Source organism: Eurytemora carolleeae, unplaced genomic scaffold (genome assembly GCF_000591075.1).
Source record: "Eurytemora carolleeae unplaced genomic scaffold, Eaff_2.0 scaffold1537, whole genome shotgun sequence".
In the NCBI taxonomy this organism is placed as follows: domain Eukaryota; kingdom Metazoa; phylum Arthropoda; class Copepoda; order Calanoida; family Temoridae; genus Eurytemora; species Eurytemora carolleeae.
This window is the reverse complement of record NW_019397427.1, coordinates 8,342-69,884: the sequence shown is the minus strand read 5'-3', so window position 1 is coordinate 69,884 and position 61,543 is coordinate 8,342. Positions and strand designations below refer to the sequence as shown.

At 31.0% G+C, this 61,543-nt stretch overlaps 3 protein-coding genes across 3 annotated transcripts in view; all 3 read right to left on the bottom strand.

Annotated features, from left to right (window-relative positions):
• Positions 1 to 939: 939 nt before the first annotated feature.
• On the bottom strand, positions 940 to 12,291 carry LOC111714233 (uncharacterized). Its single transcript, XM_023489295.1, has 9 exons — positions 12,144 to 12,291; positions 11,030 to 11,126; positions 9,499 to 9,604; positions 4,004 to 4,096; positions 3,596 to 3,678; positions 2,610 to 2,658; positions 2,216 to 2,256; positions 1,430 to 1,497; positions 940 to 1,067 (listed from the first exon to the last, which is right to left on the bottom strand). The coding sequence occupies exons 1-9, from the start codon at positions 12,253 to 12,255 to the stop codon at positions 955 to 957; spliced, it is 762 nt and encodes a 253-aa protein (XP_023345063.1). The 5' UTR covers positions 12,256 to 12,291; the 3' UTR covers positions 940 to 954.
• A 10,500-nt stretch (positions 12,292 to 22,791) lies between these two features.
• LOC111714232 (inversin) lies at positions 22,792 to 35,576 on the bottom strand. Its single transcript, XM_023489294.1, has 18 exons — positions 35,558 to 35,576; positions 34,069 to 34,108; positions 33,058 to 33,113; positions 31,727 to 31,864; positions 31,214 to 31,276; positions 30,566 to 30,668; positions 29,816 to 29,847; positions 29,353 to 29,419; positions 28,957 to 29,038; positions 27,329 to 27,392; positions 26,700 to 26,778; positions 26,301 to 26,374; positions 25,756 to 25,803; positions 25,006 to 25,046; positions 24,523 to 24,579; positions 24,174 to 24,209; positions 23,817 to 23,858; positions 22,792 to 23,379 (listed from the first exon to the last, which is right to left on the bottom strand). The coding sequence occupies exons 2-18, from the start codon at positions 34,070 to 34,072 to the stop codon at positions 23,316 to 23,318; spliced, it is 1,050 nt and encodes a 349-aa protein (XP_023345062.1). The 5' UTR covers positions 34,073 to 34,108; positions 35,558 to 35,576; the 3' UTR covers positions 22,792 to 23,315.
• A 20,021-nt stretch (positions 35,577 to 55,597) lies between these two features.
• The window catches only part of LOC111714231 (neuronal calcium sensor 2), an 8,517-nt gene continuing 2,571 nt past the window's right edge, over positions 55,598 to 61,543 (bottom strand). The window contains exons 4-9 of the mRNA XM_023489293.1: positions 61,295 to 61,363; positions 60,161 to 60,249; positions 59,503 to 59,630; positions 58,367 to 58,425; positions 57,084 to 57,169; positions 55,598 to 56,744 (exon numbers count right to left, since the gene is read on the bottom strand). Coding sequence (XP_023345061.1) covers positions 57,098 to 57,169; positions 58,367 to 58,425; positions 59,503 to 59,630; positions 60,161 to 60,249; positions 61,295 to 61,363 — 417 coding nt within the window. The 3' untranslated portion in view covers positions 55,598 to 56,744; positions 57,084 to 57,097. The remainder of the gene's footprint in view (positions 56,745 to 57,083; positions 57,170 to 58,366; positions 58,426 to 59,502; positions 59,631 to 60,160; positions 60,250 to 61,294; positions 61,364 to 61,543) is intronic.

Here is a 61,543-nt window from a genome sequence, read left to right as displayed (position 1 = left end):
AATATAAACTTACAAATAATTCAGAAATGGAAAAAATACGTAAAAAATGTATCTTTTAAAATCTATTCCGACTTTATTGATTTATTTATCTATATTTGTATGCACATGATAATTCGTTAATAAATTTTTGTGATAAATTCATATTTTCAACAATCCTGTAAACTATAAATGATACGTAAATAAATATCTAGATTTCAATAAATAAATGGGTGAGAAATTAAGTGAGGGCCCTTTCTGTCAAGAAAACGAACCAATCTGGCATTCTTGGAATCCAATTTGTTGATCTAAGTATTTAATCTCAAGAAAATATAATCTTGAGATTATGTTAGTCTCGAGATTAGCAAAAATATAGGATTAAGCATTAATCCTGATATCCACCATTCTAAAGTTCACAGCTCAGGAGTGATAACCATTTCAAAAATGATGTACAAGAATTTCGGGAAATAAGAAATACTTTTTTGAAAAAAGGAAGCTTATATAAACCTGATTTGAAATTTTTCATCTGAAATCCCTAAAAAATGAGTATAGCAAATGACACCCCTAGGTTTTGCACAAAAAATGCGGGAAATATAATGAATGTGTGTACACTGTACACTGTATTTTCCCGCCAAATTGCGGCATTTGCGCCCCCACATGTTTGCACTGCTCTTAGTGATGTTTGAAGAATGATAAGACAAACTATGGATATTGGCGTATGTAAATATTTATTCTCTTCCTTCGCACAATTTATACGGATCTTTTTAAATTTAATTTTCAGATCAAAAATTTTAAAAACAGTGAGAACAAGGAACTAAACATTTTAATGCCGTCTTTGTTAACCATTTACAAATGTTGGAATACAATTGATATCGTTATTCTAAATATTCGGGGAACTTCTTCAGAAATAGTTCTAGTTGCTAAATTCAAAATTTCAAATCCTTACCGAAATTTCATAATCAAAAGTAAAAATAAAAACTATGAAATTCCTCTGCTTTTTTGTAACCATTTCTTTTCTAACTTGCCGAATATAAACAACAAACTTACCTGCAGTTGGACTGAAATGCTGAATTCTACTGTGTGACTTATTCCTGAATAAATAGTTTAAAAAGTGATGTTTCCTTTAGATTATTTAAAATTTGAATAAAATGAGATAGGACATTTATGTGACATATATTTGAATATATTTACATCTTCAAATTGTTCCATTTATACCTAGATATAAGTTTACTAGAGTACATATTTTATAAATATGTAAATAGATAAAATATTTACATTTCAAACAAATATAAGCATTCCAGTTATTGTAGTGTAGTGTAGTGTAGTGTAGTGTAGTGTAGTGCAGTTTAGTGTAGTGTAGTGTAGTGTAGTGTAGTGTAGTGTAGTGTAGTGTAGTGTAGTGTAGTGTAGTGTAGTGTAGTGTAGTGTAGTATATATATATATAGATATTTACCAAGTTGACTAATTTTAAGAAAATGTCTGTTAGAAGCATCCACTCTGCTAATGGAGCTAATTAACAACCTAAACAAACCGTGCACTGTAAAATGTCATTAATAATTTCGATTAAAAGCCTTTCATGATTTTGATTGTGCGAATTAACATTAGTTAATATTCTGTGTATAAGTAATACTTTCGAATTTTGTTCTGGATGTTTGATATTGCGAACGAAATGTTCAGGTTTCATTTAACTAAAATATCTAAGCAATTTTTATATTTTATGATTTATTTAGCATGGTCTAGAATTATATTTTCCCTGCTTTTATCATGAGTTGGAGTTAATTAAATATTAAACTTGTTTTCTAAAATAAACAAACTTGTACTCATCATCTTTGTTCTTTACACACTTTTTTCATAAAACATTCATGCAAGGTTCAGAGATAAAGTTTTACATTTAAGCTTTAAGGGGTTTTTGTGGAACACCTTAGATAATATATATATTGAGGAATTAAGAACCAAGATTGAGGGAACACATTGAGGACACATATTGAGGAAACATGGTCCCTGTATCTTTTCGACCTCAAAGTGAAAAAATTTTATGATTTGAACTTAGACTTTTTGATATAAAAAAATCATAGTTTGAGATGTCAATGGTTTCCAACCTAAGATTGCAAAGATATATGGATTATAATATCAACTTGTTTCTCTTCGAAAACTTTTATGAATGAAGTAAAAAAATTGGAAAAACGTGAAAGCATGATTTTTTTTTAAATGGGACGTTAGAACCTATAATATAGCTTACTTGTAGATATAGTTGGTTGGAGGATTTCCTGATATTATCGGCTGTTAAACAAATCATTAAATATTTTTAAACAAATTCCGGAAAATGTTCAGAAAAAAAAATCAAATTGATTCACATAGAAATGATCTTAAACTTTTTTCAGTCATATTTTTATCTCTCATTCCAATTCCATCAAAATGATTGTGAAAAACTTCTTTTACTTTAATGTTTAAAATGTTTAAAATTTTGGCCCAACTTAAAAGTATGAAATAGCAAATTTGAAAAATTTCCAATTAATGGTTGATAATGTGCTCTAAAAAAAAGGTTTGCTGATTTTAACCAGCATTTCAGATTCATTGTGAAGTATAAACGTTCATTTTTAAAGTGTCCGCTAATGGATAAATTTAAAGATTTCCTTTAAAGCTTCAATTGATCCATACATGTCGTTCTGTCCAGGTTCAAGACTAGAAATAGAAATTCATAATTCATTTTTTAAATACGTTAGTCTATAAAACTGTAATTAAAACATGTTATTTAATTATTGCAAAAATATATAAATGATAAAAGCATTTGGTTCATGGTAAATTCCTGTCATTAAATTGTCAAATTATCTAAGAATATGCTATTTCGTGTTAAACAAAAGTGCAACAAGCACATTAAGAATAAAAAAATCAAAAACATGTAAAACTATCATGATATTTCACTTATGATAAAAATTGATTTAAAACATATAATTATTAATAAAATCAAATAATGTTCATTTGAAAAACATGTCACACTCCGTAAAACCATGCATGTTACAATCATGCTTTTAACTTTTTATTTTTTTAAAGGGACTGTTCTTGTAATTTAAAATAACCCTTCATTTTTAACAAGGGTACCCTAGAGACCTTGTTCTAATCAATTATATCGAAGAAGCGTAAAAAGTGTTTCATTTTGATAATTTCTTCAGTGTTTCCAAAGCAAGAAATCCACAAGTCAATTTTGTGGAGAAACCGGAAAAGAAAAAAAAGAAAAACACGGATATGTAATAATTCATAATCAAGATCATATAATGGTTTTATGGGAACATTTTTCAATCGGACAAGATTTAAAAAATAAAGTTTAAATTAAAAAAAAAATCATGGTTTTTGATTATTATTAGTGCAAATTTAAAGCATTGCAAATTGAAAATAATGTATATGTTTGCTTTTATTGAAACTATTTAATTATAAACATCAAAGAAAGTCTCATTTTTACACTCAACAACAATTATTCTAAATAAACAAAAAAGTTTAAAGTATAATTTGTTTTTGCAGAAAGGGTTGGGGGGGGGGGGGGTTCAAAAATCGGCGCGAATTAAAAAGATCTTTCTTACAATCCTTAAAAGAGTATGGTAGAGAAGTAATATAGTTTAATTACCTTGTAATAGTTTCTCCAGACGGTTTTTTTATTTCCCAGTGAACATCTCCATCTTTGGGTGGTGGGTAGATCATTATTCCAACCTAAATTTGATTTGTTAGTCCATCTTCAGTATGTTTCGCATATTAAGAAATCCTTCTCAGAATGTAGTGAGAGGTTTCGTGAATTTCGTAAAAATTGTACTAAAATTCGGGTAATATCTCTAATATCCTGTGAAATTTCACGGATAATTATTGTGAAGAAAAGAATACGAAAAATTGATTAGGAGTAGAGAAAAAGATGGAAACACGAGGCGAGAGGCTAGGTTGCTATCCTCCAGGCACATTAAAAATACCTGACATCTAAACTTTTTGACTTCTATATCTCTCTATCTGAGAATATGGTGCAACATTCATACTTAATTAATACCTGCAATGTGGCACTGTCTCCTTCATGCAATAGAGTAGGGAAAATGACTTTGTCAGGGATATCATAATCATATACAGAGAGTTTCAGGGCATCCTTAAATATCATAATAATCATATACAGAGAGTTTCAGGGTGTCCTTAAATATCATAATCATATACAGAGAGTTTTAGGGCATCCTTAAATATCATAATCATATACAGAGAGTTTCAGGGCATCCTTAAATATCATAATCATATACAGAGAGTTTCAGGGCATCCTTAAATATCATAATCATATACAGAGAGTTTCAGGGCATCCTTAAATATCATAATCATATACAGAGAGTTTCAGGGCATCCTTAAATATAATAATCATGTACAAAGAGTTTTAGGGCAGCCTTGAATATCATAATCATATACAGAGAGTTTCAGGGCATCCTTAAATATCATAATTATATACAGAGAGTTTCAGTGCATCCTTAAATATAATAATCATGTACAGAGAGTTTCAGGGCATCCTTGAATATCATAATAATATACAGAGAGTTTCAGGGCATCCTTAAATATCATAATCATTTTAGGGCGTTTCAGAGTATCCTTAAATATCATAATCATATATACAAGAGAGTTTCAAGGCATCCTTAAATATCATAATCATGTACAGAGAGTTTCAGGGCACCCTTAAATATCATAATTATATACAGAGAGATTCAGGGTGTCCTTAAATATCATAATCATATACAGAGAGTTTCAGGGTGTCCTTAAATATCATAATTATATACAGAGAGGTTCAAGGCCTTAAATATCATAAATATATACAGAGAGTTAGGGCATCCTTAAATATCATAATTATATACAGAGAGGTTCATGGCATCCTTATATATGACAAATATATACAAAAGTTTTAGGGCATCCTTTATTATCATGAGTTTGTACAATGGTACTTGTACTTTCCCATATGCTTTATCCCAAGCTGCAACTTTCTATGTATGTCTAGCTGCAACACTCGGTCCCCAAGCCCATTTTAGCTGCAGTGCTCGACCCCCCAATTGGACACTTGGGAAATTCGCAACTTGGGAAGTCGCCCTTGGGAAAATAATCTTGGAAAAACACATACTGAGAGTTTCAGACCATATTAAATATTATAATCATATACGGAGGGTTTTAGATCTTATTTTTTAATACAATGATCCTATCATATTCAGAGAAAAAACGACGATATCATCCACATAATTAAAGGGAGTGTTCGCAAAAATGAAAGGGGGTATAGGCTTAAGGCGAAAAATTATCGATGGTGATCTATAAGGAGAAAATTGTTAAAAGAACGTAGCGTCCATACAAATTTAGAAAGATTCAACACACGACTCGGATCTTAAAAAATCAATTTAATTCCAAACAAATTATTCATATATTTATACATCCTATAATCATCTAAAATTTTTTTGACGCATTTGGATATAGTTGATATTTCATAATATGTTTTATGAAACTATTGTGTACTTTATCATTCTTCCTCACTTCATCGAAAATTTCATAATGAACGTGCTTTAAAGTAATCATAGTGCCTTAAAGTTAAATTAGCAGTACATTATAGCACGTGTGCTAAAAAGTTTTGATTGGTCGGTGCATAGGAAATCGATCTATAATCCTTTTGATCTAAAGGCAATTTGACCTAAAAGAATCTGATCTAAGTGGACTTAGATCTAAAAAAAATTTTGACCAAATTCCAATTCTTTCGGGAAAATTGTGGAATTTGATCTAAATTTTGGTTTTTATAAATTTTGATTCAAAAATGTCATTTTAAAATGTTTATTTTTTTAAAACAAATATTTTAGATTCAATTCTAAATATTACAGATAAAATTCCCAAATTTTGTGCAGAAATTATATTGGAAGTACAGATTTCTGTATTTAAAATTTGTAGAATTAGGTCTAAAAAATGTATAATCTGATCTAAAATATGAAGAATTCGATCTAAAAAATGTATAATTTGATCTAAAATATGAAGATCCTGACCCCATGACCCCAACTCTTTCACCATTAAGGTGTCAACCTTACACATTTCTTAACTTTTAAATCTAATATTTTTAATCAAATTATAAAATTTTAGATTAAAGTCTACATTTTTTAGATCAAAGTAAACACTTTTTAGATCAAATTCCATATTTTAAGCAAATAAAGTTAAGGATTTGAAGCATAACGGTTATCTGAAATATATATTTTTTGAAAAAAAAATTTAGATCACATTCAACATATTTTAGATCCAATTACACATATCTATAGATCAAAATCACAACTATGGCAGAAAAATTTTTATGACAATCTTCACTTGGCAAATATATAAAACTGAACAGGGAGCTCAAATTTGAAAAAAAAATATTTTAGATCAGATTCCACATTTTTTAGATCAAATTCCAAAAATTTTCAGAAAAATGCGGACTTAGATATAAAAAAGTATTTTAGATCAATTTCCACGTTTTTTAGATTAAATTCTCATTAGATCAGATTACTCTTAGATGAAATTCCTTTTAGATCAAAAGGTTCATAGATTAGTTTCCCGCACAGGGATTGGGCCCCGGATTTTTTTCCAAAAAATTTAGGATATTTTCAAAATATTTTTTTTCATTTAAAATGCAAATAAAATTGAAATCAACTTTATATTTTGACTTCTGCTTTGTTTCAACGCTTTTTTGATCTAGAAATAGCCATTGAAAAAAGACAAGTGCACAAACGTTTCATAAAATTACTTATAACACTGTTATTTTGGCACGACGTGCTATAAAGTTTTTGGACTTAAATTGTCTGTACATCTCAAGGGTTCTCGCCTTTTTAGATTAAAGCTCGGGACAAAATAAAATCTAAAAAGGATTGAACCTTCGAGATATAAAGAAAATTTAAGTCCAAAAATTGTAAAATACTGCGAACCAAAATAACAGTAATATTAATAGTTATTATTTGTTTTATATACAAAGCACTTAAAACGCAAATTAGTTGGCCGCCAGGTGTCTCTGCTCTTAATGCTTTAAATGATTCCATGTGGCAGAGACACCTAGCGGGAATAAATCGTCGTTTTAAGTGCATTGTATATAAAACAAATAACAAATATTATGAAACATCAACTATAAGCGAATGAGTCGACACATTATTGATGATTATAGGTTTAAAATATCTAATTTATTTGTTAAGAATTAAAATGATTTTTTTTTCGATCCGAGTAAACTTTCTGAATTTGTATGGAGTATGGACGCTACGTTCTTCGGTATGAGTCGTTTTTAACAATTTTTTCTCCTTATAGACGCAAAAGACCGAGGTAAAATTAGATGTGATCACCATCAAAAATTTTTCGCCGTAAGCCTATACCCCCTTTCATTTTTCGCGATCACTCCCTTTAATCAAATAATGGTTTAAATGTTACTGCCGTGAATCGGGCATGCCTGATAAAATGGGAGATTGCTTAAATTCTAAAATAAAGAAAGGAAAAGGTTAAAGGGGTAGAAATGGATTTTATTTTTAACAAAATTCGTTCAAAGAATATATATAGTTTTAAAGCACACTAAAATTAACTTTTTACAATGAAAAGATTTAAAACAAAAATGGTTGTGTCTCATGGTCATTGGATTGTTTAAAGTAATAATTTGATTCTAAAAGTCGTCTTCCTTTTTTTAGAGTTTTCTGGTAAATATTTATTTATTTTCAGTGCTTGTAATCAAATCAAATGTAAAAAAATGAGAAATTAAAAAACTACAATTGATCCTTGTTCACAGATTAATTATTTTATTGTTTCAAATTAAAATTGTTTGTTGTGAATATGAAGTGGATTAGTTGTTGTGGATTAGTGCTATCTCATAGAATAGTTCCGACCTCAGGTTGCTTATCTTTAAACAATTAAAAATTCCATAGTTCTAATCAAATTAATTTAATGGCTAATTTATGAATAAATAAAAATCAATTTAAATTTTGTTGGAATATTTGAAACTGGAAAAATTCGCGAGAAAAAGTTTGATCGTTTTACAAAATTAACGAGATAAACAAAACGAGCGAATTAAATTGTTAACAAATGTTTACATTTTATTGAGCAGTTCGCGAACGAACGATTTTAAATTTTTTGTTTAAACAAACTTGAAAAAAAAACTATAATTTTTTACAGAACGAATAATTCTTCGAACAAACTTTTGAAAAAGCTTTTTACTGAACAAACGAATTTTTCAACTTGAAAAACCAATCGTTTTTTTGACTGAAGTAACGATTTTTGAATGAACAATTTGAAAAAAAAAACGTTTTTATTGAAATGTTTTTTTGAACAAACGATTTTTCCAAACAAACAATATAGTTCAGCGTTAATTCTGTTAGAAAACGAAAGAAACAGATTACAAATAAATGACAATTTTGAAAACGAACGAATTTTCACTGAATACCTATTTAAGATTATGTTATAATTGATAATACAGAGAGCAGAGAGGACTGAGAGATCTAGTATAAATGAACCATTAAACCCCTTGAACCTGGATTTAAAGGGTTAACCCCCAACTGAGAAACAGTCATTAAACACTCTGCTGATCACGTGATTCAAGACTCAAGAGTAATTAATTACATTATATCAGATTAAGAGTAGATACACTACGTTAGTTTAAAAAAAGAAAATTTTAAATTCAAGGAAGAAAAAATATTTTGAGTGTAATTTAGAAGTTCGATCCTCCCCAAACTTAGGGGGAAAATGCTGCGACTAGGACAAGCTACGGACCAGAATGCTTCGGCTAAGACAGACTATGGAGCAAAATGCTGTGACTAGATACTAGATTAGGCTGTTGAGCAGGATGCGACAGCAAGGACAGGCTATGGAGCAGAATTTTGCAGCCAGAATAGGCTTTGGAGCAGAATCCTACGGCTAGGATAGCCTATGGAGCAGAATGTTGCGGCTAGGATAGCCTATGAAGCAGAATGTTGCGGCTAGGATAAGATATGGAGAAGAATGCTGGGACAGACTGAGGAGTCGAATCCTACGGCTAGGACAGAACGAATGCTTTGACTAGAATAAACTTGGAACCAAATGCTGCGGCTAGGACAGGCTAGGAAAATTCTGCGGCAAGGACAGGCTAGGAAAATGCTGCGGCTAGGACAGGCTAGGAAAAGCTAGGAAAAGCTAAGGAACGAATGCCGTGGCTAGTACATGCTAAGGAGCAGAATGCTACGACTGGGACAAGCTAGGGACCGAACTCTGTGAATAGGACAAGCTAAAGAACTGATTTCTATGGCTTATCCAGAGCCAAACGCTGCAGCCATGACAAGCTGAGGAGACTAATGCTGCGGCTGAAGCATACTAGGGCACAAATGCTGTGTTTAGGACAGGCTAATAAGGAAAATGCAGGCTAGGTGCCAGGCAGTATAATCAGCTGAATGTATCCAAGTATGATTATTGTATATATTTATAAGTTTAAAAACTAAAAGGGATAGCTCACAGTTTATTTGTTAGAAAATTACCCTTTCTGTTAAAGATTAAAATTGTATTAAAAAATCTTACTTTAACGTCTCTACAGGTACAAGCAAGATCCTGATTATCCATGCTGATATCCAATACTAAATTATAGGACTGTTCCAACGACCTACTCCCAGATTCGTAAACAACCCTAAATACAAAAATTACAAACTATCTATATAATAAAGCTCTTTGCTCATATACAAATATTAGCTATAGCTTGCCAAACGGCTGGACCGAATGAGCTAAAATTTGTTGAGGGAACACCTGAGTAACATAGGGTAAAAATGTTTTTTTTTTAAATTAGATTTTTTTTTCAAAAATTGGAAAAAATCAACAGGCAACGCCGGGCACTTCAGCTAGTTTTTTATAAAGCAGATTTTTACTGCAGTTGTAAAATTGCAAATGAAACTACATCTTCAGACCAAAATTAAAGTTTCATTTATTGAGGGCAACCCTGTATAAAAATGAAAACTTTGGTCTCGGTCAATCCATCTGTCCCCCCCCCCCCTCTTATTCTAATGTATGATACAAAATGTATCAAACATTTGAATCGTTTTATTGATTTTTAATAAACTGGAATCTGGACAAATTTCCTAATATTTCCGTGAATTTTGAAGGTTAAAAAATGGGAATTTCCTAGAGAACGATTTTTGGACCCCCCCCCCTCTCTCCTAAAAAATTTGGTACATCATTTTTAATCGATTTTTAGGTAAAATTAAAAAAGACACACATGGATGAAGTCGCAGGTCATGTTGCCGCAGCGCCCGGCCCCCTAGTCTGTTCTAGCCGCAGCGCTCAGCCCCCTAGTCTTTCCTAACCGCAGCTCCCGGTCCAGAAAGTTTCTTAACCTAAAACCTAACCCTAAATATTTACTAATTTTGTTGAAAATTGTTGAAATTGAAGGTCTGTCCTGGCTGCAGCGCTCGGCCCTCCTAGCCTGTCCTAGCCGTAACTCTTGGCCCAAAAATTGTCCTAACCTAATCATAGAGGAGGGGGCATAGGGGGGGGGGGACCAAAAATCGTTCTCTAGGACAGGACTCAGAAAATGGTAAACCACATTTTGGAAATTCCGAGACTAGGTTTTGGTATTAATTGTCTTACCATGCACAATATTGTGTTTTTAGAAATAATAAGCATGGATCAAAGACGATATAGACGATTTAATTCCCATGTTTACAGGGACACCATGTATTTACTCACAAAATGTGATTTTCATAAAAACGTTCTTTATAACTATAGCTTTAAATATAGCTTGGGAATTCAGAGAAAAAAATCACTGCTCTTTTTATAAAAATAAAAATTTATAATAAATGTTAAAATAACTTGGGAACCCACCTTTGCCTGCAAAATATTAACTTTCATCCAAGTCAAAACAGATGATGACCTATTAAAGTCGATCTACTCAAGTTAAATGGTTTTGAGGCTAAGAACATTACCGTGGTTCTCACGAGATGTCCAAACAAAATTTTAGGTAAATCGTGCATTAGTAAAGCGTGCATTAGTTATGATCGGACACACAAACAAACAAACAGATATTTTACTTTATGATAATAATAATAATAATAATAATAACCTGTTTTTATTAACTAAAGGTTTTCCCCCTAGAAACCATGAGATGGAATCATCTTGTCCTGGGTTAGTCAGCTTACAGGTAACATTCAAACTGAACCCTAGGCAATATTATCATTATTATTATCTTTTTATTATCATTATTTTTATCATTATTATTATCAATATTACTATCTTTATTATCATTATAATCATTATTATCATTATAATCATTATTAACATTATAATCATTATTAACATTATTATCATTTTTATCATTATTATTATCATTATTATAATCATTATTACTATCATTATTATCATTATTATCATTATTAGAATCATTATCATTTTCATTATTGTCATTATTATCATAATTATTTTTGTCATTATTATCATTATTATTATCAGAATTAGAATTGTTATTATTATTATCAGAATTATCATAATGATCATTATGATCATTAAGATTATTTTTGTCACTACTATCATTGTTATCATTAGTATCATTATTATCATTATTACTACCATTATTATCTTTTTTATGTGCATCCTTATTAAAAAGTTTCAGCATCAGCATCATTAATTATATAATTTGTTAAAGGCCAACTGGTAAAGCTCTGTTAATAAATATGCAATAGGAAATCAAATTTTGAAATATAAACTTTAAATAAAAACTTTAAATGGATTCTTCAAACATTTGAGAGAACACAGTTATCTTGGATATTTAGTTGTGATCGTTTCCAGCCGAAATAAATAAAAGAGGATTCTAAACTTGCGTTGGGTATAGACTTTCGTAAAATACGATTTTGTCGAGAAAAAAAAAAACAATACAGGGTTACCCTTGATTGATGAAACTGTAAAGACGATTTGAAATGACAATGTCAAGGTTGAATTAAGTTTTCTATCTTGAATAAAATATTTTATGGCGTATTTAATGGTTTTGAAAAGAAAGAAACAAGCTTACATTATGAAAGAATCATAAAACATAACAAATCCGTTCATTAGTCTTCAAAGTCTCCTCCTTTGTCGGTAACCCTGTAGTTTATAGCCGAAACCATAAGTTTACATTAAACAAAATTTCTGTCTATAAAACCCATTTTTATTACAGAAATTCTAAAACTGTGTTTACAGAGTACCTGCTTTGTTTGTTACAACTCCAAAAAGATCGAGGATTTCTATCTCAATGTCGTCCTCTGCCAAGGTGGCGGTGATTACAGTCAAAACGAGCAGTAACGCAACAGATCTCATTTTTGGTTGTACTGAATTATAAAATTAATTTTTAAAAATTTGTTAAAAAAATTAAATTTTGAACAGTGGTTCCCATAAATATGGAATGGGAAGACGACATATTAGGAGTATCAGATGAAAATAGTTTACCGCAGATTGAAAAATAACCAAATGGGTCTGTGTACACTGCACAATTGCTGTGTTTCATGTTCATTGGACTATTTAAAATCATTACTTGACTCCTACAGTAGTCTTCTTATTCTATAGTTTCATGAATCAAAAAATAATATACAAAACAATTTTGAACAGTGAATACTAGTTTACACAACTGCAACTGCAACATAACTAATACTAAATAAGTTCCGTCCAGTCGTCTTTGAAGTCTCATTCTTAAAGTATAGCTCTGTATATCAATTGTGTTTGCTTGCATATCTTAAGTATATGAAAAATTAACTGTTATGCATCTGTAAGATATTATTTATGCTGGCTGGAAATTAAAAACTAAAAATGTATTCACTAGAAATCATTAATAAAACTATGCAAGAACATGGATAATGAAACAGAACAGAGTAGGAGTGAAATTGGGAACTAGGTAAATAGGTTATAATCGTTAATACTTGGTAAGAATTTGTCAAACATAGGCAAAATTGATTAAGAATAAGAATGAATGTAATTAAGAATGGACGAGAATGAACAAAAGCGAATAAGAATGGTTTGGAATGGGTAAAAACAGTTTAAAAAAGGCAAGGATGGGTAAGAATTAGGGTTTCCACCGGAATTCCGGGTTACGGTTTACGTACGGAAATGATCCGGAAATTTTTTCCATTTCCATTATGGAAAAGGTTCCGGAAATCCAGAATTCCGGAATGATTTCTGGAACGATTTTTTTCCGTAAACCGGAAATTTCCGGGACGTTGTTCTGGAATTACGGAACATTACGGAATAGTGTTCCGGAAAATTCCAGTTTACGGAACAATTGTTCCGGAATTTTCCGGAAAAAGGTTCCGGAAAACGTTGAAGACATCTTAAACTTATGTAAAAGATAAAACCTGTAAGTAATACTATCTACAGAGCAATAGAATGTGCGCATGGTGTAGCTGTATTTAAAGTAATACTACTGTGAATTATCATGAAATAATATAAATCCTGACTGCCATGTCTCAAAATAATTTCATCTACAGAAAACTGTGGAAAGGAAGACGACATGTATAGCAATCCTTGAGTCTAATTGATGTTGTTACAAAGCAAATAGGTTAAATAGTAACTTTTAAAATCACTTAAATTGGTCTGTATACAGCATAGTATATACTACGTAATTTCCGTGTCTCATGTTCATTGAACTATTAAGAGTCATAATTTAAGTCTAAAAGTCGTCCTCCTATTCCAGAGTTTTCTGGTTCTCACTCTATTTATATACTTTGCTTCTCTGTTTGTTGTCTGTGTGTATCCAATAAACGTCCAAACAGCTGAACCGACCGAGCCCAACATTTGTGAGGCAACTCACATGGCCAAAGGGAAAGTTTATAACTAGTTAAAAATTTATGCGGGAAAAAACGTCGAAATTTATTATTTTTTTAATTCACCATTTTAAAGCCTAGTTTTTATAAACTCTTATTTATATAGTTCATTTCATCCCATCCTGATCAAATACGGAGAGGGAGGGGGGGGGGCATAAGCCTATCTGATGACCCTCTTGAAAAATAAAAACTAATTTGTCAAAAATATTGTTTTAAGTTTTAACTTTTAATGTTTTAACATTGCTTTCTATGTCTAATATTATGTTAAAATTTCCGGTTTACGAAATGAAAACTAGAAATTTTACGGCTTACGTTACGTAAACCGGAAAAATTTCCGGTTTACGAAATGGAAACTAGAAATTTTACGGTTTACGTTACGTTAGTGTTACGTTACGTTACATAAACCGTAAACATTCCGGTTTCCATTTGATCCTGAATTATCCCGGAATTCCGGTTTACGCAACAAATTTCCGGATCATTCCATTTCCAAAATGGAAATTTTTTCCCCGAAAAATGGAAACCCTAGAATGCGTAAAAATAGGAAAGTTTAGGTAATATTAGGTAATAATCGGTAAGAAAGTGAGAGAATGAGTGATAATGTGTACGATTGTGTGAGAATGGGAACAGACTACAATTAGTTTAATGTAGGTGAGAATGGGTAAACACGTAAGAATTGGCATGACTGAGTGAACATAGTTAAGACAGAATAAGAATGGATAAAAATGAAAAAGAATGGGTTAGAACAAATAAGAATGAGTAAAAATATGAAATAACGTGTAAAATCGGGGAAGAATTAGTAAAAATGGGAAGGAATGGGTAAAAATAGAAGGAATTGGTAAAAATTGGAAAAAAATAAGTAAAAATGGCCAAGAATGAGTAAAAGTGGGAAAGATTAGGTATAAAAGGGAAAGAATGGGTAAAAAATTGGAAAGAATAAGTAAAAATGGGGAAAAATGAGTAAAAATAAGAAAGATTGAGTAAAAATGGTAAAGATTGAGTAAAAAAGGGAAAGATTAAGCAAATTGCGAAAGAATGAGTAAAAATAGGAAATAATAGGTAAAAAAAAAGAAGGAATGGGTAAAAATGGGTAAGAACAAGTAAAAATAGGAAAGAATGGGTAAAAATGGGAAACATTGAGTAAAAATGGGAAAGAATGAGTAAAAATGGGAAAGAATAAGTAAGAATGGGAAAGAATAAGTAAGAACGGGTATGAATAAATACAAAATGTGAAAATTCACTGACGGATATCCTAAACTTCTAGCAGGTGTTATAATACTAATATTCTTTGTTTACATTCCCCCCTCCCCCAACCACACTGATAAACCTTATCTTTACAATATATATGCCTTGTTCACACATAAAAGATAAAAAATATTTCCTTTAATAAATATGAATTATGACCGAAAACGCGCTATTTCATTTAAAACGCTTAAAATAGGATTTTTCAACACGCTACTCTGATTAAATCAAGGTTACAGGGTGCTGCTGGTGCCCCTACATCTTTCTATATGGCTGTTAGACTCTATTTATATATTTAGATTATCCTGCGCTTTCTTGTGCTTTTGCTATAAAATATATGTGTTTCTTCCAAAAAGCTTGCGGTAACAAAGACGACATCCGAATATATTGCGAGTTTACGGGATCCATTCAAGAATAAATATGTGAACGGCAAAAGTAATTAGAAATTGAAATAATTATAACTCAATGTAAGCTTCAATTGATGCAATGTTTGTAAATGAAAACATTATCAGAATATATTCATTTTGTCCATTCTCAACATAAAACACAAGACAATGCCTTATAAGAGGAATATTGTGACAAAAATTGATTAAGAATAAGAATGAATGTAATTAAGAATGGACGAGAATGAACAAAAGCGAATAAGAATGGTTTGGAATGGGTAAAAACAGTTTAAAAAAGGCAAGGATGGGTAAGAATTAGGGTTTCCACCGGAATTCCGGGTTACGGTTTACGTACGGAAATGATCCGGAAATTTTTTCCATTTCCATTATGGAAAAGGTTCCGGAAATCCAGAATTCCGGAATGATTTCNATATTATATTATATATATGTAGATATATAGATATTTAGATATAATTTGATATATATCTTATATATTGTATTTGTTGTCTTATCTCTCAACTCCCCCCTCACACATATCTAATTAAGCATTTACTTACTTAAAGGGAATGTTTATGGTTCTGCATCAAACAACATCTTTTTTCATTAAACTAAAGAAAATGCATTTAAAGAGAGTAACCGGCAATGTATGGTAGTGAACTGCAAATGTGCTATTGTGGAGAATTTTTTTTAGGATTATTTTTAGACATATAAAACGTTTTAATAATGTTTAATTACTGAGTCGACGTTCAAAAGCAACCATTTAAGTGGTTCCGTTTTGAGAATTGAATTTTTTTAATTATTAAAAAACGACGGTGAAAAATGTATAAAATATTCCATAGTAAACCAATTAGATGTTTTAGGGACAAACTTTTCTAATAGAAAGGAATTGAGTGTTTGCAACAAACTCTGATTTTCTAATAGAAAGGAATTGAGTGTTTGCAACAAACTCTGATTTTCTAATCCTTATATTGTCGTAGATCTTACATAGTTCAAACTATGAATTCTGTTAGCTCAGCTGATATAAGTTTGAAATATCAAATATTTACAACATCAGGTCGCTAAGATATTGGAATTCAAAAATTTAAGTTTGTGGCAAAGACTCAATTCCTTTGTCAATAAATCAATGTTAGACTAATCAATTATTTCTTTTTGACCATTATATTAAATTTCTTATGCTTTACAAATTTGTTCGCAGATTTCTACAAACACTGCAAATGTCGTCTTTTCAAAAAACCCGGAAAATCTACAGAAAATATTTGTGAACAATGAGAGATTACAGAAACTGATAACTGAATAAAATTACTCAATTTCGATTAAAAGAATCTATTTTTATTTTCTCAACCTCTTCCTAAACAACTAATTAGGTAACCGTAAAATAGTTGTTACATTTTTTGCCACCGTTATTTGATAATTTTTAAAAAATCGATTCTCAAAACCTAACTACCCAAATGGATGATTTTTAACTTTGCGCTCAAACTCAGTATTCATACATCAGTAAAACGTTTTATATGTCTCAAATGAATCCTAAAAAAATTCTCCACAATATTACATTCTCAGATCAACTACCATTACATTACCGGTCACTCCCTTAAAGATTAAAATCTTAGATGTTTTCAATCCTAATTATTCTTATTGAAGAGCTATTGAGAAGTACAAAAATGTTTGAAATTTTAATAGCTAACAGGATAAATTTGTTTTCTAATATCATCGGAAATGTTGGACACATTCTTCCTTCTCCCACTGTCTAGTTCACAGTTTACAGTATAATTACTATTGTGCTAAATAATATTACAGCTAAATAGTTTAAGATAAATGTTAAAGAAGATGGTCCATTTTTTTGGCCTGAAAATTAAAAGTTTCCGTGGATCTACAAAGCAGTTCCCCGATTAAAAAAATTGAGGCAAATCGGTCAAGGGGTTCCCTAGCTAGTTTTATTCAAACAAACAAACAGAGATTATTACTTTATATTTATAGATGCAAAGAAATTTGTCTATAGAATAGATAGTTCAAAGTAAACTAAAAAAAATTAGAAGGTTAAATTTGTGTTCTCGCATCTCATTCTCCTCGAGCTTGGATTTTTATGAGAAAAATAAACTTATTTGGTTGTATAATAAGTTAAAAACATTTTTAAATTGAGTCTTTGCCACAAACTCCAATTTTCTAATCCCTTTATCTTTTCAATCTGATGTTTAGTTATTTCAAAGTATCATTTCTGTTGGATCAAATATTCTAAATTCGACAAATCTAAGGTTCAACTCATCAGGTTTAAAAAATCTAATATGAGAAAAATTGAATTTATGTTACCCCACTGGGGGTACCCAATACCCATGTGTTTCCTCAACTTTCAGCCAACTCGGTTTGGTCATTTGGACAGCTTTAAAGCTAACATATACATACACACACACACTTATATATATATATATATATATAAGCTTTATGATATAAATTATAGATACACTAACAATAATATTCAGATTTTCTCTAGTTGCTGCGTGAATTTTCAAAAAAAAAAACTCAATCAAGAAAGGTTTCAATTGTCTTCGGAATATTTTCCCTCTATCACTTTTTCTTGTTCCAGTACGATTTTATACAACACGTCCTCGAAAACAAACAAAAATGAATCCAAATCCCGCGAATTTATTTTCAGTAACATTTTTCCTCGGAATCAAATTTTCCCCCTAAGATTTTAATTCCATTTTTAAGATAAATTTTTCTCTCGTGACATAGGTCTGACAGTTGAGCTTCTAACTGGTTGTACAAGTATGTAGAATGTTGCCAAGGGCGCGGAGTTCTCTGTTTTTATGTCCTCCTTAAAATCAACAAAGGGTCAAGGGCACAAAATAAACAGTTGGTTTTGTGTAGATAGCTCTGAAAATAATGATTTTGCAAGAGCCTTCACAAAACTTATTTAATGTGTGTAGAGGAAATTTGTCAAACCCCTTCTAAACACCTTGACACCCTCCCCCCCCCCTCAAACCACCACCCAACAAGACCCAAAGGAGAAATTGGTAATCAATAAATCAATCCCATAATGAATCAATAATTATTCAATTCCTCATAATTCTTTGATTTTAAAAGACTATTTCTGATTTATTTTTCTGTTAGAAAAATCAGCGTATGTTTACAATTACATACAGTACATGATATACTGCATCAAGTACAGTGGTTAGCACGGTACTGTTCTAGGGTAGTAGGGTCATTTGAAAGTACGCTTTGGCTGTTGGAAATACAGTTAATTATACTTAGGAACAGACTTTGCAGTAGTTAAACTATGTTCGGGTAGTGTAACTACTCCTCCCGTGCAATACAGAGAAGAGGTAGAACTAGACATTGATAGTTTAAATACCATTCCATCCTTCATTTTTCACAAACTATAGATTTATCGTCATTGAACAGCCAACAAGACGTGATTTGTACAAACTATTTTATTGAATAACGATGCAATACGGTAAGACCAATAAAACTGCGGAGGGAAAGGACGATGTGAAGTACATTTATGAGTAATGAGTAATATTTGATGCTCTTTAAAGCAATTTACTAGCTCGAAAATCAACTTATCACCCCTATCGTGATTTGGCTATTTTAGTCTTCTATAGATTGGGGGGGTGGGGGGGGTTCCCCCTCTATGGCCTTAGAATTAGGTTAGGGGAGTGAAATACATGTCTCTTGTCTAACTGTTCACGGCCTGCTCGTTAAAAAAATAGACCTCTATCTTTTATGGTAAGGGTGCAACGGAGGATTTTATTTTTAAAAAATTTAAAAAAAATAGGTCGGAAAAATGTTTAAAAATAAATATATTACTATTGAAAAATATTAACATGTGACAAATGTTATTACATTCATTTTTCAAGTGCATTTCAAGCATAAAGTCTAGCTCTAAAGCTTTATTAATAAAAAGCTAGCAAACATTTCGGTTTTTTTAAACACGGCCCCGCCGTTTGACTGTCCTACACCCTATACCCTGTGCATCAAAAAAATATTTGTTTAACAAAACGTTAAAGTTGAAAAAGTGAAGACGTTTTAGTGTTCCAATGTAATTCATTTTTAAGTTATTTAGAAAATCAGCAGGGGGAGGAACCCACCTAATCTTTATAAGGTTTTGTTAAATGGTTCTGTGTACACTGCGCAATTGCTGCGTTTTTAATATTCAGTAAACAAGTCTTAACTTTAGTCTAACTGTTGTCTTCCATTTTCACATTTTCATGGGTCTCACTGTATTCTATCCTTGTTTTAAGAAAAGATTTCGTTCCTGAAAATTGAAATAAGTTTAAGACGACATTCAACATGTCTGATTTTTCAATGATTATAAAGGACACTCATAAAGAATGAAACATTAATAACGACCACAGATGTCTTTAAAAGTCATGATCTAATTAAATATATTTTTAGTCTGCTGCATTCATCATATTATTACAAATACTATTAAAAAAATTAGATGAGAAAGAAATCGAGGTATAGTGAAAATTTTTTTGACTCAAAAGACTCAAAAAGAGTCAAAATGAATGACTAAAGACTAAAAAACTAGATTTTTAAATTTTAGGAACAAAATTAAAGGATTAGAACAGGAATTTAGGAACAATTAAAAGATTGTTCAGGAATTCGGAACAAAAATAAAGGATTAGGACAGGAATTTAGGAACAATTAAAAGATTGTTTAGGAATTAGGAACAAAAATAAAGGATTAGGACAGGGATTTAGGAACTATAAAAAGATTTTTCAGGAATTAGGAACAAAAATATAGGATTAGGACAGGGATTTAAGGAACAGGAACAATAATAGGAACATTAGCAATTTAAAAACAAAAAGAAATTACTAGTTATACTTAAATGCATGAAAATTAGGAACAATATTACAATTTTGATAAATGAGTATTGATTAAGTAACATTACTAGATATGAAGAATATTATACCTTAAGTCTAGTTTCTTACAAATTTCTAATTCTAAATTTATCGTTAACAATAACACTTATCAAATTGGGAACATTTTTTGCCTCGAAATCTCAGGGGGGGGGCTACGCCCCTCCCTGAATTTTTTCAGGGGAGGGCGAATGTCCCCCGCCCCCCCCTGTATCCGCCCCGGCATATCATATCACATCAGTTTTTTTTCTCTTTGCAAAGTGTTCAGCATCGTTTTTTTTCGTTTCTATGATTTAAAAACCTGTAAAACATCGCAAAATTCAAAACTTGTAATTTTTGTTTTACTTTGCCAATTTACATGCTTTTCCTCTTCAGTTTATTTGTTGTGTGATGCAAGAAATTCAGTTTGACTGTTGTATGATGCAAGAAATTTCGTTTATTTGTTGTGTGATGCAAGAAATTCAGTTCATTTGTTGTGTGATGCAAGAAATTCAGTTTATTTGTTGTGTGATGTAAGAAATTCTGTTCATTTGTTGTGTGATGCAAGAAATTTAGTTTATTTGTTTTGTGATGCAAGAAATTCAGTTTATTTGTTGTGTGATGTAAGAAATCCAGTTTATTTGTTGTTGATGCAAGAAATTCAGTTTATTTGTTGTGTGATGCGATAAATTCAAATTATTTGTTGTTGATGCAAGAAATTCAGTTCATTTGTTGATGATGCAAGAAATTCAGTTTATTTGTTGTGGGATGCAAAAAATTTAGTTTATTTGTTGTGGGATGCAAAAAATTCAGTTTATTTGTTGTATGATGCAATAAATTCAGTTTATTTGTTGTGTGATGTAAGAAATTCATTTTATTTGTGGTGTGATGCAAGAAATTCAGTTTATTTGTTGTTGATGCAAGAAATTCAGTTTGATTGTTGTGTGTTGCAAAAAATTCAGTTTATTTGTTGTGTGATGGAAGAAATTGAGTTTATTTGTTTTTAATTCAATAAATGCAGTTTATTTGTTGCGTGATGCAAGAAATTCAGTTTATTAATTGTGTGATGCAAGAAATTCAGCTTATTCTTTGTTCAGTTCAGTTTATTTGTTGTTAATTCAATAAATGCAGTTTATTTGTTGTGTGATGCAAGAAATTCAGTTTATTTGTTGTGTGATGTAAGAAATTCAGTTTATTTGTTGTTGATGCAAGAAATTCAGTTTATTTGTTGCGTGATGCAGAAATTCAGTTTATTAATTGTGTGATGCAAGAAATTCATTTTATTCGTTGTTCAGTTCAGTTTATTTGTTGTTAATTCAATAAATGCAGTTTATTTGTTGTGTGATGCAAGAAATTCAGTTTATTTGTTGTGTGATGTAAGAAATTCAGTTTATTTGTTGTTGATGCAAAAAATTCAGTTTATTCGTTGTATGATGCAAGAATTTCAGTTTGTTTGTTGTGTGATACAAGAAATTCAGTCTATTTGTTGTGTGATGCAAGAAATTCAGTTTATTTGTTGTGTGATGCATGAAATTCAGGTCATTTGTTGTATGATGCCAGAAATTCAGTTTATTTGTTGCGTGATGCAATAAATTTATTTCACAAAGCCGCGTATATATAAGTAGTTGTGAAGTTAAAGTCGTGAAATTAAGTCAAACTAACCTAAAATTCACGTTTGATTGAAACTAGACATGTTTTCTACGCACTTTCTCTAATTGAAGAGCTGTTGCAATAAACTAGACTGTTTTTATGTCTCCAAACCAAATAAACTTCTTTTTCTCGTACTTGCGAGAAAAAATAAGGCATGCGAGGACAGAAAGTCGTTCTAGTAATGACGCATGAATTGACATTCTCTTTTTGTCATAGCGGATTGTTTAAACATGCATCTTGATGCACTGCAATCAGCCACCTCTGCAAAATGTTAGGTATTGGTTTTTGCAAACAATTTTGCAATAACCTAATCCCCTGCAGGTTTATAGAACACTGAACCTTCTACTGATGAAATGAATCTTGTTTTCTGGAAACTGTTTACTTCTATAAATATTTGCTTACACATTGTTCAGCCTAATACAAAAAAATTCTAAATTCTAAATTCTAAATTTTAGCTAAAATGTCTATGAATGTAATCGAGTTTTTCTCTACAAATTCTGTTTCTTTAATCTAGACATTTTCAAAACCAAATGTCGTAGACCTTAGATATTTCAAACTATGAATTCATTTAGATCAAATAATGAAAGTTCAAAATATCAAAGGCTAATGGTATTATTTGATTTGAGTTTGTGGTTTAATTCTATTTCCCCCTTGCTTTTTTAGACATTAAAATATTTCTAGAAGCAATTATTTATTGTTTAACCGGACATACACCCAACCCATGGGGTCATGTTTGGTTCTAAAACAAAGGAATTGAGTCTTTCCCACAAATTCAAATTCTAATGTAAATAGCCTATGTACTTTGTGATGCAAACCTTTGATATTTCAAACTTGTATTATTTGGTTTAATGAAATTTCTACTTTAAAATACCTGAGCTCTACGACATTGGGTTGTAAAGCAGCAAATAAACAAGTTAGACTTTAACAACTTTATTCGTGAAATATAAATAATTAGATATAAGATTATGTAACAGAAATGCGAAGGTTTAATTTGTACTCAGATCTATAAAAGATGAGGATGGTTAAAAATAATAAGAATTTATATGGTTGTTGTTTGTTATTTCTTTAAATTGCAAATATTCTCATGAAAAAATTGGTTGCCATTATTATTACGTACAAGTTAACATTCCATTAAATATAATTTTATCGAATTTGAGAGTTTCCTAAAACTAAAAAATCGCTTATATTAAACCAAAAATCGCTTATTTGACAGCAAAGTTGGATGTTGATTGTCCGCCATGTAGGCGACAAAAAATCACTTATATTAAACCAGAAATCGATTATTCTACGGCAAAAAGTTTAATGACTTCCAAATAAGCGTTTTGTGTCGCCTATTTGGCAGCTATCGCACTTTGGCTATGAAATAAGCTATTTTTTATATCGTAATTTAGAGTGATTTTTTGTAACAAACCCTAATTATGTAGTTAAGGTCACCCACATTTTAGATAACAATCCCTTTATGTAGTTTCGAAGGCAAGGTAGCTAATGAGTGAATAAGGAAGTTCAGTTCTTGGTATTCTCCTAAACACAAATAAGAAAATATTAGAAAAGGAATTGAGTCACAAAATCAAAGTTTCTAATCTCTATATCTTTGCAACCTGATTGTGTAAACTTTTGATGTTTCAAACTTAGATTATTTGATAAAACAGAAATCATAGTTTGAAATATATAAGGTCTACGACATTGGGTTAGGTAGATAAAGGGATTAGAAAATCAGAGTTAGTGGCAAAGACTTAATTCCTTTTTTTTAGTTTTTAAATATTAAAGTAACTTAATAAACTTTACTGAAGTTCCAACGATAAAATTTGTTAAAAACTCCTTAAAAAGATAGAAACTATTTTCATTTTTTTAAACCATCCTACCACTCAATTATTCAGGTTAGATGTCTCCTATTTTTAATCGATTAAATTCTTTAAATGTTTTTTTAATATAAATGCATCAAATTTAAATCATCTTACCTTATAACTCTTTGTACACTGTTCCCTGGTCCAACCATTGATCTAAACAGTTTGTAAAAAAAATGTACTCTAAATTTTACAAAATGTTCTCCATATGCGTAACATTTTTGGAAATGTAAGAGCGTTCTTTAAAAAAATAAAGAACGAGATTGCAAGGGATTGAACTCCTCATTAACCAGTGTTCCAGGAACCGGCGGAAGGTAGTTCACCGATCTCTCTCTCTGGTTAATATTTTCATTTCTTAAAGGTTTATGTTTTTCATACTGTTGATGGTAAAGCACAAAATTTAGGTTCCATTAGAGGTTAGAAGTGTACAGCAACAAATTTATAAAGTGCTATCTGAATTTTATATCTTACCTAGCATACGCTCTGATAACAGTTCGACACTGTGCTCTGAAAAAAAGTATAAAATGAAATAAAAAATAACGAAATTTAAAAAATAGTGCTCATTGAAAAATAACCCTAAAAAACGATGCAGGGCCAAAATGTAGAAAATAAAAGCAAACTAACACTTCAGAAATAGAAAAAGAACAGAATAAACAGAAACAAATTTAAGATGTATTTTCAGGAATAAGAATTAGAAAAAACAAAAATGTTTTAACAAAACTAAAAAGTAACAAAAGCTTGGACCAAATCGAATAAAATTAATACAGAAAAATAAAAGTACAAAATCAAGATTAAAAAAAACAAAAAAAACAAAGAATACCTAAGAGTATAAGGTACTTTTCGGTCTAGTATAGCGTGAACTATGGCATCCCTATTCCTTAAAAAATATGTACGTATATAGAATTTGCATTTTAAGTCTATTCATTCGGGGCCAGTGGATCGTATATTTTCCTCTAAAATCAGCCCCCCCCCCCTTCTTTTAACAAAGTTTTTATAATCTCAGAAGTTTGTCTAGGTTTTTATTCGCCGAATTTGGAAAAATAAATAAATTTTGGTAACAAACTATGTGAAATGATAAAAAAGCTTGCTTTCTATAGAACAATTTTTAATTTTTTCTCAGATCTTCAAAAATCAAATTTCCCAAACTATTGATTGGTTGTTCACGGAATTTCGAATAAAAATTAAATTAATTTGTAGATTAACAAAAGATCAAGCATTTAACTTGATTTCTACAGTATTGATCTCCATATCCGCAATATAATAGTTCCCAGCTCATAAGGACTGATATAATGAGTATTCTTACCTTTTTAGAGCGTGATAAAGTCCGTTTCTACCACAATCATCCTGTGCAAAAGTGTTGATGTAGTCAATTTCAGAAAGTCTTCATTTTCAAACCAATTTTTACTCAGTATATTTCATGAAAAAGTATTATTAAAAAATCAAATTCCACAAGCTAAACTGTAAGATTTCATTTTTACCCCATTATTTTAGTCTTTCATTTTAGAGTACATCCTTTACATAGTTTCCATCTCACAGAAAAACTATTGTTTTTATTAGTAAATTGCTCATTCAAGCAAAAATGGTAATGCCTGATTTACAACGGTACCCTTGACTTGATTTGTATCTGGTCAAAAATGTGGAAGATAAGTATATTTCGTCGGTTTTCTGACTCGAATTTTAATAATTCTGTATTCTCTCTTTTCAGCAGAATTGCACAATTCACTTATGCAATGAAATTACAAATAAAATAAGCAGTTTAAAAACAAAAACTTATTGTTCTTATTAAGGTTTCACAGCGGAAGCAAACTTTTGCGCTAAAATGTGCAAATTATATCGCCAAATTTCGCATTTTTGAGCAAAAATTAATATTGTGGAAGCTAGCGCAAATGATGCGCAATCCCGGGGAAACTAGAGTTGCAGCTTATAACAAAATTAAAAAAAACTTAATGGGTACCGTTGTGAATCCAGCATTATCATCTTTTCTGGAGGGTCACTTTAAACTACACTTGCAGTCCCTTTAAATTCCATTTTGTTTTGTTTGATGTTTACTGACCTGACATGTAGTATCACATCCCACCTCTATCAAATACAATGCAATATCCTAGAATTATTTAATAATAATTTCATAATATTAATATTCCTTAAATATAAAATACCGTGTTAAACAATTACAACAGATTTTGCAGATAAATAAGAAAAACACTGTAAATTTTACAGATAAATAAGAAAAATACTGTAAATTTTGCAGATAAATAATAAAAATACTGTAAATTCATGCAGATAAATAAGAAAAATACTGTAAATTTTGCAGATAAATAATAAAAATACTGTAAATTCATGCAGATAAATAAGAAAAATACTGTATATTTTGCAGATAAATAATAAAAATACTGTAAATTCATGCAGATAAATAAGAAAAATACTGTAAATTTTGCAGATAAATAATAAAAATACTGTAAATTCATGCAGATAAATAAGAAAAATNTAATTTTCACACAAAAACTATGTTCTTCCCCAATTCTGCAAAAAAGGAAAAAAAACGAAGGGGGTGTAAAGAGGTGTAAAAATTCATGTTTAATTACCTAGATATTTGATTACCTGGAATCCATATTGGCAGGCTATAAGGAACGGAGTCCTATCATGAAGATCAACTATATCAACATTACAGTTTCCTAAAACAATCAAACCAAGTCTTTCGAAATTGTTTCAAACGTTTAATACTTAGTCAAAGTTTAAAATAAATAAAGTTAGAAATATCGGATTAAAAATATAGGATAAAAAACTTCGAAATTATTATAACTTTTGAAATTTTTAAAATGAAGAAAATAAAAATTGAATAAATTTCAAATAATTCAAATAAATGAATAAAAAGATAAATAAATAAATGATTCAAAGGATAGATGAATAGGTGAATAAAAGGAAGGATAAATAAAGGATGAATGAATAAATAATTATGAGGAAGGATGAATAAAGAATAAATGAATGAATAATTCATACCATGGTGAATAAGAAGTTCTACAATATCTTTTCTCTTATAACTGACAGCTTCAAACAATGCATTCTCACCATGCTTGCTCTAAAGTAAAAGTTTTATTAAATAAAAATCAGGCCATTGCACGTTTTCAATGATCATATTGGTCATAATTATATAATATCATAATTACATTTGCCAAAAAAATTACAGTTGCCACATTTAATCTGCAGAAATGTAATTGTTGAAAACACTTTGTACGCCCTGGACTTACTTGGGCGAAATGCGTTCGGTTTTATCGCATGTTGGTCAATAATGTAACAATCTTTTTAGTTTTTTTTCATTAAACAATGTAACAATATTTTCATTAAAAACAAGTAAGCTGAAAAAAGAAGACAGAAGAAGAAGGATTTTTTATACGTCAAAGTCGTGTACTTATGCCCACAACCCTTAAAGGGAGTGTTCGCGAAAAAACTAGCTAATTAACTAAAAAAAATAAAAATATTTCTAAAATAAAAATAACGTCAAAGTCGCAGCTTGCTGGATAATAAAAGAAAATAACTGTTAAATCCACGTTAATATACAAGCTGTCTGAAAGTTTTGTCCCCTCCCCCCCACTCTTTACCCCTGTTCCCCCTCCCCAATTAATCATTACCTGATGGTTAATATCTATTCCGGGATGGTTTATAAGTGCCAGAACTGCACCAATATTTCCATTCCTAAATATAATAAACTTGAAAACAGATTTAATAAATAGAAGAAGTAGATGAGCTATGTTGACTAAATTGAATCACATGTCAATTCAGTTTAACCCGGCGACGCACAAGAGAACTTTTTAACCCTCTTTGGGGGTCTGAATCTATGTATAGCCTGGGAGTCCCACGCCCCCCTCCCTAGAAAAATATCTGAATATATAGATGTAAGGTTGAAATGCATGTTCATAGTCCAATTTTTCAAGGCCAGCTCATTGAAAAAAAAATTAGACCGATATCTTGAAAAGTTTGGGTGCTAGGAAGGGTACAAAAAAATGCCAAAAATAGGTTCAAGAAAATGTAAAAATAATTTTTTTGTGATAAACAAATAAACTTGTTACCTCTCTGTACCCTACCACCCTATACTATAAAAAAAATTACAAAAAATGCTTAATATTTTTATTCATCAAAAGTAAAAAATCTTCACGGTGATAGTGTGAAAAATGAGGGTGCTAGCTAGGACAAACTAGAGTGGTCTGCTTGTTGTAAAACCAGCGGTACGTGGTTCTGCTACATATTGCTAGTTGAACCACGTACCACTGGTTTTACAAGTTCTCTGTGCACTAGCTTAAGCTATTCATTAAATCTGGTTCTTGGATTAAAATATATTTTTAATCAAACCTGCAGTCTAAACTTGGACATTTTAAGTTGTTAATCATTTAAAATGTAGATTAATTGCATAATTCGTTTTATTTTACAATATTTATTGACACGAATTGCTTCAGTAAGTTGTAGAACACTTATTGCCTATTTGAGTGTTGGTATAAAAGTAGTAAGTTACTGATCAATGATGTTGAAAAGATTGCCAACTGCAAAATTGTGTCAACTAATTCTGCTGTAATACGCTGCTGTTGTAGGCCACAATAAGTGGATGATTACAATGGTAGAGGTAATTGCCGTCAAACAGTAAGTGGCTGAATACAATAAAGGATGTAAGTGCCGTCAAGCAGTAAGTGGCTGAATACAATAGATGAGGAAGGTGTCGTCAAGCAGTAAGTGACTGAATACAATAGAGGAGGTAAGTGCCGTCAAGCAGTAAGTGACTGAATACAATAGATGAGGTAAATGCTGTCAAGCAGTAAGAGGCTGAATACAATAGAGGAGGTAAGTGCCGTCAAGCAGTAAGTGGCTGAATACAATAAAGGAGGTAAGTGCCGTCAAGCAGTAAGTGGCTGAATACAATAGAGGAGGTAAGTGCCGTCAAGCAGTAAGTGACTGAATACAATAGAGGAGGTGCCGTCAAGCAGTAAGTGACTGAATACAATAGAGGAGGTAAGTGCCGTCAAGCAGTAAGTGACTGAATACAATAGAGGAGGTAAGTGCCGTCAAGCAGTAAGTGACTGAATACAACAGATGAGGTAAGTGTCGTCAAGCAGTAAGTGGCTGAATACAATAGAGCAGGTAAGTGTCGTCAAGCAGAAAGTGACTGAATACAATATAGTAGGTAAATGCTGTCAAGCAGTAAGAGGCTACATAAGTGAACTTACTGCGTAAATAAATGCAAGGTCGGAAGGAAGTCACTGAAACTTACCTAATTGCGTAAGTAAGTGCAGTTGTACCATAGTAAGTGGCAAGATTAACATCTATACTTGGTCTTCTTAGCAACATATCAACTGTATACCATTTAATTGACAGGGGTGTGACCAGGATTTTGTCCATAGGGGAGGCTTACCTTTTTAAGACAATCAAGCATTAGAACGCTAATAAATAAATAAATCAAGAAAAACTTGTTAAAGGTTTTATGTCGAGAATGAAACCGAACCAAAGAAATATGATTTTAATAAGTCAATATTTTTCAAAACCAAATTTTGTTGTTGCCTCAGATGAATACTTTTTGTATGTTATTCTGTTCAATTAACTGAGTTTAACCATTGATCGGGCTTAGCGCACCAAAGCAAAAGTGGTAATCTCTGATAATTAAATATTCCTATATCAGATCTCTCGTAGCAGGCTCTGATCAGAGCTGTGTGACCATCCTGTCCTCTCTGGTTTACCTGAATTAGGTTAAATGTCGTCTTGAAACAGAAATTCAGAATTTTTCCGAAAATATTTTTCAAATGACAAAGAATCTGAGTTTTGCCACAAACTCTGACTTTCTATGACATTGGCCTTTCATATTTCAAACTAATAGAATTCTTTGATTTTATTATAATCGGTTTACGCTATAAGGTTACCAAAATATAAAGATCTGAAATATTTCAGTTTTTAACTTCACATTTTTTATTAAAAAAGAATTATATTAACATGATGTTTCACGCCATCATGACGATCCTCAGTAGTTGCAATTCTTTGAACAACTCTGAAATATTTAGTTAGTGGCAAGAACTTAGTCGCTTAAATCTTAAAATCTTCTTCGAAAAACAAAAAAAAAAACATTTGAAAAGTGTCACCTTGATATCAGGCCTCTCCAGTAATAGTTTAACTAAAAACAGAAAATATGAAAATATATTTATTGTGAAAAAATCGTCTATTTGAAGTAGCGTTAATTCTAAAATTTGTTAAGTGATATCTTGCTTAAAGGGAGTGTTTGCGCAAAATGAAAGAGAGTATAGGCTTACGTCGAAAAATTAACGATGGTGATCGCTACAAAGCTTACTTCTATCTGTTGCGTCTATAAGGAGAAAATTGTTGCAAGATTCGACTTGGATCGTAAAAAAAAATAATTTAATTCCCAACAAATCATTTACAAATTAAAACCTAGTCGAATGTTCCAACTTTCTGAATTTGTGTGGACGCTACGTTCTTCGGTATGAATAGTATTTAACAATTTTCTCCTTATAGAAGCAACAGATAGAAGTAAGATTAGTAGCGATGACCATCGATAATTTTTCGACGTAAGCATATGCTCCCTTTCATTTTGCGCGAACACTCCCTTGAATATAAAATTTATATTCTTATATATATGAGAATAATCGAGAAACAAATTTTTTTTTTTAAACTATCTTTTGGAAATAAATATATAAATTCTATAATTTAATGTTATTTTATTGGCTCTATAGTCTTTAATAAAAAAATATTCGATTTGAATGTTTTTTTAATGACTGTTTTTAAAAGCTCTTAAAATGTATAAAAAACCTTTTTTGACTAAATTCAAGCAATGCTCAATAAAAAATGATATGCTACAGAATGCACATTGTTACCTATATGCGTGTGATTTTCTTGAACTGCCATGATAAGCGGAGTATTTCCATTACTATAGGATACATTAGGATTAGTTCCTGGTTTTGATAACAGGTGAATAACCTAAAATATAAAAATTTACAACATTAAAAAAAAAGTTTCTAAAAACTAAACACACGTCAAACTAAAGTAAATTGCGCGTAAGATTGACGTGTTTTTAATCAAAACTCCTTTTATTAATAAGAAAACTGTTTTACATCTCTAATATGTGTTTAGCCGAATACTTTTCCTGTCTCTTAAAATGCGTGAAACCAAAACTAGAGTAGCTACGAGGTCACAAAATCATACCAGTAATGCTGCATTAATTTGTCTAGTTGTAAAATTACTTGACGACCCGCTGATTTTTTTAATAAAATAATTTGTCAGAAAAAAAAGCTTTTTTAAAAGGTTTTATTAAAAAGGCGTTTAATTTCTTAACAATTTATACTAAAAAACATGATAAATAATTTACAAACGTACACATAAAGTGGGGTTTAAAGGTGGATAATTAGATATTTATCAAATTATAAATAATTATGTATTAAATTATAAATCATTATTTATTAAATTACAGATAATGATAATTATAAATGATTATTTATTAAATTATCATTATCTTTTGATTAAACCTTATCAATTCTTCCATTGAATGCTGCAACAAGCAGAGCCCCGCTATCTGCTTCCTCCTCAGTCTAAATCAATCAATCAATGACATTTTAGAATTTTGATCGTTCAATCGTTTCAGAGATTCAATCATAACAAATGTTAATCAATCAATTTTCTGATGATCAATCATTAAAGTTTAAGGTTAACTTCAAGTATCAGAGATTCAATCAATTTAGTTTCAGTGTGTTAGTAAATCAAGTTTACAAGTTTCAATTAATTTTCAGAGTCTCAATTATTTAAGTTGCTGAGTTTCATCCAAGTTTCCAAAACAAATTTATCAGGTAAAGGGAATGTTAGCGTAATTCAAGTGATCTTCAATGCATTTATTTACATGCACACAATCAGTTATAAGTCCTCGATGATTAGTTATAGAATTAAAGGGAACCACTGTCCCTCTTCTTAATGGAAGGTCACTTGAAAACTTTGAAAAATATATATTTTAACAATCTTTAGATATCTGAAGATCTACGTTTAACCTGTGCAAAGGCGTGGCATCTAGAAGGGAGTGTCCACGATGCTCCACCCCCTCCTCTGAAGTGAGGTAGAAGATATCCATGCTGCTCCGCCCTAACCTCCTCCCTCTCCCATGTCAAGCAGGAGAAAAGGGGTGGAGCCTAAAAACAAAAACAAAAATATTTATAAAATAAAAGCTTTTAAAACGTTTTGCAGATTATCTATGGTCCTATCAATCTGTCCTATCTGGATAATCTGTGGCTCTATCTATCTTTCATATTTGATTAATTAGATGTTTTGCTATACGTCCAATCTGTAAAATCTGAAGTCATAGCAAACTGTTCTATCTGAATAATCTGCATGGCTCTATCTATCTGTTCTATCTGAATAATCTGCATGGTTCTATCTATCTGTTCTATCTGAATAATCTGCATGGTTCTATCTATCTGTTCTATCTCTAGCTACTGTTAGTGGTCCTAATTAACTTTGTAATCTCTACTGTTTAACCCTATAAAGGCTGGGGTTTGATTCTATATAAAGATGCCTTCCCCCGTCTCTAGAAAAAAAGGCCTTACAGGAAATTCATGTTCATAGCCCAAAGTTTTCAAGGCCAGCTCATTGAAAAATAAATTAGACCGATAACTTCAATAGTTTGGGTACTTATAGGAAGGGTGGAAAAAATTGCCTAAAATTGAGTTTAACAAATGCAGAAATTAATTAATTAAAAGTCAAAATAACCTGTTTAGGGTTAAATTTTACATTGTTCTTATATTTTTCTTATCTATCTGCATTAGATGTGGTCCTATTTATCCGTCCGGTGTTAGGTACTTTCCCAAAATTAGTTTTCTAAGGGCGATATCCCAAGTGAGAATATCCCAAGTGGCAACTTTCCAAATGTGCGATTTTACAAGCGAAAACTTCCTCTAAGTTAGGTTAGGCCTTCTGAGGCGCCGCAGGGTGAAATGGGACCTAGAACTGCGGCTAGGATTGGCTAAGGGGCCGAGCGCTGTAGATGTGGTCCTGTTTATCTTTCCTCTCTGAATTATCTATGGTCCGATTTCCAATCTAATGGTCCTATCTAGATTATCTGTAGTTATATCTATCTGTCCCATCTGTGTTCTGTAAGTTCTGTCCTGAATCCTGAACGTGGCTATCTGTAATCTATGTGGTCCAATCTATCTGTAATCTATGTGTTCCAATCTATCTGTAATCTATGTGGTCCAATCTATCTGTAATCTATGTGGTCCAATCTATCTGTCATATCTGCATTCCTGTCCTTTGTATGGCCCTATCTATCTGTCCTATCTATCTGTCCTATCTATCTGTCCTATCTATTTCTGACTAGGACAAAAACCTTAGTTTCATCATCATCAGGGAAGAAACAGGACTGCTGTCCGCTCAGGGACTGCCCTGAATAATAAAAAAAATGATCAGGAAGAAAATTAAAAATTGATAAATTTTTGATCACTTTTCTCGGTTTAAAGGATCTAACCGATCATTAATCCTTTTCNGGTGGTCAAATTGACACCTTTCCCCTCTCTATTTTCTAATACAAATCTATAACATTTGATAGCTTTGGAAAACCCTTGGGCAAATTTGCCAAAATCCAAATATTTCTTGCAAAATCTTGTTATGCAAAAGATGCCAAATTGCGCCAAATACAACAAATTATACATTTTTGAAAAGCCCTTGACCCAGCAAATTCAAATATGTAAAAATTTGTGAACATTTTGTAAACCTAAATGTGTATTCAAGAAAAACTGAAAATCTACAAATTCCCTTTAATGGCGTCTGTTAAAAAATTGTACAATCTGCTTTCTTTTGTTCATAGGCTTTCCAAAAATCTATGAATTGTTGAAATCCAATGACTGAAAGTAGGTCTAAATTTAGGATTAATATCGTCAATGATATATTGGAGAGTTTAAGACGTTTTTAACAACTTTTTCCTTACATACGCAACAGATAGAAGTAAGATTAGTAGCTATTAAAAGCGATTATTTTTATTTTTTAAGCACTTTAAGCAATATATAAATCTAAGTCACTGAACATGCTACGCACCTATGGCGATAAGGTCTCTTTTAATATAGTACTAGTGCACAGTAAATTTAATGTTGTGGTTAAACTTCGATCTACGAGCCTTAATTTTAGAACCCATTTTCACCCTTAGACTAGAGCTTTTTAATATTTGATATTTCATACTTTTTGTTGGACAATATATATTTTAAATATTAAAATGCATTGATTTGACATTAGAGAATTAGAGATAAAATATATCTTATATTATGTATAAACTATTTTGTTCAGTGGGACGCACCATATCTTAAAACATTAAGTTTTTGTGTTTTAAAACTATGTCTTGTCTTACCCATCCTTGATTAATGGCCATAAACCACTGTCATCATATTCTGAATAAAATAAGATTATTACGTATAAACTATATAGGAATGCTTCGACTTGGATTCGACATTTATAACTTGTAATATTTAAATAATTAGTTTTTAAGGAATTGAGTCTTTGCCACAAACTCAAATCTGCTTATCCCTAAATCTTTGCAACCTGATGGTGTTAACTTTTGTTATTTCAAACTTAGATTATTTGATCTAATAGAATTTATAGTTTGAAATATCTAAGGTCTACAACATTGGATTGCAAAATTACTAGGATTAGAAAATCAGAGTTTGGGTTGAGACTCAATTCCTTTATTTAAATTATCTAAGGTTTGGGTAAAATAACGCAACTCCGTGAATTTGTATATATGGGTCCTGCGCTCTTCGGTATGATTAGTTTTTAGTAATTTTCACTTTATAGACGCAACAGATAGAAATAAAATTAGTAGCAGTCTATATCGAATTTACACCCCCTTTCATTATTGGTTTACACTCCCTTTAGTTTAAGTGATATTTGTTAAAAAGAGACTGTTCATTTGACTTCAATCGACCCTTTAAGTTAGTCACATGTCTGATTCACAATTTTGACAATATATCATGTATTGTTTTCTTTTCTGAAAATTGATGTAAAAATGACTACATGAATTATGTACCAGAGGAAGGAAATTGGAAGAATTTAGTTTTTTTCAACTTTTGCACAAAGAGCTTACTTACGTAAACACAAGATACTAATTAGTCAATACTAAAGTGGCCAAACTCATGGTTGGATGACGACATTTGATGTCCCAAGTATTTAAAAGTAATATAGATTAAATATAGATTAACGTAAATAAAGATTTCAGAAGTGAATTTTAGCCATTTTACTGCACAATAAATAATTTCAGACAGAGCAATAATGCCAGCATGCATAATCTTTAAAACAAGGAATGTACAATTTGTGATATCGAAAAATAAAGATCTTCGAAATATATCTCTTGGTCTTCACTTTTACATGGGTCTTTGGTCTATTTTTTTCTAGTCTTTACTTTCCAAAAGAAATCTTTTCATGCAATTATTTTCAAACCAAATAAAACCTTATGGCCCAACCTGTCGTCGTTGCCTTAGTCTGTTCCTCTTTAGTAGTTATTCACTTTGCTAAGTAGTACCTTACGTAAACCGATTCGAATAGGACATGCATATATTAAAATAGACCTTTACTTAAAACCATGACATATATCAGTAGCTTTGAAACGAAGAAATTTTCGTTTTTCTTTGATAATATGTGTATTGTGTACATTAATAACTTTTAAAAGTCTATTTAATGCATATTTATTGCTACTGAATTGTGCAATATTAATTTTTCTAAACCTTTAAATTTCATAAATAACATTTGTTTTTACTTGACAGGACTCCAATCACGTTGGTAAAGCGCAATTTTAGGTTTATAAGAGAAACCTTTCAATGTTTACAAGAAAATTAGAGGCTTACTGTATTACGTTAGCCTCAGCTGATAGAACCAGATAGATAGATAGATAGATAGATGGATAGAGAAATATAGCTTTCTTTTCTGACTTTCCACCTACAGAGAAAATATAATATTACTAGGCTTTTAGGGCGCTTCGCGCCCTACTTCTATTTCAACTTTTATATGTGGCTTTATCTGTGACCATCTTCTCTTTGTACAGTATAAAACAAAAACAAAAATTGCGGATTTCTTAATATTTTTTCGCGCATTTTCAAAATTTTACAAAAATAAAAAACTTTTAAAAACAAATTTTTTAAATTTTGCTCATTCATAAACCTTCCATGGGGTCAAGTGAGGTCCCACACAAAATTTGGGCCCGATCGGTTCAGCCGTTTTGACGTTTATTGGATACACACAAACAAACAGACAGACGGACAAGCTAAATTTATATATACATCTATATATAAATTTGGCTTGTCTGGGTGTCTGTTTGTCTGTTTGTTTGTTTGTATCCAATAAACGTCAAAACGGCTGAACCGATCGGGCCCAAATTTTTTGTGGGACATATAGGGACCCCAGGGAAGGTTTATGAATGATCAAAATTTCAAATATTTGTCTCCATCAAAATTCGATCTTCATTAAATTTTTGAATATTTTGAAAGTCCACGAAATTTTTTGTGAAAATCCGCGAATTATTTTTGTTCTGTTTTACGATGTACTCAAAGAGAACATGTTCAAAATTAATTTAGAAGATGGGCGCAAAGCGCCCTCTAAGGCTAGTGTATATATAAACTTACAGATTAACAAAAATTATCAAATGAATAAACATTTAGACTTTTACTTACTACATTTTAAATTAAAAAAAAAATTCCCATAACTTATTTACATTTTTAGGGAAAATTCGCCGAACTTATATGATGGCTAAAGAAAGATGAGACTTCAATGACGACCTCAAGCTCTTAAAATACAAAATTCTAAATTTTAAGTTTTTAGGGTTTTCAAAAATGTTGCCCTTCAAGTTGTCATTTTTTTAACAACATTTTTTTAACCCAAAATTTGAAAAGAGCAATGAATTTTTTTCTCCGACCGTTGTATCTTTTTTTTATCCCATCATACATCTTCTGTTCTCAGTTTTCTGTTCTTCTTTGTAGATCTACGGATTCTAATCTCTTGTAGATCTACAGATTCTAATCTCTTGTTGATCTACGAATCCCAATCTCTTGTAGATCTACGGATTCTAATCTCTTGTAGATCAATGGATTCTAATCTCTTGTAGATCAACGGATTCTAATCTCTTGTAGATCTACCGATTCTAATCTCTTGTAGATCTACGGATTCTAATCTCTTGTAGATCTACGAATTATAATCTCTTGTAGATCTACGGATAATAATCTCTTGTAGATCTACGTAATCTCTTGTAGATCTACGAATTATAATCTCTTGTAGATCTACGGATAATAATCTCTTGTAGATCTACGGATTCTAATCTCTTGTAGATCTACGGATTCTAATCTCTTGTAGATCTACGGATTCTAATCTCATGTAGATCTACGGATTCTAATCTCTTGTAGATCTACGAATTCTAATCTCTTGTAGATCTATGGATTCTAATCTCTTGTAGATCTACGGATTCAAATCTCTTGTAGATCAACGGATTCTAATCTCTTGTAGATCTACGGATTCTAATCTCTTGTAGATCTACAGATTTTAATCTCTTGTAGATTTACGGATTCTAATCTCTAGTAGATCTGACACATATTTCTGATTCATACTATTATTCAATTTAATGTCTTGGCGCCAGAATTATCAATTACTAGGCTTTAAATTTTATTTGCCGCCATTTCTATTCGTACTTTTAAAGTTAAAAATTTCGCTGATTTTTCTATTAAATACCTTCTTATTTTACTTGATTCTTGTCTACAGAAAATTAGGGATACAAGAAGCGTCCTCATTTTGCTTCTAGCTGTAAATCTGGGTTGATGAGCCGAAATAAAGGACAATCGAAGGAATTTGTAAAAGTATTTCCTCTTCCCCCATTATTCTCCCTGCACGGGCATACTTTCCATACTCCAGGCTCAAATATGCTTTAATATAACATAGCGTTGTTGTTAAATGAACTTGTTTTAAGAGACTGTCCGTGAATTTCCAGGATAATTGAGGGTACTTAAAGGGACTCTAGGCGTAATTTCAAGTGACCCTAATTTTTGCATTTCTGATTTAAAACGATGTTCTTTAAATCTTTATCTAAGTAACACTGAGAAGGGCATCGTGGTCCGTTGATCTAAAAAAGTGTTGAATGGTGGTAAATTCTTTCTTTGGAAAAGAAATTGCACAAGTCACTCGGTCAGACGAAGGTTTAAAGAGTACCGTTGTAAATCGGACAAGCCAATAATCTGTAAATTGAATTTACTTCTTTCAGGGGTCCATATAATTCCCAAAATAGCTGATTTTCTCGATCCCAAAATAAATTTTTGCCCCCAGCTTTAAAAAAAACTTTTTTTTTTCAAATTCCACTAACACATTTGCCTCCATTTGCCCCCAATTAAGAAATATTTTCAAATTCCACTAACACATTTTCCCCCATTGCCCCCATTGCCCCCAATTAAAAAAACCTTTTCAAATTCCACTAACACGTTTACCCCCAATTTAAAACAAATGCCCCCAATTTTTTTTTAAATTATCATTTAAAAAAATTTGCCCCCATTTCTTTCAAATTTGTCAATCCCAAATGGGATTGAAAAAGGAATTATATGGACCCCTGACTTCTTTGTGTTTTTTTCTAAAATGTAAAACCTTAAAACCGAATATTTTCTTTAAAACTTATCCTTAAAGAAAATTGGTGAAATTTATCCCGATGAATAATGTGGCTTAAAAGAGACTAATACATATATAGAGAATGTTAGTTAAAACTTTTTACTACATTGACAAGAAATATTCAAAAAGAAATATGTCTATAGAAAGCATATTGTAAAACTATAAAGAAGGCGCTTTTATATAACTTTTTTCTTCAGCAGGTGACACCAAGCTCTGTGAAGTATCCAGGATGGTAGATTTATTTTAAGTTCAATTCAGAAATTTTCTGCCGTTAATAATAGTTTACAATTCTTAACAGCTTTCGGAAAGGTTCCAAAAGACCTATTTCTAGCCATATAGTTAGTTGAGAGCAGTTGAGGAGTCAACACCTCTCTCAAGAAAGCATGCAAAATGTTCGCTAATTATAAGAGGACTAGGGCCGAATCCCTTATAGAAAACTTGTATGTTCGAGAGGAAACCTTTTAGGTTCCCGTTTGATAAATGTGGATGTCAAGTCCACTAGAAACATCGAGAATGGGTTTACACCCTTTGATTATTGTGGATGTCAAGTCCACTAGAAACATCGAGAATGGGTTTACACCCTTTGATTATTGTGGAAGTCAAGTCCACTAGAAACATCGAGAATGGGTGTACACCCTTTGATTATTGTGGATTTCAAGTCTACTAGAAACATCGAGAATGGGTTTACACCCTTTGATTATTGTGGATGTCAAGTCTACTAGAAACATCGAGAATGGGTTTATACCCCTTGATTATTGTGGCTGTTAAAAGTCTACTAAAAACAAAAATTGGATTAGACCCTTTGATGAGTGCCAATTGTGGATGTCAAGTCTACCTGCAACATCGATAATGGGTTTACACCCTTTGATTAGTCTGGATGTCAAGTCTACTAGAAACATCTAGAATGGGTTTACACCCTTTGATTATTGTGGATGTCAAATCTACTAGAAACATCGAGAATGGGTTTATACCCCTTGATTATTGTGGCTGTTAAAAGTCTACTAGAAACAAAAATTGGATTAGACCCTTTGATGATGTAAATTTGTTCTAGATATATAGTGTATTATACAATATGATAAGGGGGGATTTTAAAATGAAAGGCTAAGATAAAAGTAGGACAGTGTATTTATGTATACACAAGGTGTCCCAATGAACATGCAGTTGGGTGACCATGCAAGGTCTGCCTTTTAATCAAAATTGACGAAATTATTTGGAGTTTTCACAATTAAATAATAATTGAATAAAGCCATGAATTAAGTCTACAAAGGAATTGAGTCTTAGCCACAAACTCAAATTTTCTAATCTTTGCAAACTTAATGATGTAATCCTTTGATATTTCAAACTGGGGTTATTGATCTAACAGAAATTATATTTTGATTATCTTATAAGGTTTACGCCATTGGGTTATAAATATATCGGGATTAGAAATTTATTGCCTTGATTTCTCTGCCGGTTAATAATAGATTCAAATGACATGCCTATATTTAGAAACGCTCAAAGTCCTTCTTGGTTCAATTTAAACTATTTTGTCAAAAACAACTTCAATAGAGTCTATTGATTCTCATGTTTATTTGAACACCATGTATGATAATGTGACATAAAAAGAGTAAGCAGAGAGAGAAAAGGGGAAGAAAAACATAGAAATTAAGGAACAGAAAACAAAATATAGTAAACTTCTGATATCAGGGTTTCTAATAACCTGTTCTTGTAAGTGTTCCTCCAATTCACAACAATACCATTCAAACTCGTAGCTGCGCGATAGAGTGGAAGTTCATAACTCTAAAATCCGTACTATCGAAACCTAGAAACCCCATTAAACAAGTATTTCGTAAAAATCAAACCCCCCCCCCTCCAAAAAAAAAATATACAGAATGGAAGTACTTAAGTCTATTTAATGTTGTTACAAAGCAAATAGTTTTACAAGACGCTTATTAAACCACTTATTAAGTGAAATGTATCTGTTACACTGCACAATCGCTGTGTCCCACGCTCATTGGACTATTTAAACTTATAAATTGAGTCTTAAAGTTGTCTTCCATCATTGAATGTAACCGGATAAAATTTCTTTTTCCTCCTTGTGCGAAAAATACAAAAACAAAAAGAGTTCAACGAGGTTTTAAATTTGTCCCAGTAATATCTGATAAATGTTAGCCGCTCTCTGTCTAGTAACATGTACAATTCACAACAGTACCCTTCAAACCTTTCCCTGAATAACAATAAGGGAGATATTTTAGCTAGAAAGTTAGATACTTCATTCATTCTCATCCTCATCCATCATGCATCATTAGAGAAAGGTTTGAAGGGCAATGTTGTGAATCGAGCATTATATATTCTTTTTAACTGTAAGGTCACTTGATATTATGTCTTTACCCTTTGAAGATAAATAATCTGGTAAAATTGTCTGTTGTATAAAATGTTTTTCATAACTAAACAAAAATATAAAAGTGAAATAAATCTGTCACTAAAAATAACTCATTAACTCCTTGAAAGATTTTCTTCAAATCTAGATAATGTTCTAATGTTCTAATGATTTTAAAATTCTAAGATCAGCGGATTTACTTTTAAAGAAAATGTTCCAGGCAAAGCTTGCTTCCCAAGGTTCATTTTTAATGTTCAAGCAATGCAAAGTTAATTGGACCATCATAAAGCTCATTATTTATACATTAAGAATTCTTTGATGGCAAATAGGTGCTAGGGGGCTTTCTCTATGCTTTTCAAAAGGGAGATGATTTTTTTAAACGCCCATCACCTCTCCCCACGTCATCTTCCCTCGTTTTCTAATGATTTAAATAATTAGATTAAATGTCAATTATGAATTTAAACTTATCCTTATTAATGCAAGATAGATACATGTTTACAAAAATATGAGCTTCTTTATTCTATTTTCTCAAAAGGAAAAGATTTTGTTGCATTTTCGTTAATCAAATGTAAACTTATGTTTTCTATTTTTATGTAAATTTCCCAAAAATCCTATTTTAGCTTCAAATATTTTTCTTCCGGGTTGAGGTATGAAGGCAGAATGTACAGGTCCGGCATAGGGCAGCAGCTGGACACTATTGTAAAAACCGGTTTAGCCTCTGTCCTCTTTCCTGTGACCAGCCCAGCTAGGCCGGCCCGAGCTGTCAGACCGGTACGGGTGACTGGTGGCCCTGCTCGACCACTGATAGACACCTGTAAGCAGCGCAAGGCTGGACTACCCGGTCCGGCTTTATTGACTAGGAAAGCTGTATTGTCCCGCCTGGACTGACAAGGCCAGGTGTACTGGCCCGCTGTGACAGATAGGGCTAGCTGTACTGCCCTGGGCAGAGTGACCAGACCAGCTGGGACGGTGAACTTGCAAAGTCCTGTTGCTGAACCGGCACCTCTCTTTTACATGTCCTTATGTTGGAAGAAAGTAGGATAGATACGTAGACATAAATAGATAGATAGATAAATAGTGAGGGAAAACGGAGAGGGAAAGGCATGTGGAACCTAGAAGTTTAGTTGGTTAGTGTCCGCGCTCTAGTGACGAGTTGAGTAGAGAGGGAGTGATTTATTCAAGAGGAGATTCAACCCTTGACACTCACAGGTAGAATTAGGCATCATTAAAGGGAGTTTTCGGGAAAAATGAAAGAGGGGTTAGGCTTACGGCGAAAAATAAGCGCTTTTGATCTCTACTTATCTTACTTCCTTCTGTTGTGTGATGTGTCTATAAGTAGAAAATTGTTAAAAACGACTCATACCGAAGAACGTAGCATCCATACAAATTCAGAAAGTTGCAAAATTCAACTCGGATCGTAAAAAAACCTATTTAATTCCAAACAAATCATTCAGATATTACAACCAATAATCATCGATAATTTTTCGATGCATTCGTATAAAGTTGATATTTTATAATACTTTTAAATTTTTTATGATGTGATAGTTACGTTTAAAAAATGGTATTCATGTTTCGAAGATTTTTGATAATGAAGACGACATTTTCATATTTTCCAGGAAAATTCAACGAAATATTTTTAAAAAACCAAAATATTAAATACTGTTAACAACAAAATATCGAGTTCTCACTTTATATCTCTATAACTATCGCTTCATTAGACACTGACAATAAAACTATTCATGTTTAACCAATAACCATATTTACATATATAACTATTTACATCACTATTACTGTTAATTTACATTTTAAGTTCATTTAAAATTAAAAAATACTCTAATGTTTTCTGAGAAAATCCGGGTAATGATTTTACTTCATATTGAACAGTATAGCAAGATTATTTTTTTACAACACTGCTGTAATAAATTTGAGCATGAATGGAGCTTGAATTATAAAGCGCAAATAAGTTACTTATCAAAAAATGAAATAAACAATTTTTTTTGCAAAATTCATAAACATGTGAACACGAATAAAATTTGAATTTGCTTGCACGGCAAATATTTAGCTAAGATAATATTGACAGATTGAAGAAGATCTAATTCAACTTCATTAGAGAATCTACATACTCTCCCCCTACCCCTCCCCCCTCCCCCTATCCCCTCCTTCAGTCCCTAGTTCCCCATGATTCCCTATCCGTATCCTGAATTTTCCCACCCATTGCGTAAGATCCCAACCCGTTAACCCTAAATATTGATTCATCACCCTCACCCTCAGTCTTCTTATATAACCCAGACTAATCACCCTGAATCCTCATATAAATCACCCTGACTAATCACCCTGAAACTTAAGATATTTCACCATGACTAATCACCCTGAATCCTCAGACATATCACCATGACTAATCACGCTGAATTCTGAGAATTATCACCCTGGCTATAATTACCCTGAACCCTGAGATATATCACCCTGGCTAATCACCTTGAATCTTGAGATATATCACCGTGACAGATCACCCTGAATTCTAAGATATTTTATCCTGACTAATAAACCTGAGATAAATCACCCTGACTAATCACCCTAAACCCTGAGATATATCACCCTGACTAATCACCCTGATTCCTCAAATAAATCATCCTGACTAATCACTATGAAACTTAAGATATTTCATCCTGACTAATAACCCTGAGATATATCACCCTGACTAATTACTCTGAATCCTGAGATATTTCACCCTGACTAATTACTTTGAATACTGAGATATTTCACCCTGACTAATTACTCTGAATCCTGAGATATTTCACCCTGACTAATTACTTTGAATACTGAGATATTTCACCCTGAATAATTACTCTGAATCCTGAGATATTTCACCCTGCTAATTACTCTGAATACTGAGATATATCACCCTGACTAATTACTCTGAATCCTCAGATATTTCATCCTGACTAATAACCCTGAGATATATCACCCTGACTAATTACTCTGAATCCTGAGATATTTCACACTGACTAATTACTCTGAATCCTGAGATAATTCACCCTGACTAATTACTCTGAATCCTGAGATATTTCACCCTAACTAATTACTTTGAATCCTGAGATATTTCACCATGACTAATTACTCTGATTCCTGAGATATTTCACACTGACTAATTACTCTGAATCCTGATATATTTCACCCTGCTAATTACTCTGAATACTGAGATATATCACCCTGATTAATTACTCTGTATACTGAGATATTTCACCCTGACTAATTACTCTGAATCCTGAGATATTTCATCCTGACTAATAACCCTTAGATATATCACCCTGACTAATTACTCTGAATCCTGAGATATTTCACCCTGACTAATTACTCTGAATCCTGAGATATTTCACCCTGACTAATCACCCAGAATCCTAATATATACTCTAAGTTCTATGATTTCTATTTCACCCCAAATATAAATTACGGTTAACTTTTGAAGTATAAGAATTAACTAAAGGTTACTATTCTATTTTTTATTGATTCGCTGTACCAAACTCTTGGTAAAATACTAGTTTAAAAAATACTTAATTTAGATTAAAATTGTTGGAATTAAATGGCCATTAGAAATTTCAGAGTACATTTGCGATTTTTATGTGAACAAAATTTAAATTTCAGTAAATAATTACAAAGGACAAAGAAAGTTAAATTTTTCAAGACTCACTTTTTAATTTTAAATAAACTGATTATTCTATTTATTCTAAAATTTTCTACTACTGAGTTAGATCTTTGCAACCTAATATTGTAGCTATAATTACGATACTTCAAACAATGAATTCTATTAGATCAAGTTGTAAAAGTTTAAAATATCAATGGTTACAACAATGATGTAGAGTTGGAAGCCAATGGAAGTTTCCTTGCAAATATCCCGTGTTCTGTATCTAAAAAACTAAGTGATTTTGTTTTAGGCTCATTAATCACTCCATTTTACTGAGAACCCCGACAAAAGGGTCTTTTACAATTCTGTTTATTCTAAATTGACCCAACAGATAAATATTTATAATTCCTTGGACAATCATTAGAGATTCTAAACACTACTGGTTAAAGAATGAATGCAAATTTTTTCAATTCTATTCTTTTTTTTAAATTGTGAAGTTTAAGGAAAAAGAAAGAAACAAAAAAGTGTAAAAATACTAACAAAATTTAAAGAGAATTACATCAAAAAACTAAAAGGGGTGTATAAAACGGTTAATGTTCAAAAACCTGTGAGTCTTAACTTTACAATCCATTTTCAACCATTAAATCTAGATTTTTACTTAAAATAATATATTTTAGAATGTATTATATCTTCCGCGCTTTTTTGATGGATTTTGAAAGAAAAAGTCAAAATATAACTGAAAATATTCCGATTGAGAAAGGATGCATTTCGTTTCAACTAGTTTTATGTGATATGTGGTATCATAACATGAACCACACAAATAAATGAAAAAAATTGTTCTTGGACACCAAATTTCAGGTATATAAACACTTCTTTGCGAACAAAATTTTAGAGAATTCAGAGAAAATTCCTAAATATAAATTCAACATTATAACGTTTTATAGTTTGAATTTAAGAATTCAAACGGCATCTTCAAATCGTAGAAATCTGACAAAAAAGTCTGAATTGAATGATTTTAGTTTTATTTAATAAAATTCTTAAGATTTTTAGTGGTAATACGATATCTTCACCAGCTATAGCCTCGTTACTTACTTGAAATTTAAAATACTCTTGACTTTTATACTTCGACATTATTCTTAAAAAATGTGAGTTATTTTTGAAAAACATACGATTAATCAATCTTAAGTGCAATTTATCATACTTTAACGAAAATGGAAATATGATATTTCAACTTCTGTTGCATAACGTTTGGTGGGTTTTTAATTATACTTGACTTGATGTTTACAAATCAGGGACACGTTTTTCAACAAAATTATTAAAGATACAATTTTAATATTGTTCAAATGATTGGACATTAGAAATGGGAAAGTTTTTAGACGAAATTTAGACATTTTGTACGAATGTAAAGAAAAAGATCTCCCACTCCCTTTCTACCCCCCACCCCTTCTCCGGCTCCCCCGTCTGACATTTCCGATTTTTGTTTTCCCCTCATGTTTTCTGGCAGTTTTGTACAACGGAGTTAGCAAATCCAGGAGTTTTCAGGGGGGTGCAGTTGCGCATATAACATATTTTAAATCATACTAGGGTAATATAAAATGGTGAGAAACACGCAGTTTTCGTAGTTTGGACGTAATTAGAACTACAGAGAAACAATAAAACTGTCGAATATGAAAACGAGATTTTAGCAATCTTAAGTGCGTCATCGGAATTTCGAGTGACACTCAATTTCGATTTTTTATTTATTTTAATATTTTAATTGTATTTTATAACTTGAAAAGTGTTGAATTATTGTTCGTTTAAAGGGACAGACCGGCTATGCTGAGTAAGCAGTGTTGTGGAAAAAATCTTTAGGGTTCATTTGAGACATATAAAAGGTTTCCACGATGTATAATTACTTAGTTAAAGCGCAAAGTCGACGTTCAAAATCATGAATTTGGGTGGGTACGTTTGAGAATCGATTTTTAAATTATTAAATAACAACGACGAAAAACAAAGTAAAAAATTCTTAAGATGTTTAGGAACATATTTCTCAAAAGAAATTTGTCAATAAATCGAAGAAATAATTTATTATTTCCATTTTCATTATTATATTGAATTTCTCATTTTCTATGAATTTGTTGGCAGATTTCTTCAAATTCTTTAAATGTCGCCTTTTTAATAAAAATTCCAGAAAAGCTGCAGAAAATATTTGTGATTAAAGAGAGATTATAGAAGCTAATAATTGAATAAGATTACTTATTTTCGATGATAAGATTTAATTTTTATTTTCTCAACCTGTTCTTAAACAACTAATTAGTTTACTGTAGAATTTTGGTCACATTTTTTGTCGTCGTTATTTAATGATTAAAACAAAAACAATTCTGAAAACGTATCCACCCAAAAGTACGCTCAAACTCAGGATTTACAGATCTTTAAAAAGTTTTATATGTCTCAAATTAATCCTAAAGAATTTGTCCACAACACTGCATACTCAGCTTAAGAACCTTACGTAGCCGGTCTGTCCCTTTAAAAAAACCATGAACGTTTTTTAACAAACCAATCAAAAGCTTTTTATATTTAGTCCCCTTTATTCCAGTTCGGGAGAAATTAGAGAAATCAAATTTTAGTCCTTTTCATGCTAAAAATTATCAATTTTGTTTACGAGATTTTTTCAACTTTGTTTTCCTTATTCTTGCAGTTCTGTTTATTTACCTATGCGCTAATGTTTACAACTTTTTCTGTTTATTTTTTATCAGAGCTTACAATGTTTATGATGCTGGGTTTAAACTTAAAGTCCGAGCTTAATCTCGACTTTAATTCAGAATTGTTTATTAAACTTCTGCTAAGATTATTCCGTTTGTTTATTATTACTAAAAAGTTTGCAATATTGATCGAAAGATTGCAAATATTTATATATTGTTTGCATGTCCCAAATCTAGGAAAAACTATAACGAAAGGAAAGATAACAATCTTTCAAATCAAATGTACTTTAGACGTAATTCCACAATGTGTAGAGTTATATGTTTGACTAATAAAAACAGAACCCTTTAACCCGATATCTGAGCAAAAATAAGAAAGATATCGTGTTTTTCTTTTTGAAAAATGCTACATTCTGACAATTTAACAAAGTAAAAGAGGCCTCCAACATTTTCTTAGACATAGGTTGAAAGGATTAAATTTTAAATCGGACATGCCTATCTGTAAATGGGAGATAACTTGAAATTTCGTCTACAGAACCCACGATTTTAAAACTTTAAGAATCAATCTTCGATCCAACTCTGACGGCAGTTTGTGTCACGTTATTGGCAGTTGCAAGATCTTCGGCTCAACTTAAGGAGGAGGAGGAGGCCCAATGAAAATAAAACCTACCTTGGTTGGTTATAGAATAAGGCTCAATGTTGAGTCTTGTTCTCATAAAAATCCGGAATGCGCCAATTTTTAACCATGAAAATCCGCCAAATTGAATATGAAACCGGTTTTTGAACTGAACTATGTGGAAAATAAAATGTAGCTTGAATCCGAAAGCTTAAGCCGTTAATAAGGCCCAACGACAGCATAGACCCAAGCTGTATTTTCCCAAATTGTTAAATCGCGGGCTCTGTTCTTTTAAGACACATATAAAAAAGTAAGTCAAAATGTTACTGTTATTTCACATTTTATTAAAAAAAAACGACAAAACTTAATTTTCTGTTGACAAAAAGTTGCTTATTGTTTATTTTATTGAAAGTTAAAGAGAAGTTTGATTGATAAAAATTAAATGAAAAGTTAATCGCAATTTTTTAGACACATCGTAATTTTTATAAAATCCTATACTTGCAATGGAAAAATATCTATTCATGCAACTGCCGTGCGTTATTATGCGGGACAATTTTTTTTGTTTTCCTGGGATTTTTACTTTTTTGGTTTAAATTCAAGTTTTTCATACTGACCGTAGTGATGGATTAAAGAGCTTGAATTTAAACCGAAAACAAACAAAAAAAGTAAAAATCAAAACAAACAAAAAACTTCTTGTTCCAAATGATAACACTAGGTGGTTGGATATATAAATTTATTCAATTCAATCTGATTGAAAAATATCCGAGTTTTTAAATTTGCGAAATGTGAAAGGAGCCAGGTATGAAATTGCAAGTAAAAATACGGGATGATTTGTTGTTAAACTCATTCATTTGGTCTACTCATTGTACTTTTTGTGTAATGAAATTTTCCTTCTATGTGATCTGCACAGTTTTTCAGAACTCACAAGTTCAAGATTGTTTTATAATTTCATTGTACTTTTTGTGTAATGAAATATTCCTTCTATGTGATCTGCACAGTTTTTCAGAACTCACAAGTTCAAGATTGTTTTATAATTTCCTTGAATTTATCATACAACAGATCTTCTTCAGTTTAATTGCTACTTTTTTAATTAAAGCTTGGGCTGCAGACGCCATTTTTAGTGACTACTCATTTACAGAGTGGCAGTTACGATTCACAAATGTGTCCTTTAAACCCTTGTCTGATCAAAAATATATATCCTTTTTTCTACCTCAAAATTGATAATTTTCAATTTTGGCCTTTTTTAAGAAGTAAACAGAGAAATTATGCTTGGAACCCATGGAAATATCAGAATTCATCACTTTTCAATGGCAGAAAAATAACGTAACATAACGTTCAAAGTCTCTAAAAAGTGTTTTTAGCCAGACTAAAGATGAAGTATGAAAAATAGCAACAACAAAAATAATGAAATGTAGCAAAAGAAGATAAAGGAATTGTTAAAAAGATAAGGAACAATGTTAATCAATTTGTTAAGCAAATGTGAAAAAAGCAAATTAATGTGAATAAAGTATGAAACAGAACAAATAAATATGAGACATTGTGAATCAATTGTGAAAGAGACCGATTGTAATGGTAGTGATAGAGAATAAGATATTAGATATTGGTAATGAACATATTTATGTTTTTCGTTTTGTTCACATTTCATCATTAATAATACAGTAATAAATACATAGTTAACTTTTAACTTTAAACTTGTTAGTTTGTTAGTTTCTTTGCAAAATTAATTATTATGATATGAACAGACTTATACTTGAGGCAGACGGCCAAATCACCATCATATTTTAAAAGTCGTCATTATAGAGTTTCATCCTTTATAGGTAACCCTGTATGTATAATTTAATTTATTTAATTTAATTTAGTGTGCATTGAATGCATGTCAAAGAGTATTATGTCGAGTGCGTGTATGTTAAGGTGTGAAAATAAAATTTCAATAGGTTTGTCAAAAATTTTATGTTTGCGTGTAAGTTTGTATGTTTGAAAATTAAATGTATTTATTTATTAAAATTTTTGTATATTATTGCATATAAAAGGGGTGTAGGTCAGTGTCAGTGTGTAATGTGTCTGTATTAGTGTGGGTGCATAAAGTGTCTGTAAAAGTTAGTGTGTGTGCGTAAAGTGTCTGTAAAGTAAATGTGTGTGTAAAGCGTCTGTAAAGTAAGTGTCTGCGTAAAATGTCTCTAAAAAAATTGTGTTTTTAAATGGCTGTAAAAGTATATGTGTGTGTACTGTGTCTGTAAAAGCAGGGGATATTAGTTCCAAAACTAACACTTGGCTCATTTCTAACACTGAGTATTAGAAATGGGCCAAATCTGCAAAGTTATCTTTTTCATTAAATCCAAAACAAAATTACACCATATATTTATCAAAAATGGCTAAAACTATATATTAAAACAATAAATGTCAATTTTAAACTAATAATCAGGTGTGAGAATTAGTTTTTGATGATTCTTGATTTCATTTTCGAACATATCCCTATTTTGAAACAATTTCAATTTTTAAGCATTTACGCACTTACGTGACAAAACAAGATTTTTTGATAAGGTAAAGTATAAACAAAATAGAAAATAAAAACAAACTGTTATTTATTAATTAAAAAATTATCACAGCATTGAGAAATCAAAATATTAATATCATTTGTTCTTACAATATAGATTTAACTAGAAATGCGGGAAACTGTGTGTTTAAAATCCTTGAAAATAAATCATTGATATTTTCTAATTTAACCGATAAAATGTAGAAACTTAGATTCTAGAAATAATTCAGAAGTTAATTTAGTTGTCAAAAGATGATTTTTGTTTTAAGTGATTTATTTTGTAAGTTATGAAAGTGAATTTTGTTTTGAATTGTGGATTATACTCAAAAACGGGAAAGCGGGGTTTGTCTAGAAAACGCGACAATGTTTCAAATTTAGGATATGTTCGAAAATGGAAAACCTGACATTGTCTTAAAAACGGCCAAGAGATTTAATATAAAAGAACTCCTATTTTAATCTTGATTTAAAAAAAAAATTCAAAATTGGGAATTTTTGTCCTCGTCATGTTTAATAAAATGTTGGTTATAGTTTTATTATCAACTTTTACTCAGAATATGAGCCGGGATCCCATAAACCCAATCTTTAAATGTGTGTCCATTTCTAACACTCAGTGTTAGAAATAGGCCAAGTGTTAGTTTTGGAACAAATATCCCCTGAAAAGTAACTGTGTGTAAAAAATGTCTATAAAAGTGTGTGTGTGTTCAATATCCCTGGGTTTCCCCCTACTCCTCTATATTCGCCTGATATCTGGCGGTCAGCCAGCACAAGCATCCATACATACAGTACTATTCAGCTGTCAGGGATATCAATCTATCTATCTATCTAGCTATTTATCTATCTATCATTCTATCTATCTATCTATCATTCTATCAAACTATCTATCATTCTATCTATCTGTCTTTTTATGTATCTATCTATTTATCTTGATATCTAACTTTTTCTTTCTATATATCTATCAAAATCGTTATATTATATCTTCCTATATTTCTAGCTTCCTAGTGTTCTATCTATCTATATATCTATCTATTATCTATTTATCTATAAATCTATCTATCTATCTATCTATCTATCTATCTATCTATCTATCTATCTATCTATCTATCTATCTATTTATCTATAAATCTATATATCTATTTTATATCTTTCTATCTTTCAATTCCTTTTTATCAATTTGTCATTGTCTAATGTCTATCTAACAAAAATCTATCCTTTAAAATCTTTAAAATCTTTCTTTCTTTATAAATACATAAAAATTGAAAGATGCATTAAAAAACATGTAATAGAATAGTTTTTGAAAAAAGAGAAATTGGTTAATTTAAATGTGTCGATTTTGAAGATTATAAAACACTTGCATAAAAATATCTATATATATCATATATCCACCTATCTGACAATTCATTATTTATTCCTTACAAAAAAAAAATTTTAAAACAAGAAATTTGAAGAAAAAAAATGTTCTAATTTTTTTAGCCTAAGACACTCCCCGGCTACCCATGAGTGTCCGCAAAAAATTTTAGCCCAATCGGTCCAGCCGTTTGGCCGGCGACAGGCAATATATATATATGAATGTATTGTTTTATTATATAGACTAGCTGGAGGGTCCGGGGTTGCCCATGGAAAAAAAGTTTGAAAAAAAAATTTCAGCCCATTCGGTCCAGCCGTTTGGTGGCTATACGCAACATATATACACGAGTGTCTTGTTTTCTTATATAGATTACTAGCTTAAGGCCCCGGCGTTGCCCGTGGAAAAAAATAAAAATAAAAAAAATTTTAAAAATTTAATTTTTTTTACAAAAACCTTTCGAATATTTTTTAGCCTAAGACACCCCCCGGCTACCCAAGTTTCCACAAAAAATTTCAGCCCAATAGGTCCCGCCGTTTGGCCGGCTATATATATATACACGACTGTCTTGTTTTATTATAAAGATAGAAAGATATAAGATAATGTTAGAACGAGATCTGGAAGCTATTTGTGGAAGAGCAAACAAGTTTTGAATATCTGATATGCAACCACATAAATTTGGTTTTCTAAATGAGCTACGAAGTCACAAATTCGTTCCAGTAATTTCTCATTAATGTTACCTTCTCCCAATGTCTAAATTAAAGTAATTTATTTAATTGATATGAATATGGTGTTGTGTAAACTTTTCTTTCTCATTTATTCATTTTTTAACTCTGAAACCTTTTATCACAATTTGTTTTTCATATTTTATTTCAATTCATGTTGTTTTCAGAGAATATAATAACTATTATAAATGTAAACAAAAACCTAATTATAAAGACGATGTAAGACATTAATCAGTTTTCTTCTCTATAAAAGTATTTACAATTTTCCACACTTAGCTTGCGAGACGGTCTTAAAATTGTTTGATTAGGTCATGTGACCAGCATTTAAGCATTGTTCAGGTTATATGACCAGAAGCTGATTATTTGATCAGGTCATGTGACCAGCAGCTGATTATTTGATCAGGTCATGTGACCAGCAGCTGATTATTTGATCAGAGCTGAAAACTTTAGAATGGTGGATATCGGGATTAAGGCTTAATCCACTCTTTTTCTTAATATCCAGATTAAATCTCGAGATTAAATATGGCTTGTTCTCCTCTCATTTTTAATCTTCAGATGAATTAAGAGAGCAAGATTAAGGATATCACATTCTAAAGTTTTCAGCTCTGGTCATGTGACCAGCAACTAATTATTTGATCAGGTCATGTGACCAGCAGCGGATTATTTTATTAGTGTGACCACCAGCTGATCATTTAATCAGGTCATATAACCAACAGCTAATTATTTAATCAAGTCATATACCCATAAGCTGATTATTTGATCTGGTCATATGACCTGCTTGTATTATTGGTTGGCTCCTATTTTCTATCGGAAGTAAATGCATCCTCTCTAAGTGCTTGTGCAAGCCAACATTTCCGGGAATCCTGTTTCTGGACCTTCATGTCGGCTTTCTTTTTAGTTAAATATATTTGATTAGTAGAGATAGGAGGGAAGCCAGGTCTTTAAAAAGTATTTGTCTTTAAACATTTATATTTTAAGAGAAAGTATATGAAAATGGAAATTGAAAATTTTTATTATTCTAACTATTAAAATGCACAAAAAGCATATTTAAAATAAATATCACAATTATCCAATGGTTGCCAGCCAAAACTACAAGAATCTTGCCGATCACGTACTTAAAAATAAAAGGTTAAAGGACTACAAAAAAAAATAAAAATGATAAGTAAAGAAAAATAAAAAGCTAGGGCGTTACGACACTTAATAATCTACTCAGCTTTAAAAATTGATGCAACTTTTCATAAGAGTTTGGAATTATGTGTGCTGCATTGTGCATTCTATATTTCTTGAAGCTTTAAAATAAAAAGATTTTTTTAACAGTTGTATTTTGTTTAGTTTTGAACCATTGCAAGATCCTAGAAGTTTAACCAACTCACCACAAGATGGAAGCACCAGGCCCACTTCAAGCTACGGTAGGACAATTTTTTTGTCTTTACGGCAAAGTTTTCGACTTATTTTGAAATTGTAAACTGTCAGTTTACGTTTTAAAGTTTTAAATTTAGATCATTTGAATAGAGTTGGTTTTAGTATAATTATGCGAGGTTAACTTAAATCTCCTATTGACGGGTATTCCGTCCGTCTGTTCGTCCTAATGGCGGGTAATCCGTCCTTCTGTTTGTCCTATTGTCGGGTAATCCGTCCCTCTGTTCGTCTTAATAATGGCAGGTATTCCGTCCTTCTGTTCGTTCTATTGGCGTGTATTCCGTCCTTCTGTTCGTTCTATTGGCGTGTATTTTGTCCTTCTGTTCGTTACATTGGCGTGTATTTCGTCCTTTTGTTCGTCCTATTGGAAAATATCCGTCCCTAGCTCTGTTCGTCCAATTAGTTGGCAAACCCATATCAAGCTGAACTAGAGGTTAGGTTCAATGAACCATAACTTCAGATCCAGTTTTCATTGCTTAAATTCAAAGTAGATTTGTAATATTGGAATATGTACAGGGTGTCCCACGAAACATGACAGTGGCAAGACGATTTGACGTCTTCGATCTTTCACATAATTTCATCATTTATTCGTTAAACTAATAGTAAAAGTAAAATTTTGAGTTAAAAATCATCAAAAATTACCCCTAAAATTGGCATTTCCAAAATGTGGCCTGCCTTTTTTGTGCTTTAAATATTATTGGAGATATGTAGAATTTTGTTCAGATTTCAACTATTTTCGTTTTATTTAATAAAATTGAAATCTGAACGAAATTCTTAATATCTCATTTAATATTGACAGTACTAAGGCAGACCACATTTTGGAAATGCCCGGACTAAGAGAATTTTGTTATTTTTGTTTCATGAGCAATACATGTAAAAGTAGCTTGAAGACTTAATGTCACGAATAAAGTCAATGTCAAAGAAAAAGTTCAAGTCGTCTTGCTACTGGCATGATTCGTGGGACATCCTGTATTTTAAATATTATAGTTAATTTTGTTGACCGATTTTGAATGAGAGCTCAAAATACTATTGAAAAATTTCGATAAAAAAACTCTTCTTTCAGAATTTCATCTAAATTTATACAACCCTAGATGAAACAAATTTTAGATTAGTTGTTACATTTCATACCTTATTATAGAAAGATAAGAAAATAATAAAACACCTGTTTTTGAATTGTATTTGTATGTGGGTATAGCAAGCAACAAAATTCTTCAAAACTTAGACTGATCGTTAAGGACGGTGAACTCAGTGTGTATACCTTTAAAATGCTTTGTAAAAAAGTGAAATTGGAGTGTACGCTAGCGTACTGTGTAAACTCAACGCGGATGAGGTCACAATTCTTTCTTGAAAAATCTAGAATATTCTATATTCAAACGACGGGGTTTTTTAAAAATTCGAATGAGCATATTTATATTCTACCCCTATAATAGAAAGAATATATTATAATATTCTTTAACGATAAAAAGGCATACCAAATTTGAAGTGATTTTGTAGATAAATAAGGAAAAGTGGTCCTTGATCTGTTTAAGGTTTAAGGTAAATAAGTGATGTCCTCCTTTAATTTACGCTTGCAGTTCCCTAAACACAAAGTTTCTGGAAGACGACATTTCTAATTACTTCTCAAATATCTCTGATAAAAAAATTAACATTTAATATATTTGAAATTGTAGGAAAACGAATTATAATATCCCAAAATAGATAATATATAATAATATACATATTAACTTGGTTAAAAGTTATTTTAAAAATAACAATTTTTGTTATGCAACTTTACATGGTAGTTCAAATTTTTATTTTCTCAGCACATAAGGTAAAATAGAAAAAATGTCAAGGTTTTCGTAAGGTAATGGCTAAAAATGTCCCAAATTGAAAGTTTAAAAAGTTATAAATGATAAAAATCTAATCTAGGTGAAAATTAAACCCATTTCACTTTCGCGAAATTTAAAAAATAAGAAGACATTTTAATATTTTATTTTATTTTATTAACTTTAATTTTTTGCAAGAAATCATTTCAATTGATGCAAAATTATCATAGTTTCAAAAGTTTTTAATGCTTCAATTTGTTTAGAACATTGTATCGCCAAAAATTGTCGCTTTTAATATTGTTGGCACAAATAAGGTAGGGTTGACGCACAGATAAGGTAGGGTGTACGCACAGTTAAGGTAGGGTGGACGCGCTGTTACGGTAGGGGGGTCGCAATAAAAAATAGATATGACCAGCTCTCTTGAACATGATTATCTTAAAGTGTTCATTCCTCCGAGCCAAAATATTTTCAGAGAAAGGGAATATTTTAAAATGTATATCATTTTTCAGTTTCGATTTTTGTTATTACATTATCTGTTTTTGTCAAAAAGAAATTGAGTGATCGTCACAAACTCTGATTTACTAATCTCTAAATCTGATATTTCATACTATGAATTATGTAAGATCAAATAATCAAACAATTAAAAATATGAAAGATTTACATCATCAGGCAGCAAAGATATCGGGGTCAGTTAATTCAAATTTATGACAGAGACTCGATTCATTTGAGATACAAAAAAACTGATTATTTGCAACAAGCTCTAATTTATAATTCCTATATCTTTACAACCTGATGGGGTAATTCGTGAATATTTGAAACTTTGACTTTATGGTAAAGGGATTAAGAACATTTTGTGGCGATTTTTTAGTTCTTTTATGCGCGCATTAAAAACAGTTTACTCTGTTGATTGTTTGGAATACATATTTATATTAAGCTTAAAGGTTTGGGAAAAAAATACAAATAGTTAATTCTCAAAGATGTGCTAATATTTTACAGTGAATGACTAGAAACACTTAAAAAACTAACTAACACCGGTTTCAATTTCTGAAAAATCAATATTTTTATAATTGTAAACAATAAGGGATATATTAAGAATATCAAAGCCTTTTTTTTCAACGTAAAACACTTTTTCAATCAAAAATTTCGACAGAATTACTGGAATAGTTTCACTTTGAGCTTGCAGGGATGACCACTGTGAAATCAGAATGTACATATTGACAATGCAATAGTTTAAGATTTAGAAGATTTAGATGATTCGCCAGACAACCGAGACGATCTTCGAGAGGTTGAAGTCGACCTAAAAAAAGAAAAATTTAGTTTTTTGTCATTTCGATTTTTTATATTTGTTAATCGACTTCAAAAAACGTCTTTTTATGGATCACTAATACGTATGTTTTGTGCAATATTACTGCAAAAATACATTTGGTGCTTTGGAAGGTTAATACCGTTTTATATACATTGGTAGATCGTCTTTTATAGAACTTCAATGAAAACGAGTCTTCTATTTAAGTTTTGATATCCAACAATCTTTTTTCAAAATCCAATCAAAAGTCGTCTTCATTGATTTTATATATAAGACGAAGAATGTACGTTGCGTGATATATTCTCTTTACGCCCATGACAGTAATACACCTACCCGTCCTTCTGCTGTCATTCGGCGACGAAAATGTCGATTATTCTTAGTGTGAGCATGGTCGAGAACTTCTTCTGCAGCATACATGCCTGAACAAGTTTATTTTTACTCACCCTATAAACATTTGTTGTGATAAATGTGTGTAAAACCAAGGAAGGGAGATGGGGTACAGTACATTATAAAAGTTGGATGCCACTAAAAAAAACGACAAAAAATGGGTTATATTCAACCCAAAATGGCTTATATTTAACCCAAAATGGCTTAATTTTAGCAAAAAATGGCTTACATTCAATAAAAATGGCTTATATTCATAAATATATAATATAATAAAAAAAACGCTTATTTAGCATCAAAAGTTGGATGACAGGCAACATTATTTCTACGCACATTGGTTTTGATTAAAGTAAATATTAAACTCAATAATTCACGCAACCTCGATCATAAACTTTATGTAAAGAATTTAATGACGATTTTTTTAATGAAACAAAAAAGATATTTTTAACGCAAAATATTAAAATTCACTTCTAACTCTTGGTTTTATTAAGAATTTTAAATTTATTTCCACTTTAAGAAGGTTAAATAAAGGCAAATATACTTCAAATAAAGAAAAATCGTTAAATGCTCGATATTAATAATGAAAACACATTAATTGGTTAATATTAGGTGAAAACGGAAAAAACACAAGAATAATAACAATTTTCTGCCACTCGGACAATAATGAAAATTAACCATGACGCCATTGATAATAAGGAAAAGTTAGTTGCACAATATATTTATTTTCCAAAGTAAAATTGTTTTTCTAAAAAAATGTGTTAGAGAAAAAACAGGTTTTTTATGTTTGATCAGACAAAGGAAAAGAAAAATATGGTTAAAAGTTTTACATTTTGCGTTTTATCAAAGTAAAAAACACTGATATAAGTAATTTGACAAAATTTTATTTATCCCCCCCTCCCCCCACAAAGTTATCAAAGATAGATTTGTGGTACTTTGATTGTTATCCAATGTTTCTGTACGGACGTTAACAGTGACATACTTTGTTACCTCACAAGCATTCTAAAACCGTTTTTTTTGTTGAATTGTTTGGTCTCTCAAGGAGGTTCGTTTAATTTTATGAAAATAACGAATATAAACGAAAGTATTTAGAATTTGATTCAAAATGTCTAAATATCTTCAAAGCACACCATTGATAAAAATTGTATCGCTTTGAAAGTAAAAAAGTAAAATACCGAAAATGTTTGTAAAATATTTAATTTGATAGTTAATTGAATATTTAATTTAATATTCACCTCAATAAATTCCTCTTGAGTTATTTCTCCATCCTTGTTCTCATCCATTTCAGAGAAAGCTAGAAATATATTTATCAATTTATTTATTTTTCAGTTTTAAAGGGATTGTTAGCTTAATTTCAAGGGACCCTGCATGCGAAGATGGCAATGCCCGATTCCTATTGCTACCCTTAAAAGCTTTGTTTGATCAAGGATGAATTAAATATCAATTTTTATAATTTTGAAAACTGATTATTTTTACTTGAAGTTTCTCTACAAAAGTGACTTGTGCATTTCTACTGCAGGAGAACGTATGGAATGGATTAAACACTTTCAGACCCAGAAAAACGCCAATATCTTCCATAATATAGATCAGATAAAGGTTTCAAGGGTATCGTTGTGAATCGGTTTTTGCCATTTTAGCATTGAGGATCACGGAAATTTACGTCTTTAAGTCTCTTTAAAATGCATTTATTTTCTATTTTCGTATTAATAACCTCAATTTCAATACTCTTGTTTGATGAAGGAAATATTTTTTGCGTTTAAGGTCAAAACTTTTTTAATCTAACTTTTCAGAAAGCTCTAAAGTGTTTCTATTGAAGTCCGAAAACTAAGTAAATCCTCTTTTAACATCTCTGAAAGTGAAACCAATCAGAAGCTAGTTACAAAAAAATCTGCTCAATTTGCCAATAAGAGATTTAAAGATTTTGGCTTAGCGGGATTAGAACTCAATCAGTTAAAATTAAAAGTTTCCACTCAAAAGAAAATTAACCAAAGTTCCAACCTATGTTTCCGGGTTCCCGGAAACATTCAGTTTTTCTTTCAGATTCTAAGAAAATGCAGATTGCAGGTTATGTTTGCGGCATCAATCTCCTATCCATCTATTTAAATATCTAACTATCTACATATATTTTTATCTATATCTATCTTTCTATATAACAGCGTGTACTTACCCAATCCTATGGTACAGTACGTCGCCCTAACCAGACTAACATACTACAGGGGTCAATTTTCTTGGCATAGTCCCGTGCGAGGGCTAACTATGACAATTCCCAGGGCGCGTTCAGACTTTTTACAGTACCCGGCCTAATCCTAGGCCTATTTGACCGACACCACTGGCTTAGTCCACCGTGATACATTTATTTATATTTATCTACCTGAGTTAGCTAGAACATCATGGCTAGCTTGATCAACATTCTCCTCATTGATCAGATGAAAGAGATCTTTAACAATCCTCTTCAGTTCCTTCAAGCTGATCGATCCATCGTTGTTTATATCAAAGACTCTGCAACGAAATGACGTAAATGTGACTGTAAGTTTTAAGGAACCTTACATTAATAAAGTGGCATGTCTGATGCACGCTCAATTAATTAATCACAATGCTACCCTTTAAATGAAAGAGATATATTTCTATAGTTTTCTATCTAAAGAAATTTATTTCGCGGATTTATTAAAGTTATCCTAAAATATGATTTTAAAATTTTAAAATAAAAAATAAAATTTTCATGAATAATATCTGTATAATATACGTCAGTATAAGAACAAGTGTTAAATTGTTGATTTTACATAACAATAAAATACATAATAATCCATTATATGAGTATTTACACATTTTACTGAAATATAAAAGTATTTAACGATCAAATATTCGAAACTTAAAATGAACCTACGCATTAAAATTATGTATCAAGGAATAAGTTTACAAAAGGGACACAAAGTTTTAGATCAACAAAAAAAATACAAATATTTGAAGTAAAAAAAATGACTTAACTCGAAAAAATTATCTCAACCGGGAAAGTAAGAGACTGTATGTACCTGAATATCTGTTTTAAGTTTTCTTCTGGGGACCCATTAGATAGGACGTAGAGGACAATCATAAATTCACGGAAATCAATATGTCCGTCCTAAAATAAATAGATTTTTAATTGTTTTCATATTGATAAAAATAACAACAAAAACATTTTTTCATTAAAAGGTTTGAACGTATTACTATCATTTAGCGTATTGTCCCGTCTAGGTTGATACCGAGTTCCCCAATAAAAATGTGAGGCAAATTGGTCATAGTGTTCTTGAGTTATGATTATACATCCAAACAGACAGACAAACATGAAATTACTACAGGATGTATAGATATATTTGATGTTTGATTGTTTAAAAATGAATTGTACTTCAACGGAAACTTTTAAATATGTGTTTATTTTATTAATAAGTTTTTTAGTTTTATATTCAAAGGCTCTTAGTAAACTTAAAAATATAATTCCAGAGTCCAATATTAGCAATAAATTATAGTATAGATTTGGTCTATTTTGTAATAAATCTAATTAGCTATTTATAATATTTTTTATTTCCCTTATCAATAAAAATATTAAGGTACACCTGCAAGGATGGAAACAAAGCAAACAAAATTCTAAATCATTAATCAGCGAAAATAAAATTGCTGCGTCGTTATTTTTCTCTCTTAAACATTCGATTTTTCTAAACTTCAAAAGAGTTTTAGTTTAATTGCAATTTTTGTATTTTTATTTTAAGCCTTTTGCCTTATTTGATGAAATGGAAAATACAGAAAAAGGTTTTTTATATTTATATTTTGGGATTCTGTAAAACTGGACTTATATTTGTTTTAACTTAAAGAGACTGTAGCCGTAATTTCAATTGATCCTCTCTTGATATGAAATATCAATGTAGATGAAATATCAAATTTTTCCTTTCTTTCTCAAAGAACAAGTTGGTCAATTTTCTTTCTTGACTCCTACCGTAATTGAAAATTATCAATTTTAGATTAATCAACAAGGAAATCTCCATCATTTTTTACCGTATAAAGGTTGACAGAGTACCGTTGTGAATCGGCCAAGTAACTTTGAAAATTAAGAAACATCTATAACTAAGTCGACACAGTCTCTTTAAACTATGGATTCTGCAGAAAATGGTTTGAACGATATTTTTACTTACATCGTTAGTATCGTACATTCGGAATATATGTTTTTCCAGTTTCTCAGTATCTGTTCCAGGGTAGCATTCCTACAAAAATATAGAATTTTTTTGTTAATTCAAAAAAATGATTACTCTTCTTAGATTCTAGTTTTTAAACCCTTTTGGCTTTGCAACACTGCAAAAACCAAGATGTGCACGCTCTCAGGCTAAAATTCAGCTATATTTTGCAATTACTCCTTTAAAAAATTAGGCTACAAACAAACTCGT

Excerpts from the sequence above, each read along its gene's own strand:
- LOC111714233 (XM_023489295.1), bottom strand. The coding sequence starts at position 12,255 with ATGAGATCTGTTGCGTTACTGCTCGTTTTGACTGTAATCACCGCCACC. Across the intron at positions 3,679-4,003 it reads GAGACAGTGCCACATTGCAG|GTTGGAATAATGATCTACCC; the intron begins GTATTAATTAAG and ends AATCAAATTTAG. Across the intron at positions 2,257-2,609 it reads GATCAATTGAAGCTTTAAAG|CCGATAATATCAGGAAATCC; the intron begins GAAATCTTTAAA and ends TTTGTTTAACAG.
- LOC111714232 (XM_023489294.1), bottom strand. Across the intron at positions 27,393-28,956 it reads GCACTTACTTACGCAATTAG|GAATGGAAATATTGGTGCAG; the intron begins GTAAGTTTCAGT and ends TATTATATTTAG. Across the intron at positions 23,380-23,816 it reads AGTGTACAAAGAGTTATAAG|GAGAATACCAAGAACTGAAC; the intron begins GTAAGATGATTT and ends ATTTGTGTTTAG.